General features: G+C 35.0%; 5 protein-coding genes across 6 annotated transcripts in view; 4 read left to right on the top strand and 1 right to left on the bottom strand.

Moving 5' to 3' along the window:
- Positions 1–9,561: 9,561 nt before the first annotated feature.
- Positions 9,562–17,268, bottom strand: LOC131165100 (putative glycerol-3-phosphate transporter 4). The gene is made up of 3 exons (XM_058122791.1): positions 15,752–17,268; positions 14,208–14,753; positions 9,562–9,840 (listed from the first exon to the last, which is right to left on the bottom strand). The coding sequence occupies exons 1-3, from the start codon at positions 16,740–16,742 to the stop codon at positions 9,803–9,805; spliced, it is 1,575 nt and encodes a 524-aa protein (XP_057978774.1). The 5' UTR covers positions 16,743–17,268; the 3' UTR covers positions 9,562–9,802.
- Positions 17,269–17,966: 698 nt separating this feature from the next.
- LOC131164133 (large ribosomal subunit protein bL19cy-like) lies at positions 17,967–23,094 on the top strand. Its single transcript, XM_058121114.1, has 5 exons — positions 17,967–18,238; positions 18,323–18,685; positions 18,960–19,046; positions 19,144–19,277; positions 22,854–23,094. The coding sequence occupies exons 1-5, from the start codon at positions 18,215–18,217 to the stop codon at positions 22,960–22,962; spliced, it is 717 nt and encodes a 238-aa protein (XP_057977097.1). The 5' UTR covers positions 17,967–18,214; the 3' UTR covers positions 22,963–23,094.
- An 11,140-nt stretch (positions 23,095–34,234) lies between these two features.
- LOC131164532 (vesicle-associated protein 2-1) lies at positions 34,235–42,340 on the top strand. Of its 2 annotated transcripts, none has more exons than XM_058121797.1 (8): positions 34,235–34,473; positions 34,596–34,716; positions 39,682–39,752; positions 39,870–39,951; positions 40,233–40,348; positions 40,468–40,596; positions 41,156–41,224; positions 41,974–42,340. In XM_058121797.1, the coding sequence occupies exons 2-8, from the start codon at positions 34,662–34,664 to the stop codon at positions 42,103–42,105; spliced, it is 654 nt and encodes a 217-aa protein (XP_057977780.1). In that variant the 5' UTR covers positions 34,235–34,473; positions 34,596–34,661; the 3' UTR covers positions 42,106–42,340. The 2 variants fall into 2 exon arrangements, with proteins under 2 accessions (XP_057977780.1, XP_057977781.1); XM_058121798.1 differs by having other exon boundaries at positions 34,449–34,473; positions 34,612–34,716.
- A 3,579-nt stretch (positions 42,341–45,919) lies between these two features.
- Positions 45,920–60,457, top strand: LOC131164533 (uncharacterized). Its single transcript, XM_058121799.1, has 15 exons — positions 45,920–46,467; positions 46,618–46,679; positions 47,546–48,487; positions 48,633–48,699; positions 48,800–48,862; positions 54,775–54,838; positions 54,936–55,029; positions 55,112–55,195; positions 55,280–55,369; positions 55,505–55,532; positions 55,892–56,398; positions 56,491–56,552; positions 59,519–59,628; positions 59,737–59,824; positions 59,912–60,457. The coding sequence occupies exons 1-15, from the start codon at positions 46,032–46,034 to the stop codon at positions 60,209–60,211; spliced, it is 2,997 nt and encodes a 998-aa protein (XP_057977782.1). The 5' UTR covers positions 45,920–46,031; the 3' UTR covers positions 60,212–60,457.
- Positions 60,458–71,631: 11,174 nt separating this feature from the next.
- LOC131163920 (bax inhibitor 1-like) overlaps positions 71,632–72,089 on the top strand; it is a 3,235-nt gene continuing 2,777 nt past the window's right edge. Inside the window, exon 1 of the mRNA XM_058120745.1 lies at positions 71,632–71,947. Coding sequence (XP_057976728.1) covers positions 71,825–71,947 — 123 coding nt within the window. The 5' untranslated portion in view covers positions 71,632–71,824. The remainder of the gene's footprint in view (positions 71,948–72,089) is intronic.

The following is a 72,089-nucleotide window of genomic DNA, read 5'->3' on the forward strand; positions in this document are numbered from 1 at the left end:
GTTTGAAATGAGGAGCAAGAGGAGTGCTTACTGGTTTTGATTGCTCAGACATGCCAAAACTCTGTACTACCTTCTTCAAATACTGTTTCTGAGACAAACTAACTGTTCCTCTCATTCTATCTCTGCAAATTTCCATGCCAAGTATCTTCTTTGCTTCACCAAGATCTTTCATCTCAAACTCTTGATTTAATTGACTTTTCAACTTGTTGATTTCTTCCCTATTCTTTGAAGCTATCAACATATCATCAACATACAAGAGTAAATATATAAAAGATCCATTTTGTAGTCTGCGAAAATAAACACAATGATCATGTTTATTTCTGATGTACTTCTAACCCATCACAAACTGATGAAATCGTTTGTACCACTATCTTGGAGACTGTTTTAAACCATACAACGATTTACCTAGTTTACATACCAAAATTTTTTTTTCCAGCAACCTGAAATCCATCTGGCTGAGTCATATAGATTTCCTCTTCCAAATCACTATGTAAAAATGCAGTTTTTACATCGAGTTGAACTAGTTCAAGATCAAATTGTGCTACCAAAGCCAACAAAATTCGAATGGAAGAATGTTTAACAACTGGAGAAAATACCTCATTATAATCAATGCCTTCCTTTTGTGCGTAGCCCTTAGCTACCAATCTAGCTTTGAAGTGAACATTATTTGCATCTGGAAATCCTTCTTTCTTTACATAAACCCATTTGCAACCAATTGCTTTCTTACGCTTGGGTAGTTGGGCTAGCACCCAAGTCTGATTCTGATGAAGAGACTGCATTTCTTCATCCATTGCTTTTTTCCACTTGTCTGATTCAGAGTTCCTCATTGCTTCTTTGAAAGTGTAAGGAACATTATCATCTACAACTGGAAGTGCATAGGCCACCATATCAGTATACCGAGCAGGTTTTCGAATTTCTCGTCTTGGCCTTTGAGAAACAATTAATTCTTGTTATTGTGAAGATTCTCGAATTGAAATCTCCTCTTTTTGTACACTATTCCCCACCGTAACTGGAGAGTTACCTTGTGTAGTCTCATTTCTCATTGGGTTTCCCAAAATTGTCTCAACCTCCACCTGTTGTTGAGTACCACTAGTCTTCTCTTCAACTCATGACTCCTTGCGTATTGTTTTCTTTATCATCGCAAGTTCATCAAAAGTTACATCTCTACTTAAAATCATTTTTTTCGTCTTTAGACACCAAAGACGGTATCCTTTGACTCCTGCACTTATCCCCAAGAATATTGCTTTCTTGGCACTTGGATCCAACTTAGATTCTTTAACATAATAATAAGTCATAGTACCAAATACATGTAAAGAATCATAATCACTTGCAGGCTTTCTAGACCATACCTCATAGGGTGTTTTTCCCCCTATTGCAGATGATGGTAGACGATTGATAAGATGACACGCATATCTAACAACCTCAGCCCAAAACCTTTTATCTAACCCAGCATTAGACAACATACATCGAACTTTCTCCAACAAAGTCCGATTCATGCGCTCTGCCACCCCATTCTGCTGTGGTGTATTTCGAACTGTGAAGTGTCAAGCAATACCTTCATCCTGACAAACCTTCATAAACAGGTCACTCGTGTATTCACCACCATTATCTGATCTGAGCCGTTTAATCTTTTTGCCAGTTTTAGTTTCAACTAATTTTTTCCACTTAAGGAAAATATCACACACTTCATTTTTATGCTTCATAGAAAACACCCAAACGCTTCTAGAAAAATCATCAACAAAAGTAACAAAATAATGCATACCACCCAACAAAGCCATTTTTGTGGGCCCCTATACATCTGTATGGATGTAGTCTAAAATACCTTCAGTCTGGTGGATTGTTGTGCCAAATTTCACTCTAATTTGTTTTCCCAGAATGCAATGCTCACAAAATTCAAGTTTGCACACCTTTGCACCCTTTAACAGACCTCGCTTAGCTAATTGTTGTAAAGATTTTTCTCCTGCATATGCTAATCACATATGCCATAACTTGGTTGTATCTGAACCTGCATCTTTCTTAGAAACAACAACTGTTGAGACAATAACTGTACTACCTTGTAAATAATACAAGTTATTTTTCCTTATTCCTTTCATCACCACCAACGCACCTAATTTAATCTTTAAGGTTTCATCTTTCAAAGTGATAATGAACCCTTTAGATTCTAAGGCACCCAATGAAATCAGATTCTTCTTTAGGCTTGGAACATACCTAACATCAGTCAAGGTCTTAATAGTTCCATCTTGAAATTTCAACTGTATTGATCCTATTCCAGTTGTTTTACAAGTATTATCATTTCCCATAAAAACAACCCTACCATCTAATTCTTCAAAATTAGAAAATCATTCCCTATTGGGACACATGTGATAGGAACAACCAGAATTCAAAATCCACTCACCAAAATAATGTGACAAAGATGTTCCAACAAGAGAAAAATCTGACTCACTTCCATCATCATTGGCTATATTAGCATTAGAATGTGCTTTGCCCTTATTCTTCTGTTGTAATTTAGGGCAATCTTTCTTCCACTGCCCTCTTTCACGACAAAAGGCGCATTCATCTTTAGCAAGTCTCCCACGAGATTTACTTCTCCCATAAGATTTAATCTTCCTTCCAGGCATACGACTCTGAGAATGTCCCCTTATTGTTAGTGCTTCTGTTGTTTTCTTATGGACCCTCTGATCCTTCTTTCTGCATTCAGTACTAATCAATGCAGTACAAACAGCATCATAAGTAACTTTATCTTTCCCATACAATAAAATGGTGGTCAAATGTTCATACTCATCTGGGAGAGAATTCAGTAACAATATGGCTTTATCCTCATCTTTCACCTTTTCATCCAAATTTAACAAATCGGCCAAAATTTTATTGAAAGCATTTATGTGGTCATTAATCGAAATACTTGGTTGATACTGGAAGCGAAACAATTTCCTTTTCAAATAGAGCCAATTTTTCAGACTCTTGGTCATAAATGTATCTTCCAATGTCTTCCACAATTTCTTTGCAGATGTCTCCCTCATAACACAATATTTCTGATTTTTGGCGAGACACAAACGAATCGTACCACATGCTTGATGATTGATCTTTTCCCAATCTCTGTCACCCATATCTACCGGTTTATCATCCAAAGCAATATCTAGTTCTTGTTGATACAAGATGTCCATCACCTCACATTGCCACATACCAAAATTATTGGTACCATCAAATTTCTCCACCTCAAACTGAGCATTAGCTATCGTCTTCGATGATGATGTCGAAGCTGAAGGGGTTGGAGTTCGTGTGGACAGAGATTCTTCTACTGCTGCACTAGTTTCTGCCATCTTCTATATATTCAATAGCAACCAACAAAGCAAAAGGCCTAGGATGAATAGTACGTACCAACTGTGTCTATTCTGTTTTATCCTATGAAATTCCACTTTGACCAGGCCGACCTCCAGGGAGCTACTAAGCCACAATGGTCTCTGAGCACTCGCTTAGACAAGGTCTTTCTTAGACATCAAACGTGAAATCAAGGATCCTAACAGAGGAACACCTCCGTATCAACACTATTCAACCTAGTTCTGATACCAATTGTTGTGTCGGGCACCCCACTTATGCCAAACACCAATACTACAACTATTGCTATTGAATATATAAGAAATTAAAGTAATGCAGAAACTAATAATAAAGCGATAAAAAGAACAATATAAGAAATTTACGAGGTTCGGTATAGAATTACCTATGTCCTCGGGCGCCAATGATCAATCCACTACTTCTTGACAAAGTACAACTTTGAGGTGTGTTTTACAAATGAAGAGTTGAGCTCTTTATATAGCTTCAACCTCAAGTCTAAAAAACACTTCTCTCCAATGTGGGACAAGCAATATAAAAAATTGAAAACAACCTTTTATACTAATGTGGAAGTATTCTACCAATGTGGGACAAAAAACAACACATCAGCCACGCCTCCTGGTTAACATTCAAAATTCAAAAGGGTTTGGTGTTAAACCATAGGGTCTAGTCCTAGAAAGACTTGTGATCCTTTTGCTTAATTGTCGTCAACTTAATTGATGTCATGAGTTGATTTCATCAACTAGAAAGGCAAGCCTTGAACAACTTGTGATGTGTAAACCACCCCCCCCCCCCTTCCCCCCAAATATGCACTGCGGAATATATATTTGATAAAAGATCAAACACACAATGCAACAATCTAAATGGTGAATATAGAACAATTCCATAACCACAGCAAGTAAATAAAGCAATAACAATAACAATGATATTAGGAATTACGTAGTTCGGCAATGCCTATATCTACGGGAGCAAACGACGAGGATTTACTATCTTCTTGTGTAAATTATAAGAACAATACAAGAACCCTCTCAATAATACTCTCAACCACACTTGACTCTCTTGGCTTACTATATACAACATATTCTATGTATATATAAGCCTCCTCGAAGGTTTCCCCCCAAAACTCAATTGTATTAATGTACATATATTCAAATTTTGAAATGTGTGCTGGCTATCCCGAGCCAAACCATCGGCGGTTTCAAGAAGAATAGAAATACTACCCTACTACACTGCTCCACCTTGATTTCCTTCATGTTTTCCTTTAGAATGTGAGTCATATTTCACAACTTGCAAACTTAGTTAATCAAGCCAATAGAATATGAAAGAAAATGGAGGTACCTACTTTAGCATAATGCATTAGCATCTAACATTGTGGATTGCCATAATGGTTCTAGAGTTTGGGATGGTTTCCAAGTTAGGAAAGTAAACAACCAACATGGGTTAGATATGTTGCACGAACTAGAGGTTGAGCACCCGGACTATCACTAATTAGAATGCATTAAAGTCTCATTGACTATATAGGCATACTAGCTGATTTGTGTTTCCTTAAAGTGATCATCCTAGGTGAGCCCCATAAGTCCTCGCCGATAGTTCGGGTCCTTATTTGGTTACATCAAACTATTGAGGTTATTATTTGGTGACTCTAGGTCTTAGTGTTTCTTGCTTAGTGGTTCAATATTGTATGGTCACATACCTAAGCTTACTCTACCATTAGATTGGTAAAATTAAGCATGTCAATTTGACCAAATTTTTTTTTTTTTTTTTTTCAGTTCATGTAGATTTCTACCTTTTAATGGAACAATTGAAAAGTATTTAAAACAAATTTTCGTGTGTGTATATTACATGATAGTAATAATAATCTCCACATTGTCTCATAGTCCTACCCATTTTAATAAGCAAAAGATTGTTTTGTTAAATGCTCTTTGTTGTGCATTTTAGATAATGTAGTGAGACTATGCTATAGAGTCTATTAGTTTCTATATTAAGGAGACATTAGTTTCTAAAAAAAATATTACTTCAAAAAATGTAATTAAATTAGTAAAACGAAGATAAAATAATTCTATTTTAAATTTATAAATTTAAATGTGTGGAAAATAGGATCACAAATAACCTCTATTCTCCTATAATAATGGGACAATGACCTCAATAGTTTTCATTCACAAGGATAAAAGTACGAAAAGGTATAATTGACCTCACCCCATTCCATTGCCATCCTTAGGTGAGACTATGAGAGTATTATGTAGCCTATACAAATATATATTTAAAAAATCTTCTTGTGAATTTGTCCCACATTGAAAAAATTAACTACATGATAAATGTTTATAAATATGGTTTGGCACAAAACTCAATAGGTTTAAACTTTTGGGTCAAGTTGCTACTCAACCAAGTATATCAAACTCACTCATGAACTCCCTCGCTCCTAACAAGTGGTATCAGAGTCGACAATGTTAGAAAATTTTAATTTCCTATTGTGGGCTCACATATTTAAAAGCAATTATATTACTGGGCTATTTTAACATCTATTAGGTATGAGTTTTGTAATGTGTAGAAGTTCAATACTAAGTTAATTTAGGATTGACGAGCTTCTAAAAAAAGGAAAATATAATAGTGCTATGGTCTCCAAGTCAAATAAGAAACATTTTCACGTTCTTTCTTTTCCATATCTAAAGAGAAGAACACAAGTGAGACACTTAAGGATTTGACTATAGAAGATCAAAACTCTCCGCTAAAAGTTGTTAGGGAATCAAATCAAACACATCTATGGATCCATGTATTTATTCCAAGTTTAGTTTTCTTAATTGAATAACATGATGATATTGGGTTATTAGGTTTTATGAATTAAAGTTATTTCTAATAGATAATTCATTACTTTGGACGACTGACATCATAAATTCGAGGTGTGAAGTTAATTCTCCTAATGTGTTAACAATAAAAAGACCAAGTGTATGACCAAGGCCATTAGAATCATCTGAGTCAGGTAGATGGATCCAAATAAGGTTAGGATGTGGGTGGTTGGATTAGTTTGGAGACATATGAATGCAATTCAAGGCACGTAAGATGCGGGAATAAGACCTACTTGAATAACTGTTGAAAAATTGGGGTCTACTCTTATAAGGAAAACAATTTCTATTCAAAGAGCAGAGTTCAAATTGAACTCGAGTGCTCATGCATGTGTTTCTACGAATGTAAACATGTGGAAGAGGAGTGGTAATGAGTGGACTCCCATGGTTTTGTGCCCCTTTACCATGGTTGTGTACTAACCCCTAGTTCGTTGCATGACAAGTAATAGCTATCATTCAAGGAGGTGTGGTTAAAATTCACAAAAGAGAAGGAGATTATTGAGAAATTGTCTTGTGAATTTGTCTCATATTGGAAAAATTAAATAGATGATGATTGTTTATATATATGGTTGGACCCAATACTCAACAGATGTAAACTTTTATGTCAAGTTAGTGATCATTCATTTATATCAAACTCGCCCATGTGCCCCCAAATTTATAAAAATTGAAACTCCACCCTAATATTTCACTACTATTTGGAAAATTTTTATAGTTAGGAGCCTCAAGCTTTCATAAAAATTGTAGTTCTATCATTTAAGTTTATTATAATTTAAAAGAGATTTAAAGCTGATACTTTAACAATCTACTCTTGAAAGCGTCAATTGACTAGTGAAAAAAATCTTAGTACCCGTTTAGTTGTGAAAAATATTTGTTACTTTTTATTTATAATTTTCCAAAGAATTATAAAATTTTTGTCCATTTTTTTAGCTTTTCAAGATTTATATAAAAAAAATATTTTAAAAAAAGTCTGTTAAATTGTACAGAACAATTTTGGTTTGTTTTTTTTTTTCTTTTTTCCATTCCTAAACTTAAAATAATTATTACAAAAAAAAAAAAAAGATAAACTATTTTTTAATTTTCTAAAAATTATATTAGATAATGTAAGGAATCATGAATTTTGAAATTTAGGTTAAAATTTATGTAAATTTTAAAGAAACTCAATATTAGTTTACACTATATTAGGTCATAAATTACATAAATCTAAATTCAAGATCCGAAATCCATGTTTCCAAACCTGAAATAAGAAATCAAAATTCCACAAAATAAGAAATAGATGTTCTCCAACATTCTATATGACCTTTTTTTTTTCTGTTAAAAAAGGAAGAAATAAAGTGACATTTTGTAATTATCTAAAGCATTAAAAATAAAAAATAAAACTATTTCCACGGACAAAAAAATAAATTTTTTTACTATTTTATTATTTTTCTTATATAAATGTAATACAACTAAAAAACTAATATTCTTTATTTCTTTAAGCACATTGCATCATCAAGCTATTTAATAATGCAGTTGTTGGTTACCTTAACTATAGATTGGTTGTGACATTACATTTGTGTTGGTGGGTTGTACAAGGGCATAAATTCCAAGTGGGTAGGGTTAGGGTTAGTCCACCCTCACATACTCATATCTTAGCTTAAATAAAATCAGTATATTAGAGGAGCAATGATTGATGAGAAAAAGAAAGTAGAGGTTGAGGGTGGGGTCATATCCTCTTTAATTACTTTTAATAAGTTTGAAAAGAATCCCCCTCACAAAGTATGCTTTACAATTCTTAAAGTTTTAGGTTGGAGAGAGTGGTGCAGGTTGTGATATTTTTTCAGACCATTAGACTCCATGAGTGGCTCTGATGGCAGCAAGAGTCTTCCGTGATGCTAAAGCTTTAAATAAAAAAAAAAAAATTTAAAAGAAGAAGAAAGAAACAATCAATGACAGCCTCTTTTAAAGTTAGAAATTTCAAGTCAAATTAAATAATACTAAGCTAAAATCATCAAGAACAAGCTAATTAATGGAAATTGAGTCTATTATTATTTTTTAAAATTTATGTATATTTTTATTTTAATAATATTTAAATTCATATGATCGTATGATTTTTATTTTAATTTAAAAGTGTACAAAATAAATAATTTAAATTTAAAAAATTATTTCTAGATATTAACATTTTTGGCAATAGGTTGTCAAAAGAATTGATTTTGAGCAACAGTTGAAAACTTATAATAAAAACAAAAAACTAACAGAAACAAATGCATGTTTATAATTTATTTTTTCATGGTGAAGAATCAGAAACAAGAAATAAAAAACCAAAAACAACATCAATACCAAACAAGCCCTTATTGCCATTTGGCTGATGGGGAAACACTTGCAAGCCCTATACTTGGTAAATAGACCATCCACCCTACACTTGCATTGCACAAAACATAGATTAAAGATGCTTCTCTTAATCTACTTTAACTAAGAATCTTAATCTAATTTAACTAGGTCACCAAAACAAATGAACCATTAATCTATAGCCTGTCATAGTCTCAGGGAGGTCACAGTACTAAATTACTAATGAGTTGGAAATTTGAGATCAAAAGTAATTACGCTTAAAAGCCTAAAATCCAATTATGCCACCGACCCTTCTTGGGATTGGGATTGGGATTCAAGCTCATAACCTCTCATCTACCAAGCCACATGGGAGTATAGTGTAAATCTTTCCTACTAAGCCATGGTGTCTTGTCTGTGATGCTAACTTTTTCACTCATGCCACAAATTTGCACTGGTTTTTTACTCTTTTAAATAAGGCCAATCATAACAACTCTTGCTTTGTCTCCTAAGATATGATGCATAATCAGCTTTTTCTTAGCACCTAAAATTAGACACACGCCTTCAAACAAAAGTACAAAACAGAAACCCAAAAACAAAACTTCGCAGAACAGAACAGAACAAAAAACAAAACAAAACCAACCCCATTCTTACAAAAGTTACAACTCATTTTGAGCTGTAAAAATACCATGTCGCATGCTGCATCACCAACCAACACGCGTCAAACAAAAGCTTCTTCTCTAAGCTTTTTGATCCCCATCAAAAGTACTTATCATGCGGGAATACTTAAATTGTTCATCAATAGGGATAGGCTTGAAGGTAATTTAAAACTCATCTACTGAAAGAAATCTTTCTTGATGATCAACTGGCTTATGGTCTTAAAAAGTAAAAAACTATGAGATGATCAACCAACTTACATTGGCACACCTTGTAAGATTCCAAAACAGATGGGAGCATCAATTTCCATATGTGACTATCAATCAGACGAGGAAAGTTGAAAGGTTATTGACTTACCAAATCAAGTATAACAGCAAACAAAAAAGGGTTTTCATCTTTGGCAATGAATGTGATGCAATTTGAACTGATCATGGAGTGGATGGACAATCAACTTCAGCTTTGAAGGAGTCTGAACCCCCAATGAACCAAAAGTTCACGTTGTTTATCAGTAATATGTACATCATGTGTAATGAACAACAAAGTAGCCACTGCATGCTAAAAAAAAAAAATACAGATTATTTGTTTCCATTATTCATATCACTATTTCACCAGTTCCGTGAAGAGCGTATTTTTACTTTCCCAGGTCCTTTGAAGCTTCATCTGGCCATACCTGGTTATCACCTTTGGTCATTTAAAAGAGGTAGAGATGCAGGAGCTGCAAAAGAAGAGATTTTACCAGTAAGCCAAACAACCATTATGGTACAAAGAGGAATTTGCACAAAAGGTGAAAAATCCAAGCTTCAACACATGGGCAGAGGATAAAAGCCAGTATCAATAATAGTAGTAGTAGTAGTAGTAGTAGTAGTAGTAGTAGTAAGTGCCAGAGATGTCTTGAAGGAGTGAAGAGGTTATGTGCCAGGGCTTCCACTAGGAGCGTGAAATTTGGCAACATACTCCACTAGTCAAACAGTTAATAATTTTTATTAAAAGAAAAGTGCATAAGATTGTCTTGATCTGGTCAAATGGACAATCCTGGGAGCAGTCCACAATAAAGCTCTGCTAACATGCAAGTTTTACAGACCAGGAATTAGATCATCTTCCAAAAAGTGACATTATATTCTATACCCTTTTCTCTCTTCAATCAATTGATGAATATAGTTTTCAGAATATCTTTTGAACTCTATATAATTCAGCCAAAAAAATTGCCAGCCTCTTGAAAGAAATTTCTAAGGCTTCATTTGCAACTATCAGCCTCTTGAAATAAATATATATATATATATATATAAATCCTTTTCTGCAAATTTTTGCGATCATGGACCATTTCTTTTAATAGATTCAAGGATATTAAATCCTTAATCACTATCTCCTTCCAAATTATTTTAGGTCTACCCCTACCCCTTCTACTGCCCCCCACAGTAACTAAGTCACTCTTCCTCACAGGTGCACTATGTGGCTTACATTGCAAATGTCCATACCATCTGAGTCGTCCCTCCCTTACCTTATCTTCTATAGGAGCTACACCTAACTTACCATGAATACGTTCATTCCTTAATTTATCTTTCAATGTTATACCACTCATCCATCTAAACAATCTCATCTCGAAAACTTTTACTTTTTGGATATTATGTTCCTTCGTCGCTCAACATTCCGATCCATATAGCATAACTGGTCTTATAGCTGTCCTATAAAACTTTCCTTTCAATTTTAAGGGTATTCTACGATCACATAGCACACTTGAAGCACTTCTCCATTTTACCCAACGTGCTTTAACTCTATGCATTACATCATCTTCAATTTCTCCTTTATCTTGCATGATAGATCCATGGTATCAAAATCTACAAATGCTATTTATTTCTTTATCATTAAGTTTAACTTTGTCTCCAATATTCCTCCTATCATTACTGAAATTACATTTCATATATTCTGTCTTATTTCTATTTATCCTAAAGCCTCTAGATTTCAAAATTTCTCTCCATAATTCTAACTCTACATCTACTCCGTCCCTAATTTCGTCAATTAATACAATATCATCTGCAAACAACATAGACCATGGAACCTTCTTTTGAATACTCTTAGTCAATTGGTCCATCACTAAAGCAAAAAGATAACAATTCAAAGCACATCCTTGATGTACACCTATGGTGATTAGAAATTCTCTAGTTTCCCCATCTATAGTCTTGACACTAGTCATTACTCAATTGTACATATCCTTAATGACATTAGTATACCTACTACATACACCCTTTTTTTCTAAAACCCACCACAGAACTTCCTTAGGTATCCTATCATGTGCTTTCTCAAGGTCAATAAATATCATAGGCAAGTCCCTCTTCTTTTCCCTAAACTTTCCATTAATCTTCTTAAAAGATAAATAGTTTCTATGGTAAATCTCCCAGACATAAAACCGAATTGATTTTCTGAGACCTTCGTTTCTAACCTTAATCTTTGTTCAACTACCCTTTCCCATAATTCATCATATGACTCATAGTTTAATTCCACGATAGTTATTACAATTTTGAATATCTCCTTTATTTTTGTATATAGGAATTAAAGTATTTTTTCTCTAATCATCTGGAATTTTCTTAGTTTTTACAATTGTATTAATAACTTAGTTAACCATATAATTCTGTTATCACCTAAGCATTTCCAAACTTCAATTGGAATGTTATCTAGTCTCATAACTTTCCCATTTTTCATTTTTTTAATGCAAACCTAACTTTGTTAACTCTAAGTTTGCAAATAAATCTCATATTTTTAGTATTTTCCTCATTTGACAATTCTAAGTTTAAGCCCTCTATTTGGTTTTTATTAAATAACTTACTAAAGTAACTTCATCATCTTTCTTTAATGTCTTCGTCCTTAACCAAGACAACATCATCCTCACTTTTTATACATTTTACATTTTCTAAATTCTTAACTCTTCATTTCTCTAACTTTAGCAAGTTTAAATATTTCTCTTTCCCCTTCTGTTATACCTACTCTATCATACAAACTATTAAATGATCTATATTTAACTTCACTAACGACATTTTTTGCATCTTTTCTTGTCTTCTTTTTCAAAGTTATCTCTATTTCTATATTTTTGTCACGTTTTATACCAAATTCTTTTTGTCTTTATAATCTTTTGTACATCTTTATCCCACCACCAACTCTCTTTGTTATTCAAGAATCTTCCCCTTGATTCACCTAAAATCTCTTTGGCTATCTTTTTAATAGAGCTAACTAATTTATTCCAAAGAGTATTTGTATCTATTACATCCTCTATGGTCCAATCCCCATCTTTGATCATTTTATCTTTAAATTTTATTATATTTTTTCCTTTTGGATTCCACCATCTAGTTCTCTTACACTGGTTTATTTTATCCATTTTCTTCCATTTTTTAATACATATATCTAATACTAAGACTCTATGTTGTGTGGTTAGGCTTTCACCTGGAATAAATTTACAATCCTTGCATGATAAATGATCTACCTTCCTAGTTTAAAAAAAAAAAATCTATTTGACTTCTATTTTGTCCACTTTTAAAGGTTATTAAGTGTTCTTCTCTCTTCTTGAAATATATATATATATATATATATATATATATATATATATAAAAGACTATTTGCAAGTTATAGTTGCAATAAAATGCTTCACAAAAAACAAAAGCTGTAAAATGGTTCTACTTTTATTTTTAAATATATATATATTCATTATGCTTTGATTACAGTGGAATATAATGTTTATGTGCATGGGTGCATGTTCATGTGCATGTCTTTGCTTCAGAGGATGATGAGAAGAAATACAAACTCATTACAAGCCACAAGCACCATTTAACGTCCTTTTTTAGGATGTCATCATAAACTCAAGAGATTTTCTCAAAACCAGCACCTCTTGACCATTTTGATGGTCATATTAGAAAGTATTGCTATCTAAGCATTCAAATCTCCTCACTTCCAGAACTCCCAAATCACCTGAGATTGCATGATCATTGAATTGACCAAGCTCATGAATTACACCCCATACCATCAAGCTTAAAACTAGCAACTGAGAATCTCTTAAAACCAACATAATGTAATGGGATAAAATTGAACAATTTCTTTTCCCTAGAAAAGTGAAAAAAGCTTTCAATAACAAAACAACCTGGCAAAGTTTCTTCATTGGCAGAACTACCAATAGTCTACCATGGTTCAAGCACTAATGGATGTCCACAAAGGGAAGCAAAAACAACTTTGTTGATAAAGAAAATAGTATTCTTTTTCAGCAGCATCATTTATTAACAACATAAATCATTGCTCAGGAGATTACCTAGCCTTTCTAAATGATACCATGCAATTCATTTTCAGTAGAGAACAAATTCATCTCAATGCACACTCATAATTTCACAAGTCACGACAAATATGGAATAAGCACTTTCAACTGATCCCCTAGTCTCCTGGTTCAGAGAGAGAGATAGAGGGAGAGGTCATCCAAATAAATTTTTTTCTTTTCACATTTTCATCTTTTTGACTACTAGTTACAAAATTTCAACTATATATGTTATTTATTGATTTTTTAAAGCAGTAACTGGTAGGGTTTCACACAATAGAACATTTTATTATTGGTTGCGCTACCTTAAGATGTAAGGAGCCTACCACCACAATATAGATCTTTTATATTGTCAGTTATTCCTTCTGTTTTCCAGATACTAAACACATGCAAATATCCCGTCTCAACATAATTTGTTCATTGTGATTTGTGCAGCATTTAAAACAGGCACATCTGTTTCTGCTGGCATTTAAATGAAATTTCACTCTTCTCAAAAGTTGCTTAAATTCTTAAAATAAAGTATATAATCAATGTTTCAGGATTTCATCACCAATTTCTTTTCGATCGCAACAATCAATGCCTGGGTCTCCATTTTCCATACATTTAGACTTTTTCCATCATAAGATATTTTCACCTTTTAATGTTACAAAGCGTCACCAAGTTGGTTTCATGGCAAACATTAATCTTATTAATGGAAGTGCAAAGATATAGACATGCATAACCTCTTTTCACAATTAAATGAAAATGGAAAGGAACCAGCAAGATTAGATATAATACAGGCCACCACAAGTTACCTCCAAAACTTTGCTGCCCACTGGATGAAGGCTTCTGCTTGGAAAATTTCTCAGTAATTTCACCTCTAACTAGACGTGATAAAAGAAGCCCAGCAGTAAGGGCACCAACCATTAGCATCACAAAAACTGCATCCCATCCCTTTGTTGATATGAATCCAGTAAGAAGAGGACCAAGAGCTGCACCAACAGATCCAGTGCCATCGATAATAGCAGTGACTGTTGCCAGTGCCCGAGAATCCCCTCTAAGAGATTTGTGTGTGCCAAGATCTGCAGAAACTGCTGTTGTAATAAGTGCATAGGGCCCATTTACAAACAAGCCCACAATCATCATAAGAACAATGTTAACATTCTTTGAAATGTTCCCATATGTGTTGTAAAGGAGCATGGAAGGGATTGCTGCATACATAAAACTGGCTGCTGTAATGGCCCTAGCATTAAGTTTATCAGATACGTAGCCTGCAAGGATTCCACCAACAATGCCCCCCACATCAAAGAGAGTAGAAAGATTTCCTGCAGATTTCACAGACATGTACTCTCCACCAATGGCTGCGACAAGTTCATAAAAGGATATATGATCAGAAACATGAAAACAAATGCACTAAAACATGTTAGATTACCACTTTACCTAAAAGCTTAAACTGTTAGGTTGTGGGCCAACAATTTATATCAAGCTTTAACACTCCCCCGCATGTGCAGCCCGACAGCACGTGGAGAGATAAACACACAATAAATTTTTAAATACCACAGAATAAATGCGGGCGATGAGACTAGAACCCAGGACCTCCTGGTAACCTGCTCTGATACAATGTTAGATTACCACTTTACCTAAAAGCTTAAACTGTTATATTGTGGACCAACAATGTATATCAAGCTTTAACAAAACAAAAACTAAAAATATATAGTAAGGTGGTGTTTTCTGCTGATGTAGATATAGTTCACAATAATGGTTTTTAAAAAAAGGCTTACTGTCCATCTTCAACAAAGTTAACCAAAGGGGAGCAAAAGAAAATCAGAGAATAAAATTGCAGAAATTATCGTCAACAAAATTATAGATTTACAGGATGAAAATGAAAAAAATGAATAATATAAATGATTTAATGGCAACCTTAGGGTGTTCTCCGGGTAGAATAAACCTATTTGAAAAGCAAGAATCACCAACTTGAATGTTTATATGTTCTCCATGCAAACTTGCTAAGTGCATGCATTCACTCCAGAAATCATTTGCAAATTCGATTCATTAATTTATGAAAGAAATATTTCGACAATGTAACAATGTCAAACATGGTCAAAATACCTAACCTCTATTGTTGAGTGGCAGAATTAACAAATAGTGATTTCATTGCCATCCACAACAATTTGCATTTTCTTATTTTGATTTCATCACTCTTTGACTAAAAAACAGAATTAACAAATAGTGATGTCATAGGCTCATAAAATAATAGGTGTCTAAGAGACCAAATGATGTAATCAGTTAATTCAAAACTTAAGTCTCAAAATCTCAACTAGTTTAACTTTTTTTCCCCCACTGAAAGGGCAGTAAATACCTGTTTGAGTTAGATAAAATGGTAACCAATATAGAAATGTGTACGCCACAAGCTTTGAGAAGAAGAGGCACAATGCAAATGGTATCACTCCTGGGATTCGACATGCTTCAAGCATCCCAACACTTCTCCTATAGGACGAATCAAATCTAGGAACAGTGTCTCCTTTTGGCATCTGAGCTTCTTCATCATTAGGCCCTGCCTCAACATTAACAGTTGACTCATGCGGGCAAGGAAACCCAACATCTTCAGGATAAGCAACCAAAAACAAGTAAACAATAATCCCTCCAACAAAGATCAAAGCACCAGGCAGTATGAAAGACCAACCCCACCCATAGTCCAAAACACTGGCTGCAAGAAGGGACCCAGTGATGTTGCCCACAGACGTATGAGCATTCCAAATACCCATTATCAAACCCCTCTTCCTCTTCCCAAACCAATTCCCAATAACTGCAACAACCGAAGGCCAACCTGTCGCCTGGAACAATCCGGCCACCATTTGCATAATTAAATAAAACCAAAACACATGAATATTCCAGAAATAACCCATTCCAAAAATTGCAACAAATATTCCACTCCCAACCATTCCAGATGTTAAAAACAGCCGAAGATCCAATGTGTCGCCCAAATGCCCTGCAACATACATTCCCAAAGAGTAAAATGCAAGAAATGCAACGTCAATCTCTCCCAATTTGGATGTCCCATCCGTTCCATTGAAGGGGGCCCAACCCCTTCTGCCGAATCTGTGATTGTCATTTTCCGCCAATTCCTGCCTCACAAAAACACTGCCCACCGGCCATGGATGGAACATCGCAACCTTTTTAGGCTCGGGATCCAAAACACTCTTCACTATGCTACTGGGTTTCCTAGAAGCATGATAACAAGCATATGCTATGAATGTGATCAACAAAACAACGTATCTGTTTGTAGTTAGACTACAATCGTTTGTTCTCAATTTTCTTATCGCCGCAATCCCAGGTGGAATCCGAGACATCTTTACAATCACGCAATTTCAATCGCACAAACACAAAACCTCTTTTCCCCAACTATAATACACTAATTTCAACAGAAACACACCTTCAGAACACAATTTCTCCTACTGAGCCATGCCAGAAACTGAATTGCGTAAAGGAAAGTCGAAATACAAAAAAAATTACCGATTTAAATCTGAGAATCCATCGTGATCATCGAAAGTTCGTATCCAAAAATCCGATTTAATCTATTCTTGACGAATAATGGTTCTCTCTGTCTCTGGTGCTTGAAAGGAATCGGAAATGCTTACAGATTGGCGAGGAGTTCGTACGGTTCATTTTATTTTCTTGGCTTTCTTGACCCTGGTCGTTAGGGTTTCAAGTCAAATCGATCTGCGAAGAATGGAGAGGTTTCTATCGAGAGAAAGCGACTTGGGATAAGAGAGGCAGAGCGTTGTTGGCGGGAGAAAGGCAGCATCTCAGCCATGGACACGTGGCAGCGTGTCGGTGGGATTGCATTCTGCATGAGCATGATGAGAGTGTTAGAATAACCAAGCTGTCATCATTGAAGGCGATTTGAATAGCAATGGCTGCTAGCCACGTGGCATGGTGTTCTTGCGAATGATAGAAACTAAACATGGAATATCTAAAAATTAGGTTTTTTATTTATTTTGCTCTTACAAAAATGTATTTATGTCAAGTTTAATTTGTTATACAAAAATAAGACAAAAAAAACTAAATAAAAATTCAAAGAACGATTGCAAAAAAGAAAAAAAAATTTAAGTGATAGATAAATTTTATTGTACATAATTTTATTTTATTTTCCTATAACAAAACAAGTAATTCGAAAATTTTTTATATGAAAAATGGAAGAAGCATTCTATTTTTTATGATGAAACTTAAATAAATTAAAAAATAATTGTTGACTAATATGTTTGTAAGAATGTTTTATTATAGATCGAAATATTAAAAAAATTTAGATATCAAACTGACTTTATTATTAAATAATGACAAATTTATAATTTTAACTAATATTATTTAATTCTGATAAATTTGTAATTTAATATTCAATTAATATTGACAGATTTAATAATTTAGAAATTATTGTAATTGATTGTTTTTAATAAATAGTATGAATTATATTTATATTTTTAAAGGATCAAATGCATGTAAATTTTTATTGTTTATAAAATATAAATGTGAATAGATAAAAAATATTAAATATTTTGCAAGCACTTATAATTAATATTTATATTTTGATATAACAAAAATATATTTGTAACTTTTAATTCTTAGCTCTCCCCACTCGCCTCCCTATTCACTCGTCGGTGCTCCTGACCAGCCGGAAAACAGGATAAGGTGTCTCTGCTTCCACTGGCAAGTTCCCTGCCTCCTCACAGAGTCACACCCTGATCCCCATTTCTCCATGATTCCTACCGCCTAATCTTCACTTCGTTCCTCCAATCTCTGTGAACCCTAATTTCTTCCCAAAATCATGGGCTCACATGTCCTACCTCAGGTCGTCCCCCTACCCCGCTCTCTCTGATTTATTATCTATGTATTGGTCTTCTTTAACTTTGATGTGTGGGTTTGCACTCTGCAGGCTTTGTATATGATTCCGAAGAACCCCACTTGCTGTCCTGTGAAGAAGTTAGGGTTTTCTAGCGTACTCACTTCGTTCAACTCCTGTCGAGTGTCTGTTCCAAGAGTTTCAACGCACCCCTTTGGATTTCAATTCAATTCTATCGTCGCGGTGCGGCCGAGACGGTCCTTTGTTTCGAGAGCGGAAGGGGAAGCCGAAGGAGAATTGGGAGAAAGTGTGAATGAGGAGGAGGAGGTGGTGGAAACCGTAGATGCTGAAGCTTCTGAGGGAGAGGGAGAGCGAGAAACAGAGGCTGAGGTTATATCTGATGAACCCGCCAAGCCGCCGAGAAAGCGTCGCATCAAGCTAGGCGAAATAATGGGGGTACACTGTTGAGTCATTTTCGCTCGTTTTCTCTTATTCTGTTCAGCTGCCGAGAAATTGTGCGAAAATGGTAGACATTAAGTTAATGGGTACTAACTGTGCTTCACACGACTACTTGGGTTGTGGAGTTTAGTTTTTTGCAATTTTTTAGGTCCCCATGTGACGTAGTATAGCGTGAAGATCTTTATTTTTCTTCTGTTATCTTCTATTTCGATAAAACAAGGCTTTGAGAATTTACATTGATTTCAAAGAAAATTTGATGTTGGCTGTTTAGATTTTGAACAAGAGAGCAGTTGAGGCAGCAGAGAAGGTGAGACCAGTTCCGGATCTTAGGACTGGAGATATTGTGGAAATTAAAGTGGTAATTTCGTTTGTCTTTTTTAATTGTTGAAATCATTGTGTTTTTTTCCCATTTGTTGGGAAGTTCTTCTTATTCTGTTTCTGTGATTGGCTTACAGGAAGTACCCGAAAACAGGCGCAGGTTAGCCAATTATAAAGGCATTGTTATGTCCAAGCAAAATGCAGGTATCCACACAACAATTCGGATTCGGAGAATTGTTGCTGGCATTGGGGTTGAAATTGTATTTCCTGTGTAAGTATTTTGCCCTTCTTATGTTTACTTTGTTTTTTAGCTCTGGCTCTCTATGTTATATGGTTCATCTGCTAAAGGTTCAACGTCTATGATATGTTTTTGTTCAAGAAATGCCATTAAGTGTATAATGATTACTTGGTTTTTAGTCCTTAGGGAGAATATTTGGTTATCATTCCTACTTTTTTTGATAGAAAAGAAATTCATTAGCAAGAGAGAAGAATTTATGAGGAGTGAAGGATCATAGATCCTCCTAAAAAACCAAAGGAACAAAAGAAACCAAAGAAAATATAGTAATCATAATGCTCCCCTCTAATTCCTTTAAAGGTTTGACGAGAGTATCCTCGAAAAAAATCAAAAGAATGAGCACAAAAAGATGCAAGGAAAACCACTTTGTACCATAGTAGACAAAGTTGGGTTGCTTTGCCATTAAAAATCCTTGTCTTCTATTCCATCCAAAGAGTCTTAAGGATGGCAAATATAGGACATCTCCAAAGAACCCTCCCTTCCTTCCCTCTCCCAAAGCCTCTATAATGCACTTTAAAGAAAGCTTTAGGTGTCCATGGGAAACCACATCCTCACCAAAGACTGAAAACAACCTAACCCTATCTCCTTAGCCAATCGAAAATTAAGGAACAAATGGTTGATATAGCTTCATTAGAATCATAGCACATTAAACCTATCTGAACTTGTAGCTTTGTGAGGCCTCCTTGTCTGCTATAGATCATTGGTATTAGCCGGTAAAGGATCAAGGTCCACATGAAAGCCCTTCGTTTGAAAGGAACCTTAACTTTTTTTATGAAGTTATTCAAAGGGGAAGTGCAAGGACTCGAGGATTTCATTCCTTTTGTTGAACAACGGATATGATGCATTCCTAAAATTAAAATAAACTTGGAATGAATTTTCCTAGCTTTTTAGAGCATGATATTCAAACTTTCAATTTGGATTTATGTGGATTTGGATGAAATATAGTACAAAATTGTTTTGAGTTTCTTTCAAATTCACGAAAATCCAAACCCAAAGCCGAACTTCATGCCCCCAAATACTACCTTTATGAGTTTTATTGTAGCTCACTGGTACTTGTAGAAAATAGAGATGAAGTCATTTAAACTTATGGAGAGAGAGTATGATTTAATGATTTCCTAGTGTGTCCTTTTTAAAAAAGTGCAAAGACATACATGCATACATACATGTGGACTTAAACATAGATCTCTATGGGAGACTCAAAATGTAAGCTAGCTAGCTTTTTTTGGCCAAAAAGAATTGTCATAGTTTTGGTTCATCATCAATGTTAGTTTATTACTCCTTGGTCAGATGCATAGATTATCTTTGTCCATAGAATGAAATATGAATCAAATGCTTTTGTTTTTGTGTGTTTTCCGACAACTTGTTTGAATCCTAGATAGTAACACCAAAGAATGGAAAGAAATGAACTGAAAAGGGGCATTTCCGTCATTTGGCCAACTGCTAGAGGACCATGGTCTTAAATTTCCACAAAATTGTCGAAATTTTCGTTGAAATTTCCAGTTTCCATCACCCTCAAAACTAAAATGGCAATCGATTTCTATCTTACATAGATTCCATCGAAATTTCTACTAATCATTCGAAATTTATCTAAATCTTGAAATTTTAGCAAAACTTGTCGAAAATTTAACCATACAATGAAATTTCCTTGGAATTCAAATGAGAGATTTAGGAGTGAAGTGAAATTTCTCTCGTAATTTAATTTTTTTTTATCAAAACAAAAGATTATTACAAGGGCTTTTGAAACTATATGAAAAAAATTAACTTACAACAACATTTTATTTAACCATTCATGCCTAAATTATCATTTTTTGTATAATAAATAATATTTAAATGATTTATGAATTTCTTTTGTATTAATTGAATATGTTTAATGCACATTATCTTACAAATATTTAACTTGTGATATATTAGTACTAAAACTTATATTATTATGTCTATTAACCATTTATAAAGTTTCATAAAAGAATTCCATGTTTTACTACTTTTTTCCGTTATTTTTTCAAATCAAAATCAAAAATTTTTATCGAAATTCCCATGCTTTTGGAGCGCTTTGAAATTTGAGTCAAAATCAAAATTTAAGACCTTGTAGAAGACAGAAATGGATTAAATTGTTTCCTTGAAACGCCCCATTTGCGATCATCCATAAGTGGATGGTAACAGATTTAGCTGCTGTACACCCCATCTTTTAAATAGATGAAGTTAATGGCTCTATTCTAAAATCTTGAACTAAACATTTAATATAAAATACCCATCTATTTCATCTGCATGTAGTAAAATTGAAAGGATAAAATGATAAAATACCATCTATTTCTTTTCCATCTTTTAGGCCTGTCCAGAACTTAGAAAATATTAGGTGAAGGAAAGGAAAATATGAAAGGATTCCCTTTTTCATGTTTTGTTGTCTAGGAAAGTGAGAAAGCAAATCAAATATATAGCAAATAAATGAACAAAATTTTGATTTTACACATCATTAACATTTTTTTCCACTTAATTTTTAATTATATTAGAACAAATTTTATTTTTAATCGTATTTAATATAGAGAGAAAATTTAAGGAAATGAATTTCCTTCTTATTTCCCTTCTCCTTTTCTCAAATAAAATCCTTGATCCAAACAGAGTCTTAGTGTTATCCAAACATCATGTCTTGTATCCCTCCACTTTTGCTCCTTTACATTTCCATAATTAGCACGTTATCCAAATGAAGACGTGAATTTCTTTTAATGTTTCCTATTAATGCTGAGAAGATAGACCTTGGCTAAAAGCTCCAGCCAGCCAATCCCTGGAAGAAATTTTGCTTTTCTTTGTTCTTCAGGTTGTCTCCAAGATTAATAGATCCACTGATTTTATTTATTAAGGAGGTCTCTTCACATGTTTCTTCCGACTCATGAGTTGTCTTTGTAACTGAGATCGCCAATGACCATGTTGTGAAAATATGAAAATTGTGAAGGGCTGATGAGGATACTGATGTTTATTTTGGAGGTTGAAATAAGTTGCACTAAATACTAATACGACAAAAAGTGCTGGAAATGGTTTTGGTACAGAATATCAGGTCTCGGGTATTTGTGGACATCACAGTATAGAAATTACAAAAAAAATACAGTAGCACTGTGCTAAACTATACTCATGTATTGATCAAATGATACTTTATCATATATTGCATAATAACTGCGGGGCAAAGTTTCAGGGAGTTTGGAAACTTGATATGGGTACGAGTACATTCTCTGTCACTCTACATCACAACTGATGATTTGCAAATGGAGAAAAGAGAAAAGGAGAGGAAGGGGTAGTGGCATCGTGGGATAATCTTGTACAACCCGCCCTCCTCTCCCTGTAAACTAAGAATTTATTGAGAGAACAAAGAGGCATGGGATATGAGTTTGGCTAGTTGATGCCTGGATTAATCTATTCAAATCTTTTATACTAGAAAATTATGATGCTGCTGATGCTTTCTTCTGATTCTGTATTCAACATAATGTTTGCTGTTTTGCTTGTTCATATTTTTTATTTCGAGAGGATGACACTTGATATGTAGTTTATCTTTTATTACTACAGTTACTCGCCATGTATCAAGGAGATAAAAGTAGTTAAACACAGGAAGGTCAGGAGAGCAAGACTGTATTACCTGAGAGACAAGCTTCCCAGGTTCTCCACTTTCAAGTGAAAATCCTAGATGCAGCTCTGCTAGTGCTTTCAATGAATATTTATACATGTACGAACTGTTTCTATGAATCTCTATGAACTGATTTTTTTTTTCCTTCTAAAGAAATAAACACTGTTTATCTCCTTCGAATCATATTATGCTTTGATGATCAGATTGCCGTTATAAATTCCATTTTTATCAAGGAAAATTTAGTTAAACCATGCTAAAAATATGAAGCTTCATGCTAAGAAGTTTGAATAAACCACGCCAGCTTTCTTGGATTGTTTAAGAACTTATAAGCTGTCTTGGATTATGCCTCCTGTCTAAATTTTCATGGATCTGGTGAATCCTTCCTGCAGCCTCAAACTAATTTTGATAGTTCATTACCATAGTCCTTAGATGATCCATTCCAGTGCGCCCTGCCCGTAGATCCATACATAGCCAGCCTTGCGGCATAGAGGCCTTGGAAGTTCAAACCCTTGTTGTAAACATTTAACAGTCCTCTTGACACAGTCTCTCCCTTACCCTCTAGGTTTCTTCCCCTCTCTTCTTTTAAGTTAAATCCAAGTGCCCTCCTATCATGCGTGTGACTTAACTCTGAAGAATCCTTTGTTAACTCCTAGTGCACAACCTCCTGCGCCGTCGGATCTGTGAAACTCTGCTAGATGCACATAGTCTTACCTCCTTCCATGACTTAATATATGATGTTGAAGTTTGGGTGTAACACTTTTTAAAACTTTCCCTCGATATAAAAATGTGAAACCCGGTGCAAGAGCCCATGCTATTGGGGATTATTAGGTTTGTTTTGTGATCATTTGAGTTTTAGGCATTGCTCAAAACTTGAGATTGTATCTTTCATGTGAGACTATTCATTTCATCGTCTACAACTATGACTCTAAAACCTCCCTGCTTCCTAACATGATTAGGCTGTTTAGTTAATAATTTAGTAGAACTTTTTATACTGATGAGTTTTTTTTTACTCCTCCTTTCTTAGCATTGCCAAATGCTTCTCTTTACTAGAAATTAAACAGTGTCGCCAATGATATAAATAGAAAAAAAGTAGACATTCTTAATCATCCTTGAAAAATCTGAAAATCAAAAATAGAAACTTTTCTTCGACATGCTCCTCACGCACCTTAAAAAAAAAAAAAGGTACAAATGTGTAAATTTTGGACCTACTATAGTGGTGCCGGACTGGGAATCTCATGTCACATTCTTCTACTATTTTTTCCCTTTCTTTCTCCCTTACCAAACACTTAACTATTGGCAAAGATTGATTGATACAAGTTATGGATATTTTTAGGATTTCAAAAATTGATTTAAGCTTACTATAGTGTTACAAACACAGCTCGACGCAACATGGTTCTAATTTAGTTTAATCTTTTTAAATATTTTTTGTTTATTTATTAAAATTGAGGTAATATGTTAAACAACTTTATATTTAGTTGGATATGATAGGTGATGGGCAATAGTTCAATTTAATTGATTCTTGAACTTTACCAATGATATGCAACATAGTTCTCGTTTAGTTTAAGTTTTAAAAATATTTTTTGTTTATTTTCTAAAAATGACCAATATCTTACACAACTTTATCTTTAGTTTGATATAGTAGGTGATGGAAAAAAGCTCAATTTAATTGATTCTTGAGCTTTATTGATAATTTTTATTATGGGAAGAACTAATTTGGCATATTATTTTTAAAATAGTGAAAATTATAATGATTCGTGATTTGTACTATTTTTCTCATTTGTATGTATATTAACCATTTTGAACACTACGATTGGGAGTATGGATTTTGTACTACGTTAAAAACAAATTGAATTGAGCGAGCTTCAGAATACTCAGAGTGGGAGCTCGGCTCAGGTTGGATCTGTTTGAGCTCAAAAAGTCTGGGTTGAGCTCAACTTAAGATTAAAAATATTGATTCAGGCTCGTCACATTTGCAAGCTTAGGTTTAATCTCAAATTGGGGCTTAAATTTTATAAATAACCTAATAATAGCAGTTGCATCCACCTATTTTGTTTGGGTCAAAATTTGTGTCTTTCTTCTTGGGCAGTTTGGTCAGTATTGGACTCTTGGGACTGAGTCAACTTAACGAGCCTATCACCAAGTCGATTAGCGAGCTCCTTAACAAGCCTAATAAACGAGTCCATTCAAGCCAGTTATAGAGCCGCTCATGAGTCGAGCCCAATTGCGCTCATGTTCAACTTGTTTATTTACTGAGTTTAAAAATTAGGCTTGGGATTTGCTCATTTACATAATAAACGAGTCCGAACGAATCCTCTCTGAGCCTAAAAATTATGTTTGTGACTCATTTAGACAATAAATGAGTCCGAGCGAGCTCTTATCGAACCGAGCTCTCGAGCTTCTAATGAACAGTTTGGTTCATTTGCAATCCTATCTTGGACTTTAGATTTGGATTTGGGTAGATTTAAACAAAATTTAATACTACTTTGTATTGTTTTTTGTCTAAATTCACACAAATATAAATCTAAGCCTCTAAAGGCTCTCCAAACATAAGGTGAGTGACTTAATAGCAAATTATCTCAAAGTGATATCATCAAATTAATCATGCTTCTGACTTAGGTAATATTGAATTTTTTTTTATTTCATCATTGTTATCAATATTAGTTGCATTTAAATCTGTCTCTCATTCTTATCACAATAATCTTTGTGAATTAAAAATTATCATTTGCTAATTAAAAATTGAATTTTGGAAGTTTCTTTGCCAATCAAAGACTATCATTTGCTAATTGAAAATTTATTTTTATAGCTTTTTTCTTTTTCACTTAGGCCCTGTTTAAAACTCAGAAAATATTAGAGAAAGAAAAGGAAAATATCAAGAAATTCACATTTTTGTGTTTGGTTGTCGAGGAAAGTAAGAAAAAAATGTACCAAATTATGAATTAAAAATGATTTTACATATTATTGATAATTAATTTTTCCTAATTTTCAGTTATATAAAAACAAACTTTCAGTTTTTATGGTATTTTATATAGAAATAAAATACAATGGAAAAAAGAAGGAAACTCATTTTTCACTATATTTTGCCTTTATACCAAGTACTAAAAATGAAAATTTATTTTAAGGCAAAAGTCACTGACCTCTCCTAAGGTTTGGTAAAAAGGCACTGACCTCCACTAAGATTTAAAAATTCAGGAGGCCTTATCTGAGATTTACAAATTCCCATAAACCTTTGCTGAGATTTGGCCAAAAAACACAAACCTCCCCTCAAAAGACTTGCTTTTATGCAAAACACAAGAGGAGGTTGTGTCTTTTTAGCAAACCTCAGGAAAGGTATCTAGAATTCTTGAAACTTTAGGGGAGGTAAATAGAATTTTTGAAACCTCAAAGAAGGTCCCTGCCATTTTGTCAAACCTCTGAGGAGGTGAATGTCTTTTGTCCTTCAATTTAATATGATTGAAAATTAAGAAAAATCAAATGTAAATGGGGTGTAAAATCATATTTTTATTCATTGATTTGGTATAATTTTTATTTTATTTTTCTTACTTTACTCGATAACCAAAGATGAAAAAGTGGATTCTTTCATATTTTTCTTTCCTTTTCTTAAGATTTTCCAAGTTTGAAATAGACACTTAATGATCAAGTGGTGAAATAATTAGACCTTTATTGTCCAAAACTTATATTCTTGTAAAAAAAGAAAAAAAAGACAAAAAAAAAAAGGATAGTCTGGTGCACAAAGCTCCCGCATATGCCTAGCTCAAGAAAGGGGCGGACCACAGTGGATCTACAGTATGCAGTCTTCCCTTATATTTTTGAAAGAGACTATTTCCAAACCTTGAACCCATAACCTCTAGGTCACACGGCGACAACTTAACCATTGCGCCTAAACTCTCCTTCCTAAACTTATATTCTTGTCTAGATATTTATTTTTCATCATTTTAAGTTCATTATTCATTTAATGATTTTGTGATAATTGATATTAAATACTTTCCAAGAGATTTAGAAGATGTCAAAAAGATTTACATAAATATATATATTGTTTCAAAAGGGGCATGATTTTTTTTGTACATTACTATTTGGATTAAAATTAATTAAAATTAGTGACAAATTGACATTTTTGAAACTTAACAATTAATATAGTTTTATTTACAAAAGAAAAATTAAGAAATTCTGTACAGAACAAATATAATAAGTAAACAAAAACCATGCATAATTTTTTTAATTTCAAGAATTAAATTATTTAAGATAAATGTTCTATATATGTACTTTTTTTAATTACAATTAATTTAATACTCTAGTTATTTATTGACAATGATATTTTAATCCATGAAACAATTTTAGCCCATACTTTACATATTTTCATTTGCCAAAATAAAAGCCTGTGAAAGATTTAGGAAATTCCATTAACACAAAACCATCATATTTTAAAGGAAAATGCTCGAACAAGAATATGAAGTTGAGGGTTGGTTAGATGGAGAATTGCTTTAAGCAAGGTGCATGGACCCTCAAATAAGACTCGATTAAGAGTCACGCGACATTCGTCGAGGGCTCTTTCCTAATTAAGTTAGCCAATAATTACGCGTTCAAGCCTGGAGGCATGAGCACTAGTTAAGTCTTGATAACCACTCATAACCATGAAGTTGTCAATACAAACAACAACATTTCACAAAGCCAAGAGACATGCATACACAAGATATTCATAGATCAATAAGATACATCATTGTCCAAGACAGTGAAACATAATGATGAAAAGGGCTACTTATTTTATTCAATTAAAAGGACAATCATACAAGTATTAACATGAGTACTTTGATATCCATTATAAATTTCTGGAGAGTACATGTAAAGCAATCTTCCCCCCTCCCCCCCCCCCCCCCCAATTTATCCCATTACATTGTCACCTCCTAACATCCTCCCCCACTTGTTTTATCAACGTCCTTGTCGATTTGCTATAAGAAGCTTCAATCCTCGAATTCTAGTGTGACTTTCTTAGAGTTCAGAAAATCTTGAATCTTTTGCGTGGGATGTTGGAGGTTTTCCGTCTACTACCAATTCTATCCACTTAACCATGTACAATTTTTCTTGTTGATGACTTTTTTGGTTGACAACTCTGTTTGCATGGATCTCCTCGACATCTCTGATTGCAGTCTTCATTTTGGAAATGGGTTATCTCCTTGACTTCTGTCGGCCTGAATTTTCTTCGTCAGCCTGGAATGATTTTAAGTTGTTGACATGAAACATTGGATGGACTAGTCACCTATGGCTCGTCATCCACTCTAACTATTCAAGTCAATGAGATGCTTGTCCAACTTTTTCCACCACCTTGATTGGGCCTTCATATCGTCTTAGAAGTCTTCTGTCCTTGCCACGAAGAAATCAAAATGTTTCTAGTGGTACTTTTTTACGTACCAAGTCTCTAGCTTCAAATTGTTGTTGTCATCACCCCTTGTCAGCCCAGTTGTTTGTGAATTGGTAGGCTTTTGAGTAATTTCTACCACATAGACCATCTAAAGTGTGTTGGAGAGTTGATTGTTGACTTGTCATAATCTCAAAAGAACGTTTATTAGTTGAAGAAGATTTCGTAAAATTAAAGAAAAATTAAGCTGTATCTAATAGTGAAACATAATTTTTCTCATTAGTGTTCACAAAAAGCTATCAGTATTCTTCCAACATCTCATTAAAGCGTTCTTTTTGGTCATCTTTTTTATGGCAGTAGCTTAGGGAAGGATTAAGGCTTGGTTCCATTAAAGCGAAAGAGTTCTCCCTGAAATCCACTAGTGAATCTTACATCTCTATCGCTAATTAGGTTTTTGGCGACTCCCTAGAAACCTTAAGGCTCCCACTATATCTTGCTTCTCTCTTGAGTCTATTTTCAAGGCTTTTATTCCCTTTCAAAAGGCTTTCAAGGCATTCAATGTAACACCCCTGTCCTTTATACGAATCCAGAGTGCTACTACACATACGAAATACCTGTATCTGATAAACATACATAAACAACCCGCCCTAAACAAGGACAAACGGGTGTATATTAGTCATATCTGTAATCATGGACAACTGAAAACATAAACATTCTTACGAGGCTCTATTAGACATACACCAGAGTTCTAACTGTATTTTCCTCAGTACATAAAATCCATGTTTAAAACATAAACATATTACATCCTCCTACATTCTATCAGGCTAACAACCTAGTACTAATACAAAAACTTAAGTCCACTAACAAGACTATGTGCGCCAAAGTCCCTCTAGAAGAACTAGAATCGACGTCCTGTAGAACTTGAAACAAAGGTTGTAAGATTGGGGTGAGACACTTTTCAGTGAGGTGGAAGATATTACAATAGCACGTGACTACATGAGTTTATACCAGCTAAAAACAGTTGCACAGTATTACATACACAGTACAGTACTATCAGAGATATATAAACATAAGACGGCATCATTACAAGCGAGAGTCCCCGAAGTTAAGGTAGGGTACAGGCCCATAAACTGTACGATTCCCTTTACACGGTACTCAACCCTGTGACTTTGCCCATTTCAGTTTTTTAAATCATGTATATGAAAATTTAGGACAATGACTAGCTTTGGAACTTTTAGTAATATGCCTAATTACCCAGTGGCACGGGTTGTGCGCTGATAACTCTGACAGAGCCCTATTCATGCAGGCACTGTCGAGCATTACAAATATAGTCCGACTGCTCCACCTGGTCTATTATTTCACCAGTGGCCCCATACACTCCTGCAAGCCGACTATCTTGATACCCACACGGATTCAGATGTGTGGTTGCACTGTACCTCAGTAAGCAATGAAACCGCACCTCTAGCTATTTAAAGTCTCAAATGATCTAGAGTATCTTTCAACTCCTTTGGAGTGTCTTTCAACTCCATTAGTAACAAGTTGTGGTCTCAATCAATCATATATATAATTTACAATAAAACATAATAACCTGTGCAGTTCCAGTATTTTCACAATCACAATCATGCAATCTTTCATGCATTTTTCTTTTTTGTCAGTTAGTGGTGTTAACCAGCACACATGCTCTCGGTTTAACCCTTTTACATTTTAAAACTCGGTGATTAACTGGCACCTGTTTTCCACATTTTCAGATAACAAAATGGAATTTCAATTTTCATAGTTCATTCAAAAATATAGCAGTTCGGTATGTTCCAGTTCATATCACATGTCACATTCGTTTCCAAAAACCGCTCTAGTTAGTGTATAATTCAAAACAATACCATTTAGACCGCAAACATAGGTGATAAGCAGTTCCTACTTTAGTTTTAAAACATTTAAAGTAGTTTGGGAAAGTTTGGAGTTCATATGCCAAAACCCTTATTTTTGCCAAAAATCGTAAGCTGTAAAATTGTAAGAAACAACACTTATACCTGGTAAAATTTTGCAAACAAGCAGTCAAAATGTACATAAAGGCATAAGTCATCTTTCTAATGGTTCAATTTTCTAAAAATACTGATGTAAAAAAATCTCATTACCTTAATCCCCAAAACAAAAATACAAACGGAGCGGTCCAAAACAATGACTCGGGATCCCCGAAACCTAAAAATCGAAGAACATTACTTCACTATAATCATGACTACTACATATATACCGAATCAGAGATGGAATCAGATCCTTACCTCGATTTTAGGAAAAAAAACTCAAAAATCTTCAGATCGAAAATCTGATCCGCTATAACTGTAGAGATTCTCTACCTAATCCACCAAGTGATGTTGGATTGTTGATTCCGGCAACAGACTGCACGGAATCCTAGCGAGAGAGAGTGTGTTGGTTCGTGTCCTACAAAGAGAGAGAGAGAGAGAGAAAATGGAATAACTTACCATGGAAGTAATGAATATTCCATTTATAACTAGGTTAACCCAACCAGCCTCATCGACGAGTTAGAGTTCTCGTCGATGAGTCGAAGAAGGTCGCTCGTGGCCGAGTAAGTGACCTCGTCGACAAGCTTGAGATTTCAGACTCTTTAAAAATCTCTCGGTATCTCCTCGTCGACAAGTCTTTACATCTCGTCGCCGAGCAACAGAAGAGACTTCGTTGACGAGAAAAGGAGCCTCGTCAACGAGTTTTGCTGTTTTATCCTTTTTAATTTCCTTTCTCTTTTCTTTATTTATTTTCCAAATTCGAGTCCCTACATTCAAGGACTTCCATTCAGGACACTCTACTACATGATGAGGCCCTATGCAAAGAAAGAAAGAAATCAGTGGTCAATAGTCCTCACTCCCTGTGTCTTTGCCCTTTGACTATCTAGTTGTTGAGGGTCTTCTATCTCTCGAAAAGCTATTAGATCTCGTGTCACTTCCCCCACTTCTAGGTCTATACACCTTATTGAACTTCTATTCATTATTGGCAAAAGTTGGATATTTCCTCTTTAGTGTACTATATATCTGAGTAATCATCTAATTGTTCGACTACTACGAGGGTTGAGTATGAGAAATCAGCTAACCTTTCTGCTATTGTGAGGGTCAAGGGGAGGTCATGAATCCCTTGCCTTTGCAACTCCTTCTTTGGCCATGTCTTGAGTCTTCAAAGGAAACTGAATAATTTGTCAGATTAAGTCATATCTTTGATGTCAAGCATTAGGGCCTATAACTCTCGTACATAACTCCTTATTGAGTCTATTTGTTGTAAGTCATGCACCTTGCAACGCGTCATATACTCGACATTTCTTGGATAAAATTATGCCTTCAAAGGCTATTTAAATCCCTCTCAGGTATTGATGGTATACCGTTTGTGTCGCATCTCTTCACATTTGGTTCTCCACCACAACTTAGTATCACCAGAAAGATATACTATTGCAATGTTAACTCGATCCTCTTTTAGTTCAATCCGTGAGCACTTAAACTAGTGTTCTAGGTCAAAGACGAAATTGTCCAACTTCTTTGTACCTGAGCACCCCCATAATAGTTAGGTTCTGGTACCTTAATTTGAGAACCCTTAATGGTATTGATTATCGGCCTTCAAGACATTTGTGCCCTCGCGTTCAACTTAGCACTCATCTCCTACTAGTTGCTTTGAAACTGGTTCGTTATGCTCCGGAGCTTGCCTATTTCCTTTAAATCCTCTTTCAAGGCACTAATGGACTCTTTGACATTTTCTGTAAGCAAATAAAAATTGTCAATTAACTCCCATAGGGAGGCCTCTAGCTTTATTAGCTCTTCCTCTTAGGATGTAAGGAACGGAAACACACCTTCAATGTGTTTTAGCCTATTCTCAAAGGCTTCCAACTGCTCAATGTTCCTCTAGAAGGCCTCAAGCTCTATTGGCCTTTTTTTTTTTTTCTAGAGTTTGTATGCATGGAATGAATTTCTCAAGTTCCACAATTCTTTCCTAAAGCTCAAATACACTATAAAGGTTTCCTCTAGTGTTTTCTCCGGTGGCCTCAAGCTCTATTGGCACGTCTTTCTCTTTTAACAATTCCATCACAAGCCCTTGGAGTTCAAAGAATTTCATCTCCAACGTTTCAAGTTTTGTCACTCTTGCATCAAGCGCTTCAACGCGTTCTGTCTTTTCAAACTTTGAAGTTCTCATGTTATCACTCATGGTGACCGCACACATTGTGCTCTGATATCAACTATCACGAACCCTTAAATAAAACTTAATTAAGGGTCGTGTGGCACTCATTGAGGGCTCTCCTCCTACCGAGTCAACTGATATCACACATCCAAGTCTACAAACATGAGCACTAGGTAAGTCTCGATAACTACTCTCAACCATGAAAGCATTAATACAAACAACAACACATCACAAAGGCAAGATACATTCATATATCATAGATCAATAAGGTACATTATCTAAGGCAGCGAAACATAATAATGAAAAGAACTACTTTTTTTCTTCAATTAAACAGATAACCATACAAGCATTAACACAAGTAGTTTGATATCCATTATAAATTCTTGAGGAATACAAGTAGTTCGTTAAAAGCTAATGACATCCAGGGTTGACAGGTTTGGGCCGAGTGTGTTGGATTGGTCAAGATTTTTTTTTTTCATTTGATCAAATTGCATGTGCTTTTGAATTAAATTAGCTCAACGCGAAGCATGCGCTAGTGCAAAGCATCAACACTTTTTTAGTGTAAAAATTTAAATGTGCAAACATTGACTTATTAAAATTTTTGTTATTTCAAAATATTTTAAAAGCAACTAAACCTTTTAGGTTCCGTTTGGAACTTAGAAAATACTAGAAAAAAGAAAGGAGAATTTCAATGAATCCATATTTTTATATTTAGGTATTAAGAAAAGTGATAAAAAAAATGAAAAAATATACCAAATCTATGAATTAAAATTGATTTTGCACATTATTTATATTTATTTTTTCCTAATTTTAAGTCATACTAAAACAAACTTTTACTTTTGATAATATTTTATATGGAAGAAAAATAAAAGGAAAAATAAGTTTTCTCCTTATCTTCTTCTCCTTTCCCCAAACAAAATTCTTAATCCAAACAAACCCGACAAAATTCTTTGAATGCCACTAAAATTAAGTTAGGAATGGAATTATACGGCATCAATTCATTAAAAATTGCCCCACCGTATTTTAAAATTTCAAATTTGTACTTTTTTAATAAAAAAAAATTTAAAAATAAATGAAGCTACAAATTGCAACCACAAAACTTGAATAGTGGGGCCTACTTTCATTCAAGCGTTTGGTCCTTAGAAAATGGATCATTTACCCCACATGTTAGATTTATAATATATGAAAATTTATTCAATTAGACGGCCCAACCATGTCATATTTTTTTTAATTAAAATAAAATAAAATATTTTATTTTTAATAATTTTAAACTAATAATTATTTACTCGAGTCAAATCATTTCATAATCATTAAAAATCTACCAAATGGTTCATTTAAATTATATATGTTACTATTACACAAATCAAGTGGCATCATTTATGAAAAAATTACTAGATCAAATTGCCAAACAATAAATATCTTAAAAATCATATTGAACTTTCGATTTTCAATGTTTATATATTTGTCGTACAACTTAGTTCATTCCACCCCAAAATAATCTATTGGATCGTACCAAACAAGGCATAACAATTAATAATCTGAGTATCCCACGCCACGCCACGCCACCCCACTTTGATTAATACGTGGACCATGCCTCTGTGGCACAACAAGGCATTATAAATTTTTATCGAAAAGGAAATGAGCGGATGACTTGTCTGTCCGGAGACACGTCATCGGACCCCACGATCCAGTCTAGCACTCAAGCTCTCACTTTTGAACTGCGTCACCTTCATCCTCATTCGCCACGTGTCCTTCCTTTTCCTGCAGCTTTTTCTCTCTCTCTCTCTCTCTCTCTCTCTCTCTATAGATCGGGTGCTGCGCAGTACAGAAGCATCTCTCCTCTCTCTCTAAATTTGGGTGGCGACACTGGTGAGTCGTCTGCAGAAGAAGAAGAAGAAGAAGAAGAAGAGAGAGGAAATTGGACAGGAGAACCGATCTTCGTGCCCTAATCATCGAACCATAATTGGACCGAGCAATTCGCGCTCTTCCTTCCATTTCCGCCACATGTTCTTCCCAATCCATTCTTCTCCTCTTCCTCTTCGGTACACCTCTGTCTCTCTCTCTCTCTCTCTCTCTCTCTCTCTCTCTTCGTGTACCTTCCGAGATTGCACGGATTAGGGTGGTGCTAGCTATTGTATTGTTTGTCCTTGTATCTATGTGACAGGTTTTGGTGATTACAGAGTTTGATTGTTCTCAAATTCGTTTTGGGATCGATCTGGTGGCCAACATCATGACTGGTAGTAACCAGTTGATCTCTGTTCATCCCGACGAGCTCAAGTTTCATTGTACGCTCTCTCCCCCTCTCTGTATTGATTAAATTCTCTGCTATGATTGTTGGTAGGCTTTAATTGCGATTCGTTTCTTCTGTCCTTTCCTAGTCGCATTTTGTGGATGATTATGACGCCAGATAGCTTGAAATGGATTATATTTTATGATGTCGTGTGTTAGTGATCATATATAGATCGTGGAGCCGCGGAGGCTAGCTGTTGCTGTGGAAAAATTTATTGCATCTGTTGATAGTGACATGGTACTTTTAACTGCATTGCATTGTGTATTTCTCTAAAATGGAATGAAGGTGGATGAGTAAGGCATTGACTTAAATAATGGGAGAAATCAGAGTCTTTCTCATTGAGATTAAACCTTGGAGAGAATCAAAGGAGTGGGCCAATTATCTCGAATTAGTTAAGTTGCCTAAGGGTCTTAGACAACATTGTATTCAAATAATAATAATAGAAAATAATGAGAGAAATACACGTATGAATAAAAATGAAGGAACATTATTCATTGTACTCTTTAATACTGTGGTATGGGCTTGAAGATTATAAACTTATTAATTGTCAAAACTATGATAAAAACATATTAAAAAGCAGATAAACAGATTGGGGATATAGATCTAGGAGAGACCCTCATCTGTATGGTTCTAAAATTAATAATGAAATGAAGAGAGTGGATCTTAGAGAGGGGATTAAAACAACAATAAAAGCTTTCAGTTGTAGCACTGTCCTACTGCCATCTTAGATACATAGTCGACCCCTACCCTCCTGTGTTCCTTTTTATTTGCCAGTTCTGTTTCTGTGGTTTGTACCCCTATGGCTCTTTGGTTGTTTGCTCGGGGTTTGTTGTTCTTGCCTGTGCGTTTTTAATTAGTGGCCCCAGGTGGTGTTGCATATTCTATGTAGCTTATTGGTTTCATCCTCCTTTAATATATTCAAGTTTTGCTGCTAAAACAAAGTTAGAGGGGTCCACAGTTTATGCATATTGGTTGATACTAGTGTTGGCGAAGACATATGAGTTAGTGGGAGATTAATGTTCTAAATGGACTGGGGACATGGAGAAATTCATGAAGAACAGAGCTGAAAATTCATGAACAAACTGAATACATAACTTTTTGACTGGGCAGAAGCATATGGGTGGTCTTAAATTCTTAAGCCCTAACAATGAGTGAAAAACTGTGAATTGTTATCATTACATCTTATTGGTTTAACTTAGCCAAATTGAGAATGTTGAGAGCACTACTGGCAAGACCATCTTCTTCTTTCTTCCCTTTTTTTCTTTTTTTGTTGGAAAAAGAGGGCAGCACCTCCTCTCTTTATTAGAAAATCCTTCACTTATGGCAGAGGAATACCGTGGTTCCAACCTTGAGACTTGGGGAAAACAAAATCAAACTCTAAGAATCTAAAAGTGACTTAACCAACTAATTCAAAACCAAAAAACCAATAACCAACAAGCAAACAAATAAATAAGAACTAAACAAACTATAAGTGGAAAAAAAAACAAAACTCCGAAAGATTTTGAGGAATAAACCAACCACTCCAACCTTCACAAACACCAGTACAAAGCATCACGAGCGCAAGAAAGGAAATCCCAACAAATTCAATCGAATCATTCACCTGACTTGCTGTGGAAACTCATCTTGGCAACTATATGATCGAGATATACCAGATTCACCCTGCTTGGCAAAGAAATCCGCACTTTGATTCGCCTCCCTGTAAACATGTTCCACTTTGTAATGTATGTCTCTCAATGCTAACACAAGCTCTTCCCACAATTCCCATAAGTTCCAAACCGAACACTTCTCAGAATTAATCCACTGAACCAACAAAGCAGAGTCACAGGCAATCTCCACTTGATCAAATCCGAGATCTTTGCATAGATTAATCCCTATAATAATCACTTTCAATTAAGCCATATTATTGGTTCCATAACCCACTAATGAGGAAAAAGCTGATTTAAATAATCGTCTTTCATCTCTTATCACGCCTCCACCACCACAATTACCTGGGTTACCTGTACAGCTTCCATCCACATTCAACTTAACTCAATCTATCACAGGTTTACACCATCTGACTACATGAGGAAGACGAACCCTCACATTTTTTACTTGAATATTCAAAGCACGAAAGACTACAATATCCGTGTAAGAAGCAGGTGCACATTTAGTTAACTTGTCCGAAATAGATCTCAGTCAATATTTAATATCAAGCCACACAGTCTCACCTAATCTTGAATTGATTCCATCCTAACTCTACATCGACGAGTCCAAAGTCTCCAAATGATGAGATTACGAGACCTACCAAAATACCTAACTGTGAGACCCGTCTTGCCCAACTAAACCAGAAATTAACTCTGACTTTCCATGTATTCATTGCCATACAACTAACACCCAACGCCACTGCTGCTTGTTTCCATACCTACTGAGTAAAAGATCTCGTGCAAAACACATGGTCTAGAGATTCAATCTTGGCTTTTGAACAACAATCACACTGAGAGGCCATTTGAACACCTACTTCTTGAATACGAGTATCAACCGTAAGACAAGCAAACCAAGACTTCCATATACAAATTGACACCCGTTTTGGCAACATAGGATGTCAGATCCATTTTGAAACTAAGAATTCCTCTTTACGTTCCCTTATAATTTCTCAAGCACTTTCCATGATAAATTTCCCATCTGTTAAAGGTTCCCAAATTACTGTATTTGGACCCTCCTTGCAAGAAATAGCAGAGTTCATTACTTCCTCAGCCTGTTCTTCACCCAACAAATCCACTAATAAATCAACATTCCACCCATCCCTCCCTATCCCAACAATCTCGTGTTCATAGCTTATGGTTTCTGATTTCTTGAACCTTAAAACAAAGGAGACTGGAGGCTAACCATCGATCAAACCAGAAAGAGGCCGACCCTTCTTTAATTTGATCACGAACATGCTCTAATACTTCATCATAAGAGCAATTGATCTCCAAAATCTGGTTCCTTTATCTGGCTTTATTTCTCTCAAGTGGTGTCTATTATTCAAATACTTGGTTTTAAAGAATTGAGTCCATAGATTATCCATAGTGAACAACTTTCACACAAACTTCATATGCAATGATTTTTTTACTTCCTTAAAATCCCTAATACCCAAACCACCCTCACAAACAGGCTTACATATACTGGCAAGACCATCATTATGTTCTCTTGATTTGGAATGTCTGGGGTCTTTACAGCATTTAGGAGGTCATTTTCTAGTTTGTAGTTGAGGTCTTTGGTTTTGGAGAAAAGTTTAATGGAATTTGACATTTTATGCTGCTTTATAGGACCCTGGAAAGTATTCATCCATGGGGTGAATACATCCAAGTTGACTAGAAGACTAAATGCCCTTTTGGAGAGAGAGAGAGAGGGAGTGCTGTATGTCAAATGCACTCTTGCTCTTCACTTCAGATTGTAAAGGAGTTTCTTAGGGTTCTTTGTTCAGAGACTGGAATATTGTAATCTATATAGCCGGGGGTAGTTCTTTTAGGCTTCTCTGGCTGAACAGCTGCTTTGCTCTTTCTTGTTTGGAATATCATCTTTTTAGCCTATTATGTGCCCTTTGAATAAATTTCAGACTACGAAAAGGATAATCCATGCACATCAAGGGTCAGTAGTTGCATTACTGACAGTGATATTGTTCAGTTTGAAAATTGTGCTAGTGTTCCTGCAGCAGACAGCAGGGTGTCAAGCAAGACAATGGATTGGGTTGTTAGAGAAGGCAAGCAGGGTATCAACTATGATTTAATGGAAAGTATGGGCCTCGTTAACATACAACTGCAAAATAGGGTTTGTGTTGCTGGCCTTATTGAGCATACCTTTGAGACAAAGATTTGTTAAGCTGAGTTGAGCAGTACAATAACACCATGCGCATGAGAATTTGATTGGAAGAAAAGCACTTGCTTGTGGCTGCATATGAATATGCAGAGTTGGCTCCTGCATTAGTAGTCTCTTTCTCTGGCCATCAGGCTCTGAAGTTTAAGTGCTTGGGTTGGCAGTTTTCTCACGTGAGAACATCTCGTGTTGTAGAGAGTCATGGATATAGCCTTTGTGACTGGTTTATATTCAGCGGTGATATAGATGCCCTCTGTGAATCGTAGGATGAACTTATGGTTTTTAAAAAGATAAAACAACAAGTGAAGCAACCTTGCTCATTTTTCTTTCATCTTGTGATCATTTAATGTCATCAAATGGCAACAATGTCAGTTTTCAATTGATTGTTAGATTGATAGTAACAATGTGATGCATAATGGAGATAGTTGCTGGTTACTGGCTCTGACTAGTAAACTCTTATGAACATGGGACACCTAGTGCTTCTATTGTAAATACTGCTCATAGATAAGTATCCATATTCCAATTTCCAATAATATAAATGTTAAAATTTAAAGTTAAATGCAGCATTTTATGGTGAAGAAATGACTGCAGAATTGCATATTTACAACCGTGATGAGCATGTGAACCAATCCTGTTGTACAGACTGAGAAGACATGTTGGGGTGGGCATCTGAGTGAATTAATCAAATAAAATTATATGAAAACTTTTTGGGTATTTGTTTGCCCTTAATTGCCTCTATATAGGCAGTATGTCACTTAATACCTCTCTTAATGCCTTGCAATTGGTAAGACATCTGTTGCTCACTTAATACTCCTGTTACTTGTTCAGAGCCCATTTCATAACTTGAGAACTTGATTCATTGAGGAGTAATCAATTAACATTTGATCCCTTAGTGCTGAGACATATTGTTGCCAACACTATTGGGTGGACTTAGATAGGCCCAGAAATATTCAAATTCCAAAAGCATGAAATTATTGGCACAAATCTGCTTTGCATTTTTATGATACCAGTGTCTGAGTTCATGGTTAGACAGGTTAGGGTTTTTTCTTTGTTTATATATTTTTTTAACGAAGCATTTTTTATGGAAGCTCTATGAGGTTTATTTATTTGAGATTCACGTGGACAGTTGAGCTGGAAAAACAGAGCTTTTGTGATCTGAAGGTTGTGAACAATACAGAACATCATGTTGCTTTTAAGGTATCCCTGCTTCCGTAATGATTCATACAATGTTTTTGCACATAAAAATGCTGATTTAATTTTTTGGTTTGATTATATTTGATAGGGATATTTCTTCCTTCCTTTTTTTTCTACTAGGTTAAAACCACTTCACCAAAGAAGTACTTTGTACGACCCAACACTGGGGTTATACAGCCTTGGGACACTTGTTTCATAAGAGGTGCTGCTCTTTACTTTCTCAGTGTTTTGATAGGAAAAGAAGGCTTTTGCAGTCGCAGGCCTTTGCCCAAAGTAGTAAATGGCTATCCAATTTGACATCTTATAGGAGATATCTTCCTTAGGGTTAAGTTTTTAAGTGTTAGCTGGCTGGCTTTTATTTGTCTTAGGCCACTTCCTCAGGCAATGAGTACCAGTCTGCTCTTGATTTTTGTAATATTCTTTTTATTACAATGTAAGACTTCCCTCATATGTGATTTTTTCAATTCATTGCTGGATTTGTAGTCACCCTTCAAGCCCAAAGTGAATATCCTCCAGATATGCATTGCAAAGATAAATTTCTCTTACAAAGTACGATAGTGCCTCCACATACTGATCTCGATGAGCTTCCTCCGGATACTGTAAGAATGTGTTGCTTGGAGAACAGTCTCATTCTTTACTTGGTTTATTTATGTCATTTTGAAATTATAAAATTATTGTTACTTTTTTCTGAGCAAATGATGCTTATCATTGGATCCAGTTCAATAAGGATGGTGGAAAGATAATTGAAGAGTGCAAGCTTAAAGTTGTGTATATGCCTGCCTCAGCTCATGGAAATTCAGATGATGAAGAATTGAGGAGCTCCAAACAAAGTCCCGAGAACAACTCTGTGAGTTATACTCTTTGTTCCCGATTTGCATCGTCATTCTTTTTGTTTTTTGTTTGGTTTGCTTGAATATTGTCCCAAAGTTTAATGCTCCAACCTTTGCTGTTCGTTCTGCACCAGTCTTCCAAACAACAGCATTGTTGACATATAATCATCTCAGGCTCTCCATGAGATTTGTTACCCCCTTGGAATATGGGGACAGCCATGTGCTGATTCCGTCATTTTGTTCTCTGATTTTGTATTTATGTGCTGTCATTTTGCTGATTTTTGTAAGAGTAATAATCTATATTTCTAGATGCTTTACATAAAAAGAATATTTACTTTGAAGTGCTGACATTAAAAGGGCAACATGATCTTGTTTATATATAGTTTGTCATTTTCCATTTGAATTTTAGTAGTCCAATATTTTTTTATGGTGGCAGATGTATTGATGCCTTTCAGCCGTTCTTAGTTGGGTTATAAGGATGATTAATGTTCTGTTGGATGCAATGTTAGTTTTCTTTTCTGAATTTATTTTTTTATCTACTTATATTTTTATTTACTTTTTCATCTATAAAATCAGGCCTTGCAGCACTTGAAGGATGAAAGAGATTCAGCTGTTCAGCAAACACAGCAATTGCAACAGGAACTGGTTAGTGGCTGAAACATATATTACCAACCAAACCCCCACCCCCCTCCCCTGAAAAGGAAAAGAAAAAAGAAGGGAAAAAAAGCTGCTGCAGTTAGTTAGAAACTATCAATTCTGAGATTAGAGATACTATGCAGAGATTCTTCTTACTTCTAGACATACGGATTTAGGGTGTAACAGCTGCCTTCAGAGAGTAAGGCTCGGTGAAAAATGAAAAGGTTAAAATTTATTGTGAAACTTGTGTATTCAAATTTGGATTACTTCCAATATCCCAGTGTCCCCTTTTTTAAAAATCATGTGGCATAAAACTACATTCTGCATCTATAATGCAGGTATAAGCCAGTCTTGTAATATTTTGTTTTGGAACATCTGAGGACCATATGGTTAATAACAAAGTCGAGGGAAGAAGTTGACTGGTTTAGATTTTTGTATGGCTTTTGTGGTTCGTGTGTGTGAGGGAGGAAACAACATCATGCCCAGGGCAAATATTTGGCGTATTGAGATCCCTATAGGCCAGTTTTTTAGGAAGAAGTAAGCGCCAATATATTAAATGGCGGGTAAATGGCATAATAGCCTACAAAATCCAGGATGTTGCATCAATCAGAATGACAACAATCAAAACAAACCCCTACAACCCTACAGACCAGTTTTACTGATTATAGAGGAAACCATTCTGAGTTTTTCCAATTGTTGGTGTGCTTTGCAACAAGATCTAACACGTGTCGGTGTATGTTTTCTGTTTTCTTTCCTAGGATATGCTGAAGAGGAGAAGATACAGGAAAAGTGATCCAGGCTTCTCCTTCACATTTGCCCTTTTTGTAGGACTAATTGGAATCATGGTTGGCTTCCTCTTGAACCTATTGTTGTCATCGCCTTCTACATAACAGCGACACCCTTCACAGCCTTGGGACACAAATCTCCATGTCCATTTCTTTGTATAATTTCTGATATGTTGGCTTCTCCAAGTTTTATTTTTATTTTTGCTTTTATGCTGTTCTTTTCTTCTTTGTATATTGGTTATTGAAATTGTTGCAGATCTGTTGGCTTTTATTCCATGAGCGTTCAGAATTTGAGCTCTGCATTTGATCTAATGTTTGGAATTACCTCTTTAGCTGAAAATCTACACTCTCTCACAAGGTTGCTTCCTGTCCCTAATGCCTGTGTTTGGTAAGGAAGAAAATGGAAAGGAAGGAAAAGGTACAAAAAGGGAGAAGGGAATGAAAGAAAGTGTTTTATGTTTTTCGATTGCCTTCTTGTTTGATTGAAAGAAGGAACATGAAAGGAAAGAAATTAATTCATCTGTCAATTTGATCTAGCCAACCATTTTCCTCCCACTTTTAAGGGGGATTAATTTATTTTCATCTGCTCTCCTTCATTGCAGGAATTTTTTTTTCACTAGTTTCTTTCCTTCCCTCTAATCCATTCTGACCAAGTGCGAAAACAGAAAGTGGAGTTCATCTCATCACCTTAATTTCACAACCGTTTACATTTAGCTCCACACTAATCATCATCTCTATTATCACTAGTTGGGGGCATGCAGCTACACAAGTATTGCCTCATATTTTTGAATTTAATATTTTTTGTAGGGGATAAAATGATTTGTTTTAATTTTAAGATGAAAATAATTTATTAAATTATTTATATATTTGTGATTTGCAGATATGGTAATTATAAGATAACTTTTTAATTAAAAGAAGAATTTTTTTCTTAATTTTTTTGGAGGAGGAAAGGGGTGGGGGGAGGTTGGTTTTATGGCAACTAGTATGAAAATGGATTAGTGGTAATTCTAGTTAATACACCATTTGTAATTTCATTGCATATTGGTATTAGTTGAATTAATTTGTTATTTTTAAAATTCAAAAATACAAATATCAATTTTTTAAGAAGCATTATTGAGTGGTAAAAAAAGTTGATATTTTATGGTATTAATTAATATCCACCAATATTTATTGTATGATATGAGAGATGTTGTCATATGCTACTAGTTATTTGTAATCTTGGTTATGGGATTGAATTTCTTCAAACATAAGAGTGATGGGGAGGTACCCTTTCTTTTAGTGTTGGTTATCTTCTTTTTGAAGAGGGAGCTCAATTAGCATTGAATGAATTGAACCATAAAATAATGGAGGGTTTAAGCTTCGTGATTTGGTCCTACAAATTCTAAATATAAATAGTTTGTACCTTTGATACTTGGACTCGTGTATCTCTCTTCTATGCTAGAGAGACAAGAAAATATCATGTGGAGATGACTATTGTCTATTAGATTATAAGTAAGAATTACCTCAAAATGTCTGTAATACATTGAATTGTTGCTCATGATTTTTTTTTTATTTTACATGGGAACCCCAATCATCGATGAGCCCTTCGGACCCCCTAATGCGGTCACGGCTTATTCACACTTGGGTTGACTTTCGGGAAGTGGTCACCCTCCCTTGGCCCATCTTTTACGACGTGCAGATGGGACCTTCTGAAGGGCTACAAAGCGCACAAGACTTTGTCACCTCTGGGAATCAAACCTCTGATACTCATGTTATCCCTGCCTGCTTTACCACCATGACATGCCTGTAGGGGTTGTTGCTTATGTTTATTGCTTATGTTTGTGTTGTCTTTGGATTGTATATGTGTGTTTGTATGTCCATATAATTAGTTTTTAATAAGGGTAAGTAAGAGGCAGACCAACCAATTTAAAAGGGCCGAGATATTGATCAATTGAGCTTCCTGGATAAGACACCTTATTGCTCAACAGAATTTAACTCAACACATTGATTAACAAAACTTATTAACAACCATAATAATTTGAGATGTAACATGAGGAAATACTAGTTACGTAATCGCTCATTTCTTAGCCTAAAACCAAAACCGATACTTTAAATATGAGAAGGCTACCTAGAAATCAAATATGCACAAGATATTCCAAGAAACTATTGCTTACTCCTTTATTTCCTTTAACTAACATAGGTTTTAGAGAATCATAGCTAGAACACTACTCAAAAAACATTTCAAACTTTGTTTTTGCAAACATATTACTTGTCTCAACCCCCAAACCTATCTAAGTTATCAATATAATTCTTGTAGTAACTGGCGTCTTCTTTATGAAACTAGACTAAGAGGCAATGGAATTCCTCTCTCTCCCAAGATTACACTCTAGTTCTTTGCAAATCAAAAATTGAATTGTGAGTGCATATAAACTTTTTTTTGTAGAAAACAACTATGTAATCGTAACTCAAGTGAACACTTAGAATCTAGTGAAAACTTATTGACAAATCCTAAGTATACTCTAGGAGTAAACAGGAGTTTGAAAAAGGCATATTCTTAGCTCATACCACTTTGATGTATTCTTACTAACCTACTTGCTTATCATAGCTCCTACTCTTGAGTTAACACTTACTCAATGTTTGGTACACATGCATAAGATAGAATGATAGTAGGATAAACTATAAATTTATATGGTGAATATATGAAATTATAAAGATCAACTTCATTATATCACATTCTACTCTTATGTACCAAACAAATCATTAGAATTCATTGAAGAACTTTGTCCTTTAGATCATTCTTAGTTTGCTTTCACTCAACATGCTAACCTACTAGAGCTTCCAATCACTCGACCAACTTTAATCCTCTAATAGCTCTCTACAAGGTTAGGAAGGAAATATTAAGCTATGTAGAGAACACAAACGTCAAAGTATTGGTAGGACTTTCCCTAATCAAACTACAAATGACATGGTTGGTTAGGGCATTTATGTCATTCTCAATTGAGGTGTCCATATTCTTGAGAGCAAAGCAAGTCTTTCAAAGCAACCATGGCACTAATCTTTAGGTCCTAAATCGACTTGAAGATTTTCTTATCTAGGGTATTTATTGGGCGATTCTACGAACACCCTTATGTTATAATATACAACAACAACAAAACCAAACCACTAAATGGGGTCAGTTATATGAATCCTTTTCCGCCAATTTATGCGATCATTGACCATTTCTTTGGATAGATTCAAGGATATTAAATCCTTACTCATTATCTCCTCCCAAGTTATTTTAGGTCTACCCTTACCTCTTCTACTGCTCCCCACAGTAACTAAGTCACTCATCCTCACAGGTGCACTATAAGGCCTACGTTGCAAGTGTTCATACCATCTAAGTCGTCCCTCTCCCTCTCTTATCTTCTATAGGAGCTACACCTAACTTACCCTTATGTTATAATATAAATTTAAAAATGTGTACCTCGTATACCATTTTATGTTGTATTAATCTTTTAATTCATCGGCTTGCAATAAAGTGTATATAATATTGAAATGAAAACCATATTAATCTAAAAATTCCTCGGTAGGTTAAATGAGCGAATGAAAAATATAAATTTTTACGCACTTTGCCTTCATGATTGCTCGGTAAACTTGACATTTTGTTAAGGAAATATTGAAATTTGAACCTTGAGGGTTATAGTTGCCTCGTTGTCTTAGTAAATTCTTTGGGTGTGTAAAGAACTGTAAACATGATTAAATAAAAAATTATTATTGGCACATGCCTTATTGTTAAATTTATATTATTGATTTCACTTTTAATATAATGCATAACTATATTTAATGATGAAAACCAACAACACCGAAAAGTTTGCGCATGCGTCACCATAAGGAGGACATTTCCGTAATTTCAAGTTCGATTCAAAATGCTGAATAATTTCCACACGCAGACAGAAAGCGCGGGAATTTCGCACGTGCGGACCCTTTCTTCCTCTCGGCCAAACCCATTCAGGAACCCTAATGGCATAATCTATCGCACTCTTCCCCTCTTTCCTTCTCCACCTGAAACGGTCATGGTGACTCACCTCGCGAACTCGCAACTCAGTACTGTATCCGCTTCTCACTCGCACAAGGCATGGCACCTCCTCTCTCTTCTCTTGGCCATCGGCCGTCCGGCTACTCCTGCAGAACTCTCCGCCAAATGCACATTGTTCCGCGCAACGCCTGAGTTCGTCGAGTTCCTGTGTTCGATTCCTGACTCGCCTCTCTTCTTGACCGGCGATCTTGTAGTTACTATATCTCTCGCCGCGTACGCATCGTTTGCGCAGTTTGCATCGAATTTTAGCTCAATTGTTTCACTAGTGCCGCGCATCGGGATCAGAGTGCAAGGACTGAAGCAGTTGTGGGATGATGTTTTGATCACATACTCTAGGAGGCGGAAGCGGGTGATGCCGCATTCTGAAGTTGCGGCAGTGGCGAAGAAGAGAGTAACACTGGATTTTCTAGATGGTAAGGGGATTAGAAGAGCCGGGAATTAATTTTTAGATCTTTTTCTTAGGGAAACAAGAAATGTATATTGAGAATTCTACTTAAATAGTGCCTCATATATTGATTCGGAAGTTAATTTGTTCGATTGGCAATTGTGATGATGGATTGCAGTGAATGAGGGATCTCACTTTGGTTTGCCTTTGATCAAGAGAGTTCAAAAGGCCGAGGCTGAGGTACGTTGACTTTTAAAAAAAAAAAAATGTTGGGCAACTATTCACGGTCATTGCTTGGAGTAGTAGGATTTGCAAATCACTTCATTTGTGAGTTCACAAATCTGGCCAAAAAAAAAAAAAAAAAGAAGAGAAAAAGTGGTGCTCGGACTGCAAAGAAATGAAAAGGAGTTGGTTACTATCACAATGCTAAAAATGGTACAAATCTGACAAAAATAAATAGTGATTTGGAGAGAATATCTGAGAATTAGAAACGAAATACTGTTGTTGCCTGCAACTTATAAATCCCCCTTTAAATGTATTACAAATAAGGGAAAAAATAGGAAAAACTGAGTAAACCAATTTTCCATTTGTAATACCAGTTAATAGAATTCAATTTCATTCTATTAAATATATTGAATTGAACTCAATTAAGCTGAATTGTATTGAACTCTTTTTAAAACTATAATTCCAAGCATAGTGACTCTAATTTAAGTTTATGCTCTCTCTCTCTCTCTCTCTCTCTCTCTCTCTCTCTCTCTCTCTCTCACACACACACACACACACACATGCACACACACATGCACACATATGTTTTGATCAGTCAGCTCATAGTCAAGTGTAATTTGATTATCCTCTTTTTTTTAATCAGGATTTTCATGGGAATTTAATGAATTTATTTATTTATTTTTTAACTGGTTAGCTGATGTTTGAAATTGAAGTTCCCAAATGGGGCCGTTGGAAAAATGGAAGTGCATGCAGCAAATGTACAGCTGATGGCTTCCATTGCTATAAAATAGCCTCATTTGCACAAAATATTTATGGTGATATTCAATTTTCACAGGACTTCTCCCTTGTAAGATAGCTATTGATGTCTTATCATCATGCAGGAAAATTTTCATGTAGCTGGTGGTACCATAAATACTACGCCATTTGGCATGTCAATCCCAGCATTTAACTCATTTAATTTAAATCAAGCGATGATTGTGAACCCCCTCTTTGCCAACTCTGGTTCTGGATTGTTGAGTTATGAACTGGAAAAAACTGCATGCGTAGAAGGTGAAAAGGAGATAAATATATGCATTCATAAGAAGGCGCGGGATGATGTATGTACACAAGGATGTCAGCAGAGTTTTCTCAAAATTGAATCTTGCCCAAATATGCCTGACTCAATGATAATTGACGGAATAGTATCAAGTGAGCCTGATTTCAAGACATCTTTTCTAACTGATATCTTGGAAAATCAAATTGTGTTGAAACAAGTTGAGATGAATCCTAGAAACAGAATAAATTTTTATCCCTCACAATGCCTGGAGATAGATAGTCAAGGCAACATTTCACCTGTGGAAGCTGGAGAAGTTCACCGTGTGTGTAAAACGACAGATGTCAGAATAAGTGAAAACAAAAGAATCATGAAGGGCAAGGAGGGAGGGCCATTAATTGACTCTGCTATGCAAAAAGGAGAAATTGATAGTCTTGACCCACAGTATAACACCACTGAATTGGATATATCACCAAAAAATGACTTTGAACGGAAAAATGCTCATGGGGAAAGACAGAGTCTCTTTTCAGCTGTTGAACTCTCGGCTGCTCAGAAGCAGATGACAAAATCTCCTGCCAAGGTGAAGACCATTCATGGGGATGCGATGACTCCAGAACTTCACACTTTCTGCAGGTTATCAAAGAGTAATAAGTCTGTTACAGCAACTAAAGAGCAACAGCACCATAGAAGAGATCAGAAGCCCATCTCAATGAAGCAAAAGATGAAGCAGACTCCTAATAAAACATATGTTACAGAGAAAAAGGAAAATCCTGCACATATTCTTTCAAATGTGAGCTCCATTTCTTCAAGATCACAGTTGGCTGAAAAGTCGTCTTCTACTATCTGGGTTTGGCACATATTTTTTAGTATAGATTGTGCTGTTATCAATTTTTTTTCAGTTTAGTAATTGAGATTTGTTGATGTTTGTCCTACAGGATCAATCACAGCCCAAGATGCTACCAAATTTTGAATCTTTTATCATGGAGGAGGAGGAAGGTTCTGGTATTAAAGCTTTACTATTGGTCTTTGGGCATCTTTGCTTCTGCTTTGTTTATCATGATGTTATTCCATCTGTTCCTTTCTCATAGACTCAAATATGCAGGTGGCTATGGCACGGTTTATAGAGCACGGAGGATATGCGATGGAATAAAATTTGCCATAAAATGTATGAGTGAAGTTTTTTATTTCTTGTTTGTGCCTTTTCTTATTTTTTGTATTTTAACATTCCTGTATTTTGGGTAGTATAACTGGAGGTTATTTACTTCCAGGATGTTGGATTGTATTTTTCTATTAAGATTTTAATGTCATAGAGGAATAAATCTGGAGTTTATTAATCTTTCATTGGTTTTCAAACATTTATGGAGAAAGTGCGTCTGGAGGCATGTCTTCTTTTGAACTGTCATTGAGATGATTTTCCATGTTGGGATCTGATTAGGCTCCATTTGATCACTAGAATGTTTTTAGGAGAACAATAAAATGAAATGGTAACAAGAGATCCAAGTTATGGTTGGGTTGGCTGTTTTTTTTAGGAGGATCTTTGATCAATCACATGGAGCACGACTGAATTAGTAACGTAACCGTTCAGCTGGTTTCTTTATGAAGTGATGTATGCAAATGGTGTTGCTGGATGATATTACTAATTTCCTTTCTATTGGGGTTATCCCAAATGGTGACGTGGGGCCGTTGATTTGGAACCCGATGTGTGAGGGGGAGATACTTGTTAGCACCGCAGGAGTCCATGGGTGAGCTTGATACACATGGGTGAACACCAACTTGACCCAAAACCTAAGCCTATTGGGTCTTGGGCCCAACCATGTATATAAACACCCATCATCCACTCAATTTTTCCAATGTGGGACAAACTCACAAGTGGAATTCTCAACAATTTCTCCCTCACTTCTGAGTTCCAACTACTCCCCTTTGAACGAAAATTGTCTCCCTTATGGGAGTAAGCCTAATTCCCCAATAGTTGCTCAAGTGGGCCTTCCCATTGGCGCCTTATGTGCCTTGGACTGCATTCCACGTGCCTCCAAACCAATCCTACCTCCCATGTCTTGACCCTATTCAGGTTCATCCTTAGCCTAGATGATCCTTATTGGCTTCGGTCACACACTTGGTCCTCCAATTGTTAGCACGTCAGGAAAATTAGTTTCACGTCTCAACTTTTATGATGTTGCTCACTCAGAGTTACGAACCGTCGGCTCTAATACCACTGGTTAAGAAATCTAGACAAAAATAGAGATAAAAACACACACAAAAAGAACACCGAGATATACGTGGTTCGGCTAAATTCAGCTTACGTCCACGGGAGAGATAGCTAGTATTTTCTGAAAAATACAGAAGAGGAGGAGACAAATTCTCACTTAAAACTCTCTCAACTCTCACAACTTTCTCTGCCTTCCCACTCACTTCCCACAACTCTGTTATAATATGATGTTCTTACATTCACAACACACACCTATTTATACACCAAGGAGTATTAACTACTCAAGAAAACTCCCACAATTAAATTTTTATATTTCTACAATCACATTTGAATTTATCTCCTGATTTTGTGGAGAATCACCCGTAGGTAAGTAACGGAAGAGAAACCGCAACACCTGAATAATTTCCACCTTAATTCCTGCATTAATTTGGGTATGAATCTATCAATTCTCCCCTTCCATACCCATCAAAGGAGAGTGCTTGCAACCATTCTTCAATTGGTATCCATCTTGGCTATGTCTCTGCATAGCTCAAACTTCTCATGAGTCACTACTTTTGTCAACATGTCTGCAGGGTTCTTGTCTGTGTCAATCTTCACTAGCTTTAATAGCTGCTATTCCATCACTTCGCGTATCCAATGATAGCAAATGTCGATATGCTTCGTTCGGGAATGATACATTGAATCCTTGCTCAAGTCCAGAGCACTCTGACTATCACAATGTACTTTGTATTCTTTATGTGTGACACCTAGTTCTTGGATAAACCGCTTTAGCCACAACAGAGGCGGAATACCCAGTATTTGACAACTTCTAGATGTTTCATGCCATGGTGGAAAGAGAAACAGGAAAGAAGTTGAAGTGTCTCCGATCAGAAAACCAAGGCGAGTACATTCCCAGAGAATTCAAAGCATACTGCGCTATTTGCGGTATCCGACATGAGAAGACGGTCCCATGAACCCCACAACAAAATGGTAAAGTTGAGAGAATGAACCGGACCATCATGGAAAGAGTCAGAAGCATGCTCAGTTTGGCTAAACTGCCTAAGTTATTCTGGGGTGAAGCAGTTTGTGCTGCATGCTACCTTATCAACAAATCACCTTTTATTTTGCAGCAGTTTGAAATTCCAGAGAAAGTGTGGTTTGGCAAGGAACCTTCCTACTCTCATCTAAGAGTGTTTGGGTGCAAAACATTTGCACATGTATCCAAGGAGCAAAGACAGAAACTTGATGTGAAGTCAACTCCATGCATCTTTGTTGGCTATGGAGATGAAGAGTTTGGATACAAGCTATGGGATCCAAAAACAAAGAAGTTGATAAGAAGTAGAGATGTTATTTTTCAAGAAAATCATATGTATGAAGATTTTGGAAAGTCAATAAAGCCTACTAGTTTTAGTCCAGTGCTCAGAATTTCATTGTTGTTCCTGCACCAGTACAGTTGCCCACAAACAATGAAGATTTGCAGGATGAAATTCTTGAAACAGAACAGGAAGCAGATACCGAGGGTGTTGAGCAGGGGGAGCAACAATCCTCTCCGCCAAAAGCTATAGAACCAGAAGTAGTTCCTGAGCAGAAGGAGCAACAATCTCCTCTGCTAGAAGCTACAGAACTAGAAGTAGTTCTACCAGTTGAAGAGCCTCAGCCAAAACGATCTTAGAGAAAGTGCACATTGATTTCATCAAAGAAATATCTAGAGTCTGAGTATATTCTCCTTACTAATGAGGGAGAGCCAGAGAGTTTTCAAGAAACTCAGAATGATCCAGAAAAAGGTAAATGGTTGCAGGCTATGCAAGAAGAGATGAACTCTTTACAAAAGAACCAAACATATAAATTGGTAAGACTTCCTAAAGGAAAGAAAGCATTAAGAAATAAATGGGTGTACAAGTTGCAGAAAGATGGCAATGGAAAGATCATTAAACATAAAGTTTGGTTGGTTGTCAAAGGTTTTCAGCAGAAAAAGGGTATTGATTTTGACGAGATTTTCTCACTAGTGGTAAAGATGACTTCAATACGAGTGATACGCAGGTTGACAGCAAGTTTGGACTTGGAGCTTGAACAGTTGGATGTTAAGACAACCTTTCTCCATGGAGATTAACAGGAAGAAATTTATATTAAACAACTTGAAGGTTTTGAAGTTTCAGGGAAAGGAGCATATGGTCTGCAAGTTGGAAAAGAGTTTATATGGTCTTAAGCAAGCGCCAAGACAGTGGTATAAAAAGTTTGACTCATTCATGGTGGGTCATGGTTACAAGAGAACTGCAGCAGATCAATGCGTCTACATTCAAAAATTCCCTGAAGGTAATTTCATTATATTGACGCTTTATGTTGATGACATGTTGATTGTTGGATAGGATGCAGGTATGATTACCGAACTAAAGCAAGAACTGTCCAAGTTCTTTGACATGAAGGACCTAGGTCCAACTCAGCAGATATGGGCCATGAAAATTGTTCGTGACAAGAAAGCCAAGAAATTGTGGTTGTCACAGGAAAGTTATGTTGAATGGGTGCTTGAAAAGTTCAACATGAAGAATGCAAAGCCAGTCACTACTCCATTGGAAAATCACTTCAAGTTGAGTAAAAGATCGTGTCCTTCTTCGAGGAAAGAAGTGGAAGAAATGGAAGCAGTTCCATATTCATTAGCAATTGGTAGTTTGATGTATGCAATGGTTTGCACAAGGCCGGATATTGCCCACGCTGCAGGTGTTGTGAGTAGGTTTTTTTCAAATCTAGGCAAAGACCATTGGGAATCAGTTAAGTAGATTTTTAGGTATTTGAAGTATACATCAAAGATGTCCTTGTGTTTTAGGGAACTGAACCAGTCTTGGAAGGATATACTGATTTCGATATGGCAGGTGATCTTGATAGTAGGAAATCTACATTAGGATTTCTTTTCACTTTTGCAGGGGGAGCAGTCTTATGGCAATCCAAGTTGCAGAAGTGTGTTGCTTTATCTACAATAGAGACATAATACACTACCGCAATGAAAGTTGGTAAAGAAATGTTATGGCTAAATCGATTTATTCAAGAAGTGGGTGTCAACATAGAAAGAATACAAAGTACATTGTGATACTCAGAGTGGTCTGGACTTGAGTAAGAATTCAATGTATCATTCTCGAACGAAAGATATCGACATTCGCCATCATTGGATACGCAAAGTGATGGAACAATATCTGTTAAAGCTAGTAAAGATTCACACAGACAAGAACCGTGCAGACATGTTGACAAAAATAGTGACTCGTGAGAAGTTTGAGCTATGCAGAGACATAGCCAAGATGGATACCAATTGAAGAATGGTTGCTTACATTCTCCTCTGATGGGTATGGAGGGGGAGAATTGATAGATCCATACCCAAATTAATGCAGGAATTAAGGTGGAAATTATTCAGGTGTTGCGGTTTCTCTTCCGTTACTTACCTGTGGGTGGTTCTCCACTAAATTAGGAGATAAATTCAAATGTGATTGTAGAAATATTCAAATGTGATTGTGGGAGTTTTCTTGAAATTATAATAGAGTTGTGGGTAGTGGGTGGGAAGGCAAAGAGAGTTGAGAGAGTTTTGAGTGAGAATTTGTCTCCTCCTCCTATGTATTTTTCAGAAAATACTAGCTATCTCTCCCGTGGATCTAGGCTGAATTTAGCCGAACCACGTATATCTCGGTGTTCTTTTTGTGTGCGTTTTTATCTCTATTTTTGTTCAGGTTTCCCAAGAGAATGTTGAATCATGACTCTGATACCAGTGTTAGGTGGTTTTGGGTCTTCTCAACCCCAAAAGCTAGTTCTTGGGGTGAGACTTTCCCTCACACTTAATAATTGACCATCAGCCCCTTCAACAACCGATGTAGGATAACCCCAACAATCACCCCCTCACACATCGGGTTCCAAATCGGCAGCCCCACATACCCGGCACCCTGAAGAGAATGTTGAACCATGGCTCTGATACCAATGTTAGGTGGTTTTATGCTTTCTCAACCTCATGAGCTTTTGGGGTTGAGAAGGTCCAAGACCACCTAACACTGGTATCTAAGCCATAGTTCAACATTCTCCCCGGGATGCCGAGTACGTGGGGCCGCCGATTTGGAACCCAATGTGTGAGGGGGAGATTGTTGGGGTTATCCTACATTGGTTGTAGAAGGGGCTGGTGGTTAGTTATTAAGTGTGAGAGAAAACCTCACCCCAAGAGCTAGCTTTTGGGGTTGAGAAGGCCTAAGACCACCTAACACTTTTAAAATCCTGGAGGCATCAAGGAAACAATATATATCTATTTTTTTTTTTCTAAATTTGTGTGTAGCATTTTAGAGTTGCAGTAATCTTGAGATGCATTCCTAGATAGTAGGATTTTCTAAAAAAAGCAAATGCAACACCCAGTGCACAAACCTCCCACACCCTATTAGGGTCTAGACTCTAGAGAGGGTGTGATTTATGCAGCCTTGCCTCCACAATTGGAGAGGCTGTTTTGTGAAGTGAGTGCATGACCTGGTTTGACTGTAACACCCTTACTATTGGGTTGTCCTCAACATCTAGTAGGATCTTTTCTCATAGGGATTTAATATGCAGTAATGGAATCTCAAAACATTATGTTAAAATAGTGCATCTGTTCACAATAGACTAATTGAATTATATTGTAACCAAGTTTTTTCTTGGTGACAATGTTGCAACTAATACTTTGGAAATGTGCTAACTATATGGAACATTGGAAAAACTCATGTTATCATGTATTTATACCACCTGTTGCTTTTACAAGTTAGATTTTATGGTATCAATCACTATTCAGTTTGCCTAAAAAAAAATTTGCTATGAATGTCCACATATTTAGCCAATTCTGATGTTGTTGTAGGTATAATAGTGTTCCCCAATATAAATTTGCATGCTTGTGTTTACAGGCCCTCACTCAAATGCTCATAGGCACCATGTTAACAATGAGAGAAGGATGCTGGAACGATTTGGGTAAGGATATTTAGGAAGTTCGCTCCACAGAAAGAAAGTGTGATTAGTGTCTATTTTCAAGAAGTTATGGCATTTAAAGAAAATTCTTCTAATTCAGGGGTAAGAACTTTGTAATAAAATTTGAAGACTCTTTCAAGAGTGGAAATTCTGAGTGCTTTGTTCTAGAGCATGTTGATCATGACAGACCTGAGGTAATTCTTTTATTATTTGATGTTTAAAGCCGCCTCTTGTTTCTTTTTCTTTTCTTATGGTAATTTTGCTTTTAAATTTCAGATGTTGAAGAAAGAAATAGATGTTTTCCAGCTCCAGTGGTATGGCTACTGCATGTTTAGAGCACTTGCAAGTCTACATAAGCAGGTGGAAACCATGCAAGGGATTAATTATGTGGTATGCAATTCTTCCAGAATCAAGGGATCTTGAATGTTTCTTTTACATGTGCAGGGAGTTGTGCATAGAGATGTTAAACCTGGCAACTTCCTTTTCTCTCGTAAAATCAATAAAGGTTACCTTATTGATTTCAACCTTGCCATGGTCAGTGATACCTCTTCTAATTTCAAGTGCTTTTTTTGAAGTTCTTTTAATTTATTTTCCCTCTAATTTTCAAAGAATTAATGTGGTGGTTCATTATTTTGTTCCTTTAAAAAAAAAAAAAAATTTTTCCCACAGGATCTGCGTCTGAAGTATGGAACCACTAGTAAGTCTCTATCTTATTAGAATCTGTAAATTTTGGAATAGTAAATATAGCACTGACCTGACTTTAGTATAAAATTTTAATATTGGGCTGTGTTCACCTCAAGATTTTGGTGGTTTTCGTAGTTAAGATTTAATTAAAATAATTTAAATAAAATATTCACCTCTTTTCTTCATTCTTGTGAATCTTCTTCACCTTTTTTCTTTTTTTAAGTTTAGATTGATGTCGGCTAAGCTAACTAGGTTATTTTAATTTCTTTTGTATATGTATATATTCCACTATAACTTTTATCGAAAGATGTTCAGGTCATATTGTCACCTACTTGTAATATTAAACTGAAGGTTTATATAAACATTTTACAGACAAGTCGAAGGAACAGTATGATGTAAAGTTCAATCCTGTTGCACTTAACCATCCCAAATCTGTACCTTCTACCAAAAGTAAGAAGTTCCCCAGTACTCAATCTTTGGAAGCAGTCAATAAGCAGACAATGAAAGACACTAGAATGATGGAACCCAGAAACATGAAAAGAAAGGCTCAGGCTGACTTGGGTAGTTGGAACACAATGAAAAGCCAAGGTGCAGATGGATCAGGCATAACCTCCGCAAAGGATGTGACAAGCACTAGGACTCCTTCAGCTGAAAGACTGAGGGAACCCATGCCATGCCAAGGTAGGAAGGAGCTGATTAGCCTGGTGCATGAAGCACTGCAGCATCCTTATCAAGAACCAGTCAGTGTTCCAGCTTCTAAAAGAAAGAGGGTTGCTGCCCCTCCTGGTAAACTGGATAAGAAACTTGATTATCAAACTCCAATGCCACTGCACTCAAATGGAATTGCTGTTGTTGGGGGAGGACTATTGAAGAATAAAGGTTTGCCCCACATATTATTTGATGATTTAGTTTGGCTGAACCACCTATGGTCCTTTGAAGATTGATTGTGTATTTGTATGTCTTGTTTTCAGTTGATGGAAAGCACAAGAAAGAAGGCCCTTGTGTTGGAACAAAGGGATTCCGTGCCCCAGAGGTAACCACATGTTAACAAACAAACTTCCCATTAAGGACCAGTAATCATTATCTTTTGCAGGTAGAGGCTTGCAAGCATCATAAATATGATTTTGAGACTCAATTATCAAAAATACTTTCCAACTAAATATTAAAACAATGTTTACACCAAGGATATAAAAGTCATATATAATTGGATAGGAATGAGAAAAAAAAATCTAAATCTAGTACTTGTCATAAGTTCTTGTCCATGGTTTTTTTTTTTCTTGTCTGAAAAACGTTTCTTTTTCTGTCCAAAAAAAAAGGGGAAAAAAAAGAACATGTGAACACATGTTAAGGGATGCAAATTTTATCTTCAAGCAGTTAGCAGGAAATCATGCACATGCTTTTCCACTTGCCAAAGATTGTGCCAGTAGTAATTTAAAAAAAAAATTCATTTAAAAAAACTGTGACACCCAGTGCACTTTGATTAAACCTGTTACCTTTAGGTTTGGTGCAACACCGGGTCAAGGCTTGCCATCAGTCAAGGAATTTTATAGTTGTAAATAAAATTTGTTTATCTAGCCCATTCCTTCCCACTCCTCCCCCCCACCCTGCCAAAAAAGAAGTATAAATTTGTAACAAAAAAATTAATCAGCGAAAGAATTGGCATCAAGTAGTTTCAAATTGTTAAAGCTTGATATACATATTAGTGTGCGTCTAGTCCCATATCGTCTCTGTGAACAGTTCCAAAGTCAGTATAAGATCCTCTTAACTCTCTCTCCTTGATACCTAGGTTTTGAGGATGAGCTCTCTAACATGATATTAGAGCTGGGCCTTGGGTTGCTTGGCTCCTCCGTGGGTTGGATTTCTCCTCACCTCATTTCCCTTCATGGGCTCTCCTCGTCTCATTTCCCCCATGGACTCGAAGGGGAGTATTAGTGTGCGTCCAGTCCCATATCGTCTTTGTGAGTAGTTCCAAAGCCAGTATAAGATAGACCCATGTAGTATGCGAGTAGTTATCCACGATTGTTAAAAAATAGTGTGCACCAGAATGTGAAGTTGTAAGATAACCACGTATATGTCACAATAAATCCGATTAAAACAAAATGTGCTCTTATTTGTATTCAAAGAAAAAGGTAAACGAGTGTGCTTTGCATTTTTTTGGCATGCTATGGTTGGTAACTTCAAAATTTTATGCCTAAATTAAGAAAAATGGCAACTTTCTAATGATATTGATGTGGAAATCTTGAGCTGTCACAAGGAATAGCTGAAAATCACTGGACTTGACTTTCTTTAGGACAGGGCACAATGCTGAAATTTATTGCTACTCATTCCTATAGAAGCTTTGTTTTTAATCATCATGCTTTCTTGAATTTTGTATGTCTCTGTGTAAATGCTGTGGCATATATTCATTTCAAATTTTACATTTTTTAAAGTGAATCCATTTCCTTCCAATGCATTAAGGAAATATGTGTATACATAATAACCTTGAAAATATTTTTGTTCATATATGATGTGGGTACCCTGTCATTTGCCTTAATAAATTACTATGCCATCATCATTATCACTACCATCTGTGTTATTGTTTATGGCACCGCTAAATTTAATGTGAACAATTGAACTCAGTTTTCTGCTGGCCTAAGTTAAAACACTTTTACAAGATTCATCAAAATTTATTTTTCTATTAAAGTTTGCATAGAAATCTAAACAAGAAATGTTTCTAGATATACACCATCGTCGTAGGGATTGCTGGGTTTTATTTCTGTTTCCTTTTTCTGTTTTCGTTGCTGTACAGTGAAAAATATGTTATAATCACTCATTTATTTATGTTGATAGTTTTCTATTTATGTCAATTTTTTGCAAAAGCCGAAAATCAGATTTTGTTGTGATGAATCAGTTGCTACAGCATTTTAACATCCAGAATTTTCAGGTTGAATCATTCATTCTATGCATCAAAAACTAAAATAAACCTGATGTGCATTTGAAAAATAATAACAAAAATTTTCATAAAATTTCTAAAAATTTGAAAAGAAACATTAGTCATGCAATTTTTTTTTTTTCATTTTTCAATTGACATGTAAATAGTATTGTCCTTGGAGCACTAAAAAGTGAGTTTAAAAGTATAACAGTTAAATAATATAATTGTAATTAATAGCTATTTTTTAATAATATTTTCTAATCTAAATGATTTTGCATTTTTGTTATTTTAATAGTATTCTAATTGTTATTTGATTCAAGGATACAAATGAACATGAGTTCAATTAGGTTTTACTTTGTTTTAGTTTTGAAAAGATTAACAGGTTGCTAGTTTTTAGTTTTTAGTGTTTCTTTCTAGTTTACAATTTTCATTTCTGGTTTTCATTTGCATAATTTTTGCTAGTGATGTCAAACAGGCCCATAACTTTGCACTTTGCTGCACGAAAGGTTGTTATTTTATTGGGAAAAAAGTTCTATGATTCTCCATATGTAAAATAACAAGTTACAAAATTTTGGGGCTCTCCTTTCCTGGCTGGGTTATGTTTGCTGCATTTGTTTCATGTCATCCTGATATAAGTGTAGTTCAATGTCAAATTAATACATCTACAACATTAAGATGAAAATTAACAAATGACTGAACTCAGTCCAAGTTTCAGCTTCAGGAATCTATACATGCCTTTCCACTTTCTTCTATGCAATTCTGAGGTACGGTATATAAACAAATATCTGGATGAAACATTTCCCTCTCCTTTTTTCTTCCTCCAACTTCTTGGTTTTATTGGTAGATTATGTGTAGTTGGCATTGAACAAGAAGAAACAGTCAAAAAGATTTAAAACTGATTGGTGGAGTTTCATATCTCTCCATTTGTTTCCCTCTAGACGTTCTGCTTCAGTCTCAGTAAAACTGTAAATTTTGAAAATTTCAATTGCTGACATAGTAAATTTGTAAAGTAACTGTAGATGCTATCATTTTCCTAATTTTGTTTTCAATGGAAACAGAGGAGCTCAATGTTAAAGTGTTCTGTGTAGGTCTTGTTGAGATCTCCACATCAAGGCCCCAAGGCCGATATCTGGTCTGCAGGGGTCACCTTACTTTATCTAATGATTGGAAGAGCACCCTTTATGGGTGAACCTGAAACGTAAGGATTCATTTTCTTCTAGGATTGGTCATTGAGTATCATTTCTTTTAATTGAAAAGCTTCTATAGTTCCATTGTTTGCATCCTAACAGTCCAAATTGCCTGACAGGAACATAAAAGAGATTGCAAAGTTGAGGGGCAATGAGGATCTATGGGAAGTTGCCAAGCTACACGACCGGGAATCATCCTTCCCCCAGGTATTCACATATCACGACTGATTAAACAGGTTAGAGGCAAACAGGTGGGATAGATGCTTCATATTGGAAAGAATTATTTTGTTGCAGGACCTTTTAGATGTACAGTGGTTGCCTTCGATGCGGCTGCAGGAGTGGTGCAAACTCAACACCAAGAGACCAGAATTTTTCGGGGTAATCCCGAGGTCACTTTTTCATCTCGTGGACAAATGCTTGACTGTGAATCCGAGACTTAGGATCAGCGCAGAGGAAGCTCTGAGGCATGAGTTCTTTGCTCCATGCCGTGAAAGACTGAGAGGGCAGAGCTTGCCCAGGGAGGAGTGCAGCTTGGAATCTGGACATCCCGTGTTCTGCAGAGATAAAGCTTCATCAGATGTAGGCAAAGTTTAATAGAGTCTGTAGAGGTTATTCATCATTTTGGTTCAAATGTCTTACTTGCTGGCTCTCATCTCATAGCTCATTTGCATATTCAATTTTTCCAAGCTGTAAAAATAAGTCCCATCCTTGCACGTCGTTGATTCTTGCCCTCGCAAAATTTTGTACCTTTTTGTACTGTATCATTTGTAAGATTTAAACTATTGAATGTATTCTTGCACCCAATCCTACAAATAGAAATAGATAGATCACTTTGAAATCTCTCTCCCTCTCTCTGTCTCTCTCTCTCTCTCTCTCTCTCTCACACACACACACAGAGCAAGAACTTGAAAAAAAAAATGCAGCCAATGATGCTAAGTATCAAAGTCTGCTTCACTGATTGCACACCATGCTTTTCTCCATTTGCTCAGGAAAAGTGCTCGTGATGGCTAAGTCTTTATTTTTAAAATCCGTGCTCAGATGTACTTTGCAACCTTGGGCTTTTAATTGCATGTTCACAATTTCCTTGTAATTGTTGACTGCAAAATTTTTGTTTCAATTTCAACCTGAACTAAAATAAAAAAGTGATTTTTTTTAAAGCTTTGATGGAGTTTCAGTGTTTTTAAAATGTACTAGTTCATGTGTGCCTCACATTTTTAGGTATCCTATGTTTAGGGGATAATGGGGATTTAAGATCACATGAATTATGAAGATTTGTTTTAATTTTGAAATATAAATAATTTATTAAATTATTTATATATCCATAATTTGTAAATATTATAATGGTAAGATAACTTGTAAATTGAGGGTATTTTTGGAAAGATGTTTGAAAAAAAATGATTGATAATTGCATAGGTCTCCCCAAATTAATAGTAATGACATTCAATAAAGAGTATTTTTCTCACTCAATGTCTAGCAAATATAACCTAATATTGCACCGAATATGAGGATAAAGTAGAAGCTAGCATTGCTGACCTTAATGTAATGAGTAGTTGGCAAGGTGGATAAGTGAAAGCAAATAGCTACGAGGTTGATGTTATGTGGAGCATCCAACATAGCTATATTTGTAAAACAATGCATGGAGTCTTTTAGACTCTCCTTGTCTCTTTGCACCAAGCATATTAGATTTGTTGAAGTCTTCACCAAGTGTGAAGTAACGAAAGCACAACACATAAATATATTTGATATCTCTCAAGAACAACCTTTGACCACGTTTGCGTAATTGTGTGCCATTATACCATGTCATCGTACATATTCAATGTTGTATCTTGAATTTGTTGGGATAGGCTTTGTCCTGATGTCTTAGTGATGGCAAGCAAAAGTGATCAATAGTTCATTGATTTTCCCTTGACCACTCTCCCAGACTTCTTTCATTGTTTGGTTGAAACAATCATCTATTCACTTAAACAAAGATTTATCTACTTTTATATTGGTACTTAACAAGTATCCTTCAACTCCGAGCTTGCTTTTTGTAGCATTCTTCACCTTTAAGTGCCTAGTGCTTACCTCTTACCCAATTCCTTCAACCTAATCAAACCCCTTACACAATTCCTTCAGCCTCGTCAAACTTCTTGGTTCCTCTTCTTGTTGTGGCAATTTATTGCCATCAACTTTTGATTAAATCACTAAGAGAGTGCTTCTAAATAAAGATGCAATTAGGCGAAATGAAATTTTTTTTAGGAGATCTCTCTAAAGCTTAAATTAGCTAATTTAAAGGTGTGAAAAAAAAGAAGTAAAAGAATAACTAGGTCTATATTCTGAACTTCCTATTTTATAATGTTCCAATCGACCTTATGTGATTATGATTCTTAATATTTATCTTCCTACCCAATGATTAAGTAGTGTTGGGGTTTGAGCCAAGTCTATCTCTTCGATGGATCAATAAGACTTCTTGAGTAGGCTTATTTGATTTTCTCAGTTGTTATTGGTCATCCTCATATGTTACAAGATCATACAAACCGAGTTGAGTACAATAGAAGCAATCCACAAAGAAACCCATGAGATTGATAGCCCTAATATCATTTTTTCCTAAATAGGACATATTCTTTATGTGCAATGCACAACTAGAGAAAATGCCTGCTTATATCTCTACTTTTAATTAATAAAAATGTATTCGGTTTCCAATATTTTTTCTCTAATCATTTTTTTAGAAATGCCCATAGTTTATAATTTATTTTATGTTAGGAAGTGAATGGGTAGGAATAGTATCGCACAACTAAAATAAGAAATGAGAAAATAGGAATTTATACTAAGATTTACGAGGAAAACTCCCAAACAAATCGAGGGAAAAACCACTAGCAAGAGTAGAAGGAATTCACTATGAAAAATGATGTTATAACTTCTCTCAAATTACAAAATGAGAACAGTGATAACTCTCCCTTGAATTTGGAGTATACAAATCTCTCTATAAATAGGAGAAACTAGAAATAGGTTGTAACGACCTGCTTAATAAATGGGTTTTTTTTTTTTTTATATCATAATATTTAACATACTCTGATACCATACTAGGATAAACCCAACCATAAACCTAAGCAACAAGAAGCAGAAACTGAATAAACATATCCATATGTAAATATATATACAACAACATACCATACAATACCAGAGTGTTACATGTTCCCAAAATATAAACATCTCATGGTTTCCCAAAATACTCTCAACCATACTGGGATATACAAAAACACTCCCAAAATATACTTACTCTCTGAAAGGGCACCATTGAAGCCCCTCTATCTGCGAGCCTGATCTGCTCGCCTACCTGGATCACCTGAAAAATGTTTTAACACTGGGATGAGCCAACGCTCAGTAAGACGAAATATGCTATTACTAGTGTGTAACAAATGAGCTACTATATCATGAAAATCTATTTTCAAATAAACATGTTTAACTGAGTATATAAATAAAGTACAAGTGATAAAGTACACCCCCCTTTCCATGTTACTTAACATAACAGTATCGTAGGTTATTAATCAAAATACTTCTATTATACATAGGTATATTCCCTGTTTCTGTAAATCTATACATACGTAGTTGTAGCGTCCCTCAATTTCTAAATATAAAATGTCACATAATAAATCAAATGGCCAACCTGAACCCGTGGGTAGCAGGGACACTTGTCAAACACAGCGAAAAACCTAGTAGCAGTAAACATAAAAAAATCTCAAACATCCAATCATAAAACATAATACCAGAACTTTCTATTAACATCAATATACTGTTTATATGTACAATCTCCAAAAAGTCAAAATAATACTAGGACTATGCAACCAAAAATCTCCTAGTCCTAGCTCAATGCTTACCCTTCTAGTAGGGAAGCTCCACTCACTCAACGGCGGCCTTGACTCGCCGGTTTCTTTGGGTTCCCTGAAAAATATATTAATGTTGGGGGTAAGACACTTCTCAGAAAGGGAAAATAAACTAAATACAGCTGTGTGGCAACATGAACATTTAATGCATATTACATATACAGTACATCTCATAAATCGAAAAAACGTTCATCATATCATACTGAATAATCATACATTTTCCATATTTGTTAATAACTCTTAACGTATATAAAACATCTGCTATAATTGTAATACTGAAAATATACCCAGGATGAATAGCTAGCTAATGTCATGTATTACCTTCCATGACAGGTTGTGCAGCCTGAAGGCTGGACCCGACAATGGTTGGCCAACCACTGCCGAATCAAATATGTCTGTAAGTACGATGGGCCCGCCACACCCTGGTCCGGACTTCTAGGTGGACGTCCACACTCTACTAAAAGCCACATCGACTATCCATCTCTCATCCTCTCGTGGGATGGTTAGTACTAATCTGACGTAGATATCTGATCTACACATATAGCTACGGTACCGAGCCCTGAACTGAACTAAACTAACATCCTGATGGTAATAACATATAATACATGAACATACATAACATCGTATGGCCTCGTGCCGAAATCATACATATGGTCTCATGCCAAAATCATAGTAAAGATGGCCTTGCGCCGATAACATAGTAAATACGGCCTTGCGCCGATAATATAAGTAAATACGGCCTTGCGCCAAAATATAAATATAGCCTCGTGCCGATAACATACATGTGGCCTCGCGCCAAAATCGTTTCAGGTATTTATATTGTAAAAATAACTCGTTTATCATTTATTCGTCAAGCTGCATAATTCGTCTTTTAAAAATACCTAAAAATATGCTTTATTCTTAAAATCATTCATATCATGATTCACTTCACATAAAAATAATGTTCATGCCACACATGTGCTGTTAAAAATCATACTTCATATTCTAAAATCATGCTTTCCTGTCATCTCATACATACGTATATATTTTAATCATCATAGCAGTATTTTCCCAATCGTACATTTCATTCATAATACACAATATAACATATGCTTTTTCTGAAAATAGATTTACTCATAATCAATAATAATTTGCATGAAAAATTATTACTTTAGTTTACTCCCTTACCTGACTACTGAGAAAGCCCCCAAAATATCCTAGGCTAACCCCCGTATGACTTCCTGATCAACACCCTAAAACTCAAAGCCCTAAGTACTAAACATTAGTATTTTCATGCGTACATCAATTTCTATAACTACCATAAAGTCTAATTTGTCTTAAAAAGTCTTACCTCAACTCAGGGATGATTTCTAACTTCGTTTTCCCAACGATCCGCTTTGGCAAACTCACAGAGAACTTCGCCAAGAGCGTTGTGGTAGCTTCAAATCTTCGATCTAGCGTAAACCAGCCCAAAATCGAAGAGAGAAAGTGAGAGGACTGAAGAGGAGAGAGAGAGTGAGAGAGAGGAAGCTTCAAATGAAATAAAAATTGGATTTTTCATATATAAAGACAATGGAATTAGTTGACGAGCCCGATCTTCGTTGACGAGTTGTTCATAAATTTCGTTGACGAGACCCTATATTCGTCGACGAAATTCAAGCTGCCTCTAAACCCCTCTCGATATTTTCTCGTCGACGAAGCCTTGTGTTCGTCGATGAAATTCCTAAAGACTTCGTCGACGAAACCCTGTGTTCGTCGATGAAGCTTGGCAACTTCCCTTCTTTTTCTTTTTCCAATTTTCCTTTCTTTATTATTTAAATTTCATTTAAAATTCGGGTCGTTACAGTAGTAGTAACTAAAATGTTCCTTGTGGATATCTGTGTGTCATGACTTACCCCCTCATGACAGGGTTGTGCGGCCCGTAGGCGGGATTTACCCTAACTGGCCAACCAGGAATAAATCACTATACTCCATCGGTCAATCTGCCCACCTCAACCTATATCTGGATGGGGAGCCTAACCTCTTCAAGGGCCTAGGTGATTGACCTTATCACGTATTATCTAAATAGGTGGTTGCACTCAGAAAGTAACGTAATATCTGTAGCAACGGTACCGTGCTCTGTAACTGCATAGCCAACAGGGTCTGATACCATATAATATATTTCTATATATATCATCTAATTTACCATGATTCTGAATAATCGAAATAACCATGATGCTGCATAAACTATACTATAATTCATATATCGTAATACTGAGAATTGTATAATCATAACATTGAACTGTATAATCATAATACTGATATTCGTATAATCATGGTACTGAGATTCATAAAATTATGGTACTAAAATATCGTAAAGTCAAGATACTGAAATATTATAAAACAGATTTCCATACTATATTCATATTCACAAGTCACACGATACTTTAATATATAATTTTTATAATTAAATAAGCTGTATAATATTTCAAAATTTCCTAACATAGCATATTTCCCTTACCTGACTACTGGAAAGCTTATATGGAATACTAGCCTGACACCCGCAGGGCCTCCTACACAATACTTTGAAAATAATATTCGCCAGAACAAAATATTAGTATTTCTCCGCCTACATCATTTCCTATAACTATCATAAGGCCAAAAACAGGCTAAAAGGTCTTACCCTGATTTGGGATGAAATCTTACTTCGTTTCCCTAACGATCAGCTCCGATAGACTCGTAGAGAATCTCGCCAGGAGCTTTGTGATAGCCTCAAATCTTCGATTCGGCGATTGGCGGGGCCAAAATCGAAGAGAGAAGGGAGAGAGAGACGTAGGAGAGAGAGAGGAGCGCGGAGAGTGAATAAAAATACGATTTTTAGCTATTTATAGGACCAAATTCGTTGACGAGACACGTCACCTCGTCGACGAGTCCTTCATTAAATTTGTCGACGAAACCCTGTATTCGTCGATGAAATTCAGAGCAGCCAAAAACCCCGCACGATATTTTCTCGTCGACGAAACGCTGTATTCGTTGACGAATTTCCTTATACACTTGTTGATGAAGTCTACGACCTCCTTTTGTTCCTGATCTCATTTTCCTTCCTCTTTATTATTAAAATAATATTATTCTTCGGGTCACTACATAGGCTAAAACAGGGAAATACTTTATAGGAGAGTACTTGATTTCTCTGTCTTTGAAGTTGGAGTTGGAGATGCTTGGAATGATTTCTTCCTTCTCCGCCACTTCCTTATTTATTGGGGCTTGTAAGCCTTTTTTTTCAACAAGTAGCCACTATATGAATAGTGCAGTCATCATATGAATAATGTAACCATCATATGATAGTGTAGCCACTATATGAATATTGTAGGCATCATATGAACAGTGTAGCCATGTTGGACTTTGAATGCCCACTTTGGTTGACAGCTCACCATACTAGAATGCTGGAAATGACTTTACAATTCAACATTATCCCACTTAAAGTCATTTTCAAACATCTTTTCATCCTTTCTAGTCTTACCAGTTCCATGCCACTTACGTTTCTGTTAGGTCATAAGAGGATCTACACCATATAAACTTGTCAGCGTTGATTGGTTTTGTCATGAAATCTACTAGGTTGTCTTTGGTGTAAATCTTTTGCATGTCCACACTTCCTCCACAACTTTTCGAACGAAGTGATACTGTACTCTGATGTGTTTTGTCATGAAATGAAAAGTCGAATTCCTTGTAATATGCAAGGCACTTTGACTATCACAATATAAAGAAATTTTCTCTTGATTGTGCCCGAGTTCTTCCAATAGTCATTTAATCCATATTGCCTCCATTCAAGCCTGCGTAGTTGCCATGTATTCAACTTCAGTCGTAGACAATGCCACAATAATCTACATGTAATGGATGGATTTACTTTTAGATTCCTAATTGGGCTAGCAGTTGCTGAACGACTAAGCATGCGTCTTATGGATGTAATAACAATATACCTATATGAATTGATGGATAGTGAAATTTATATGAAAATTACTGAAAGATTTGAATTGCCTAAAGCAAAACCTATGAATTTATATTCAATTAAACTCCAACGTTCCTTATATGGATTATAGCAATCTAGTTGCATGTAATACAATGGATTAAGTAAGTATCTTGTGAAAGAAGGATTCGTAAACGATCCAATTTGTTCATGCATTTTTATTAAAAGATCATAATCTGGATTTTCTATAATTGTTGTTTATGTTGATGATTTGAACTGAGTTGGGACTCCTGAAGAGCTCACTAAAGCTGCTAATTATTTCATGACTGAATTTGAGATGAAAAATTTAGAAAAGACAAAATATTGTCTTGACCTACAGATTGAACATGTAAATGGCAGAATTCTTGTTTATCAATTTAGATATACCGAAAAGGTATTGAGGCAATTCTATATGGATAAAGTTCATCATTTGAGATCTCCAATGATGATGCGATCACTTGATGTTAAGAAAGATCCATTTCAACCTCGTAATGAGGGGGAGAAATTACTTAGTCCTAAAGTACCATATTTAAGTGCTATAAGCTCTTTGATATATCTAACAAATTGTATAAGACCTAACATTGCATTTTCTGTGAATCTACTAGTAAGACATAGTTTTGCTCCTACTCGATGACACTGGAATGAAATTAAACACATCCTACGCTATTTGAGAGGTACATCTAATTTGGGTCTATTTTACTCGTTTGATTCAAACTCTCAATTATTAGGATATGCAGATGTTAAATACTTATCTGATTCTCACATCTCAAATTGGGTATGTATTTTTTTATGAAAAAATTGTTATATCTTGGAAATCAGTGAAACAAACGATTACAACAACATCCTTCAATCATTCTAAAACACTAGCTATTTATGAAACTAGTAAAGAATGTGTATGGCTCAGATAAATGATTTCTTATATCCAAGAAAAATGCAATCTTCAATCAATCAATGATATTTCAACAGTTTTGTATGAACAACGCTGCATGTATAACACAACTAAGAGGAAGATACGTAAAGGGTGATAGAACAAAACATATCTCTCTAAAATTTTTTTATACACGTGAATTTCCGAAAAATGGTGATATAGATGTTCAATAGACCCGATCAAGTAATAATCTAGCAGATTTATTCACCAAGACTTTACCAACTACAACATTTAAGAAATTGGTTCATCTTATCGAAATGAAACATCTTAAAGATTTTAGCATGTAGGATAAGTTAATATATGAGTGACATCCAAAGGGGAATGTTATAAAATGACAAAAGGGGACATGCTTATGTGTGGTTATCCCCCATACCTTATCTCTCTTAGCATAAGATAATAATGAAAAAAAATATCTTTAACTTTTGTGGTTATAAAAGAAGAAGTCGTGTGAAAAGAAAAACAGAGATAGAAACACAGAAAGAAGGTAAGCACAAAAAGAAAAACACGCAAAGAAATAGAGAAAAAAGAAGTAGGAGAGAAAAGAGAGAGTACGATATTTTAGCCAAGGTAAAGAAGAGAAATATTTGTACAAAGTCATATATATGTTGTAATTCCTCTTAATATACGGAATTTTTTATCTCATTCGCCCATGAAATAGATATATCCGAATCACGTAAAAAAAATATCTGGTCTCATAATTATTTGCATCTTTTATAACATAAAAAAATTATGTCATTAAGGTGGCATTATTTGTTACACTTGGGGTTGAGTCCATTGATGACGTGGCGGCTAATCATTGGTGGGTTGTACGTATACATTCGAAGGAGTCGAGTCTTGCCTCTTTTGCTTAAGGGCAAAGTGATGCGTACGTGAGAAATTGTCAGCTAATCGGGCGCGTCAACCGACGTTTTAGTCTTCCAAAACCGTGAACTTTCCAGATTGACCTTTCACTTTCCATTATTGCCCCTGGATCCGAATGCCCATTCCCAATGCTCCATATATAGAAAAGCGCCACTTACCATTCAAAGGTCAGAAAACAGGCTCACAGCCCTTAATTTTTTTTTAAATATTTAAAAAGTTTGGTGCTGATTATAGAATTTAAATTTTAAAATTTTTTTTGTTTTCTTATTTATAAATAAAATAAATAATTACGGAGGCATTTTAAGAATTCAATATGAAATTAATTCATCAAATTATTTATGTATTTATATATATTTAAAAAAACAATTAACGATAATTTGTGAATACTAAGTTTTGAAGTGTTTTTGAGAATATAAAGAAGAGAATGATCATTGAAAAATATTTTTTCTTTTTTTAAATTGATCATACAATCCCATGATAACATCAAATTATTTATTTTTGAAAAAATCAAGAGTTAAGAAAATTTTTCAGGGATTCAAAGTTGAAATTATCATCAATACTTTTTAAAGAAAGAATTAATATTTATGGTGCAAAATTTGTTTTTTTAAACATTTTTGTATTTATATTTTGAAAATATTGTTTAATTATAATTTGTAAATCATAGTTTTTTGAGTTTTTAAAAATTAAATTAAAAATTTTAATTCTTGTAAACTAAAATTTTTATTTTTTTCCTAAATAGATTATTTTATTTTATTAGTAACATTATTCTTTAGATATTATTCAATTGTAACAAACTAAATCTGGTCATTTTCAAAAGTTTCTTTTTATATGTTAGAGGAATCATACTGATCGTTGAATGTGTTTGAAATGAAATTAGTGTCAATTTTGAATATGATTAACATATCAATTTATTTTCTTTTATATAATACTAACTAATAGATGTAATTTTAATGTGTTAAGGTATATTCTCAATAGAGACATTGTGAAATTGCTTCTCATTTTTCAATAATGCATAATTTCACATTTTTTTTCTTGATAAAACTAAAAAATAAAAGCATTTTAAGGATGTTTAATGGTGTTTATAATTTTTAAAACAAAATTTAGAACCAAAAACTAAAAATTTGATACTAATACATTATTTAACAGAAACAAAAAAATAAATATTTAATACACTGTACATTTTTGTTCTTAAATTGGAGAGCAAACAATTAAGGGATCGTTCAGTATCATTATCAAATATTAGAGAAACAAAAACAAAAAACTGAAAATAGAAACTAAAAAGTAGAAATCAGCAACTCGATTGGTTAACATTTATAAAACTAATAAAAATTTAAAAACTTTATTAAAAAAATGCTCACTTTCATCTTTAAGTCAAAATATTATAAAAATATTATTAAAATAATAAAATTACTCATAATACACATTAAAAAATTACTATAATAAAAATAAAATGTATTATAATTATTTTACTTAATTTTTCTGTTTTCAAAATTTACTTTATAGTAAAAATTTATTGAACGTGACATTTGAAAAATCGTAAAATTAATTTGTAATTGGTTTTGTTATTATTTTTTGAAATTTATGCATATTTTTATTTTAATTATATTTAAATTCAAATGATTATTTAATTTAAATTTAAATTTTAAAGTGTATAAAACAAATAATTTCATCCAAAAAAACTATATCTAGATATTAAAATTTCTGCCAATAGACTGTCAAAATAATTGAAAATCATAAAATCAAATTTTCAATTTTTTGGCAAACAGCTGAAAATAGCAATGAAAACAGAAAACTGACAATAAAAACAAACGCATTTTTATAATCTTTTTTTTTTTTTACAGTAGAGAAACAAAAATAAAAAACAAAAAACAGTGATGATACCAAATACACCATTATATAACACCCTAAATTTTTTTACTCTCAAGCCCTAAATAGTATGTCACTCTTTAGCCCTATAAATCCAACATTTGCACATATAAATTTAAAGCCTTAATAAATTAAAACATAAGGATTGAAAATTGATAATAATAATAATAATAATAGTCGATAATTTTTATCACTTAAAAATATTTTAAATTTAAAAAAATCAATTTCTATTTTAATTTTTCTATGTTCAAAATAAAACAATCCAATCTATAAAAGTAAATCTATGATATTTAATTCCCATTCAGTGTAATTATAATTTATTTTTTATTTTTTAGTAAAAATTTACAATGAAAATAAAATGAATAACATAGACAATTTTTTTTTAAATCTTTTTTAACTATATTGTAACAAAAAAAAAAAAAAAAGCAAGAAACAAAGATAATACCAACAATTTAGTGTGATCCGGGTAAAGATCCGAATTTGCCGGGTAGAAAATAAATTCAAATAGAAGGGTAAAATGGTAAATTCAAAAAATGATGAAAGCCTAGAAGTTTCCCGTGAACGTTCCCTGTGAAGATTTTCCCTCTATTTATATTCGACAGTAGACAGGATTCCCATTTTCACAACAAACTTCCGTTTACCTCATATATTTCCATCTTCTCTCTTTTGGATTTTCGGATCTCTCGCTGAAAGCGTTCGGTTTTGGATTTAGAATTGGAAGTACAGCCATGGATGCATTCACGTCGTTCTTCGATTCTCAATCTCAATCGGCTTCTCGCTCCGGTTGGAGCTATGATTCTCTCAAGAACTTCCGCCAGATCTCTCCTCGCGTCCAGACCCATCTCAAGCAGGTCTTCTCGCAACCTGAATTGATTTGTTTTTTTGTTAATTTTTCGGGGTTGGTTTTCTGGAAATTTAGGGAAAAGGAAAGAAATGTAAATTTTGATGGTTTTCTTGACTTTATTTGGTTTGGGATCGGGAAAAACATAAGAA

Source organism: Malania oleifera, chromosome 9, assembly GCF_029873635.1.
Source record: "Malania oleifera isolate guangnan ecotype guangnan chromosome 9, ASM2987363v1, whole genome shotgun sequence".
NCBI classification, from domain to species: Eukaryota; Viridiplantae; Streptophyta; class Magnoliopsida; order Santalales; family Ximeniaceae; genus Malania; species Malania oleifera.

Excerpts from the sequence above, each read along its gene's own strand:
- LOC131164133 (XM_058121114.1), top strand. The coding sequence starts at position 18,215 with ATGGGCTCACATGTCCTACCTCAG. Across the intron at positions 18,239-18,322 it reads GCTCACATGTCCTACCTCAG|GCTTTGTATATGATTCCGAA; the intron begins GTCGTCCCCCTA and ends TGCACTCTGCAG. Across the intron at positions 18,686-18,959 it reads AGCTAGGCGAAATAATGGGG|ATTTTGAACAAGAGAGCAGT; the intron begins GTACACTGTTGA and ends TTGGCTGTTTAG.
- LOC131164533 (XM_058121799.1), top strand. The coding sequence starts at position 46,032 with ATGGTGACTCACCTCGCGAACTCGCAACTCAGTACTGTATCCGCTTCT. Across the intron at positions 46,468-46,617 it reads AACACTGGATTTTCTAGATG|TGAATGAGGGATCTCACTTT; the intron begins GTAAGGGGATTA and ends GATGGATTGCAG. Across the intron at positions 54,839-54,935 it reads AGGATGCTGGAACGATTTGG|GGGTAAGAACTTTGTAATAA; the intron begins GTAAGGATATTT and ends CTTCTAATTCAG.
- LOC131165100 (XM_058122791.1), bottom strand. The coding sequence starts at position 16,742 with ATGTCTCGGATTCCACCTGGGATTGCGGCGATAAGAAAATTGAGAACA. Across the intron at positions 14,754-15,751 it reads ATTTTATCTAACTCAAACAG|CCATTGGTGGAGAGTACATG; the intron begins GTATTTACTGCC and ends AACTTGTCGCAG. Across the intron at positions 9,841-14,207 it reads TGGGCAGCAAAGTTTTGGAG|CTCCTGCATCTCTACCTCTT; the intron begins GTAACTTGTGGT and ends CTTCTTTTGCAG.
- LOC131164532 (XM_058121797.1), top strand. The coding sequence starts at position 34,662 with ATGACTGGTAGTAACCAGTTGATCTCTGTTCATCCCGACGAGCTCAAG. Across the intron at positions 40,349-40,467 it reads ATGAGCTTCCTCCGGATACT|TTCAATAAGGATGGTGGAAA; the intron begins GTAAGAATGTGT and ends CATTGGATCCAG. Across the intron at positions 41,225-41,973 it reads AGCAATTGCAACAGGAACTG|GATATGCTGAAGAGGAGAAG; the intron begins GTTAGTGGCTGA and ends TTTCTTTCCTAG.